Genomic DNA, 72,089 nt, shown 5'->3' on the forward strand with positions numbered 1-72,089 from the left:
CTTTGACCTGAGGGAATCTAGTAGTGTGTGAGGGTCTTTCACAGGTTTTCTTTTTCCCTTCGAAGGCTAATTACCTCATCTCGAACTCTGTCATCAAGCAGGGTCTCTTCAAGATCCTTCTGCTGTTCTACCAGGTTTTGGCTTAAGACTGCCTGCATTTCTTCAGGTTGTTGAGTCCTTACACGCTCCTTTCCCAAAACAGGAATGCTTCCAGCTTCCTTTTGGAATCTCAGTGGCCAATCAAGGTTGATTTCCCATTTCCCTTAGCCAATTTTGTCCTAGAAGATTTGGTCCTCTGCCTCTCAATACCAACATTGGTAGCTTTACCGATTGGCTTCTATAATGGTAGTTACTCTGCTTATGCCTCTGACTTGAATGTCTTCACCCGTGTATGTTATTAATTGGGCAATTGTTACTTCTAAATTTAATTTATGTTGGCTATTATTCAGATATTTGAAGACATGTTCCCCAGTTACTGTAGTGGAAGCTCTCGTGTCCACTTCCATTCTAACAGGTCTGCCATTTACTTTCACTGTTACAAATATTGGTTCTGTCTTTCCAACCTTCAGATTAAATAACAAGTAAATATCTGAATTTGTTGTTTCAGGCTCTTCTACATTGTAGATCTCATTGGGTTTTTCCTTTTGTTTAAACCCTGCTTGAATCTTTCCTTGCATTGTCTCATTATATGTCCATTTCTGTGACAATAATAACATTCAATTTTTTTAAACTGCCAATCATTATAAGACTGTTTGTTTCCACCTCTATTAAAATTATTTCTTATTTTTGCTACTAAGTCATTTTTTCTCATTTTACAGCTAGTGGGGTCTGTTTCCTGCTTTGAAGCAGAGACTTGCATTTTCATGTCCTTTTTGGCTGGGGTTTTCCACCTGATGTGGGGGACGGTGCCATTTTGTGCCCCTTGTATGGCTTATGAATCTTTTGCGGACCTCTCCATGGCCAGTGCTACCTCTAGTGCCTTCTTGAAATCCAAATTCACTCCAGACAACAATCTCTTCTGAATTGTGTCCTCATTCACACAGCATACTAAATGATCTCTGAGCATGTCATTCAGAGATGTACCAAATTCACAATGTTCCATTAACTGCTTCAAGCTTGCCACATAGCATACAACTGTCTCCCCCAGGGCTCTATTTATCATGTTAAACTTGAACTTTTGCATCACTACTGAGGGCTTTGGTTGATAATGATCCTTCGCGAGGTCCACCAATTCATGAAATATTTTTGAACCTGGGATACTGGGTGCCGTCAAACTTAGAATCAAGCCATAGGCTTTATTCCCACATGTACATAAGTGGATTGCTCACCTCTTCTCTTCCCCCATAATCTCGCTCGCTTGGAAAAAGAACACGAGACGTTCAATGTAATGAGACCAATTGGCTGGATCGAAAGGATCAATTCTTCCAAATTGTGGCATTCTGACAGGGAATTACTTCTTCAATTCGAACAGAACTTCTATTTACAATTACTCAGCGCAGTATGGTGCCAATTTCTTTCCACTTGATTTCTGCTGTTGAACTTGTTTTATCCTCATCGCCAGTTTGTTGTGAGTGGTGGCCTAATTGGTGTTATTGACAGAGTTGATCAGCAGATCTTTCTTAGGTGGGAACTTTAAGTTTAGTTACAAAGGTACTCAGCAGCAACTACATGTGTGCTTTCACTTCACACTCTACCTCCACATGACTAACTACTAACTACAGAGGTAGCCCATGATACTCTCCTATTAGGTACTAAAGATCATGTGATCTTCATTAACAAGCATTATTCTTAAAGGTATATTACACACTAAATAAATCCATAATTACCACAGTGACTTGGTTTAAAATCCCATCTGAGAGACACAGAAGCATTCCCTCAGTACTGCACTGGAGTGTCAGCCTTGATTTTTGTGCCCAACGCTTGGAGTGGGGTTAGAACCCAGAACCATCTGACTCAGATGTGAGAGGGCTGCCCACTGAGCCACAGCAATGCTGCAAGGTTTAATTTAAAGGTGAATAGCTGTATTTTCCATAGGACTTTTCCCCAATTGCCCACAGAATTGTGAGCAAGAGACTGGCACAAACCATGGAGAAATGGCCATTTATATCAATCGTGCGGGCTCCTCTATTGAATTAAGATGGGAGATTCAGTGAAAATCCCATGGATATTCTACCCCAAAATTACTAAATCATCCAAATGAAAAGCAAATGAACAGAAGCAACCAGCAATAACTTTACAATAGATTATGCTGACAATTTGACAGAATTGTTTGAGGAAATGAAAGATATGGTGGACAAGGAAGTGCAGCAGATGTGGTGCACAGGGACTTCAGAAACCCTTTGACTTGGTTACACATTATTTTGCACTCGACTCTATTGGAGAAGGGTGAGGAGTATCAAGTAGGATTTAAAAATAATTTAAGAGAAGTAACAGTGAGCAAGAGTTAAGGAGAGCTTCTCACAGTAGATGGTGGTGGGTAGCAGTGCCCACAGGGTTCTTTTCTCCCACTGTTTTTATTCACATGCATTAATCATTCAGAACTAGATCAAGGGGGACCAGCCTCCAAACTTACAAATGATTCTAAAATAGGAGGCTCGCTAAATAATCCTGAGGCTCGGAAAAAGCAGCAAGAAAATATGAATAAGATGGTGGAATTAGCAAACTAGTGGCAGATGGAATTCAATGTCAGTAAATGTGGGATGGTAGATTCTGATTAAAAAAATGTAATAATTATACTTTGAGTGCGTGAAAAGAAGTAGGGTTGCCAACCCTCCATGTAAACCAGGGGAAAAGTTATAAGCGTATATTCCCTTTGTATATTTTTTAATAGACGTAAATATCAGACATGCTGGAAAAAAGACTGTTTGAGTAACTGTGAAGAATCATCCACTCAGGCATTAAAAGCCCAATTGCTTTCCAATTGCCATGGCAACACCAGATGCCAGGACTATGGAGGGTGGGTGCTGGGGGTGGCTGGAGATCATGTGATGACAACTCCAGGAATGTAACCAAGCAGAGTTATGTGGAAGGGTAGAAGGGTTTGGAGATCAGGTTCACAAGGTATTAAAAGTTAAGGGGAGATGGTGGTGTCGTGGTCATCCAGAGGCCCAGGCTAATGCTCTGGGGACCGCGGTTCAAATCCCACCATGGCAGCTGGTGCAATTTAAATTCAATTAATAAATCTGGAATTAAAAGTTAGTCTCAGTGATGGTGACTGTGAAACTATCACTGATTGCCCTTTAAAACAAATCACTAATGTCACACTAAAGCCCCTTAGGAAAGGGAATCTGCTGTCCTTACCTAGTCTGGCAGGTAATTGCAGATTCACAGCAATGTGGTTAACTACTGCCCTCTGAAATGGCCCAACAAAACACTCAGTTCAAGGGTAATTAGGGATGGGCAACAAATGCTGGCCTTGCCTGCGATATCCACGTCCCATGAAAGGGTAATTTTTTTTTTAAAAAGGCACCTTGAGTGGATAAACAATAAAAAAAATGGAAATCTGGCACTAATGGAAAGAGCTATTGGTGAATCTAAGGAAAACCTCAGCAAGTGGGAGAACTGAATGCAGGTTTGGGCTCCAAGGGGATTGAGGATACAACACAAATTCACTGGGATGCTACCTTGGGGTGAGGAAATACAAATACATAGAAAGAGTTGGAAAACTGGGGTTGTAAGAGATTAAAATGATTTGACTGAGATGTTTAAAATGAGAAGGGATGAAACAGATAGCTGGAAACAGGCTGTTTCCAGTGACTGAGGTGTCCAAGGGGATATAGGTATAATATTTGAGACCAAGAGCAGGAAAAAGTCTATAATACAGAGGACTCTGAGACTGTGAACTGCACCACCAAAGTTAATGATTTAAGCAGGAAACATGTCAACAGTTACAAATAGGACTGATAGGTGATTGAAAAAATGGAAGAATCGGGGAAAATGTAAATCGCACAACGTCACAGGAATTGAATACATCTTCTGTAGGGGATAAAACTCATTCCAGACTGGTTGAGCCTAGTAGCCCATTTGCATGTTGTAATTTCTTGCCAATTGCAATATAAGTTGGAAAAGTCACCAGCAAGGACCAGTAGATCCATCAGAGTGAGAGGTTGGGAATAATAGTGGGATATAACGGAAAACACATTATGACTCAGCATTTAGGATTGAGGCAGGATTTATCAGTGTATTAGTTACAATTTCTAGTGCTAACCACATGAAGAGCAAATTCAGATGAATTAAAGATCTTTTGCCCATTGCCTCTGATGTGTGGTTGAGCAGGATTTTCTTGAGCTTGCAATTGTTTAATGTTTTCTGCGGATGATATATTTGATAAAGCTGAGCTAGTGACATTTCTGTCACAATATTTGAATCAATTTCCTGTTCAGTTGATGATGTTGAAATTACTCTGCCTTACTATTCTAATTTGAGCTTTTTAAATCTCTCTGCAGCCAATGGACTAAAACGATGCAATTAGCTCCCATGTTAAGGAGGTTACTGGCTCCCATCTATTGGAAACCGTGAGACTTTGATATAAACAGCTGCCCCATGAGGAATCCAGACATGTCCCACTCACTGCAGCTCACTCTCCTTCACCTCCTGCTTCAGATGATCCTCTCAATCTCCAGCAACTTGCCCAGTGGGAAGAAGGAGATTGCAATAGAGGGGGATCTGGTGATCGGGGGTTTGTTCCCAGTCCATGAGAAAGGCAACGGTTTGGAAGATTGTGGAAGGATCAACGAACAACGTGGCATTCAACGGCTGGAGGCTATGCTGTTTGCATTGGATGCGATAAACAAGGACCCCAGCATTTTGCCTGGAATTAAGCTTGGGGCCCATATCCTGGACACCTGCTCCAAGGACACTTATGCTCTGGAGCAGTCACTGGAGTTTGTGAGGTCCTCACTAACGAAAGTAGACGAGACAGAATACATCTGCCCAGATGGGTCTTATGCCATCCACGATGACACGGCCTTTGCCATAGCTGGGGTGATCGGTGGCTCCTACAGTGATGTGTCTATCCAGGTGAGAAACAGATAGAACTTACACGGTGGGGCAAGCAAGGAAACATGTGGAATTGTGTCAGCAAAGGAGACCAATATTCAGTATTTTCATTGAGTCAATTGTTTGAACTTAAGAGTGTGTTTTGGTAAACAAGCTGTTTGTACACTTACACCTTGAGCTATCAGGTGGGAAGGGCACATTTTTGTAATTTTGATACCAGTTGTGTGGTTGTCAGTTTGAATCACACTCCAGAGACATGAGCATATCATCTAGGCTGACACTCACACTGATAGAGATGCTGCCTTTCGGATACAACATTAAACCAAAGCCCCATCTCCTCTCAAAGGTGGACATAGAAAGATCCCATGGCATTAGGTAAAGAAGGACAGGTGAATTTTCCTGATGTCCTGCTCAATATTTATCACTCAACCAACATTACTAAAATAGACTATCTGGTCATTTACCATAGTGGTGTTTTTAGGATCTTGCTTTGTGCAAATTGGCTGCCACAACCCCCCACATTAAAACAGAGACTACACTTTAAGGCTATATCATTGGCTGCAAAGCACTTTGGACAAGTCTGAGGTTCTGAAAGATGCTAAACAAATGCAATTATTTTCTTGCCTCCTTCATTGTCAGCATCACAGGTCAAGTTTAGCAGGGGCCAAAGGTTTGTTCGCATTTTCTCTTGAGCCATTTTGCAAGGTCATTTCATGCGTTACGCAGCCTGACCTGATTGGACAGATGAGGGGCCAGAGTGGAGCTCTTGTCTGTCGCAGGGGTTGACTTAATTGCCAACCAGTTACAAGTGTTCTCTTGGGAGTGGCACATGTTGACTATGGAAAGTTGTCTCTTTCCCTATGGGGCAATTCCTGTCCTTTACCACCATCCCAAACTGGCTGGCCTGCACCCTCTCTCTCAAGGGCATGGAGACCTGCTGATAGCTGGGCAGAAATCCTAACGTGTGTGCACTTGACACTTTAGGATGGATGGGTGTATCAACAAACAACCTACTCATAACTGCACCCTGACCCTTACGTTCTGACCCGGACAGATTTCTCCTCCTACATTTGTTTCACAAAAAAAGAGTGGTCAGATCAGGAATTTTCTCCCCAAGAGGTTTGGATTGCTGGAGGCCAATTCAAGCTTTCAAGACCGATGAGCAGCATTTTATTCAGTAAGCATTTCAAAGGATATGGAGTAAATGTGGGTAAATGGGGTAGATGTGCAGGTCAGCCATGATCTAATTAAATGATAGCGCAGACTCGAGGGACTGAATGGCCTACACCTGTTCCTACATTGTTTATATGTTTCAGATCTTAGCATTGGTGGTGGCCACATTTATTTTAAGCTGCCAATTACTGTCAAACGTGTGAAATTTGTTAAGCAATAGGTCAGCAGGTATGAACAGTGGGAGGCTGATATAATACCTTATGGTTAAACCAGTGGCTGCTAATTAGTGCCCTCACTGAAGGGTTAATTAAGGGGAAGGCCATGATGAGAATAAGATGGTGCCTGACGTTTACTGTATTTCTAAGGAGGGAAGTCTCCATGCAGCCCTGTCAGGCTGCATAATATTGTGCATGAGCCCGCATACTGAAACCCTTTCATGCTCTGGTGAGATAATGAGAAACAAAGAGCTGGCTTGAAATGTTCCTAAAATAACTTTGTCAGCACAGTAGGACACAGCTCAGTGATACTGCGCCACTGTGAGCAAAGTCATTCTTCTTGTTGCTGAGAAACCCATTTAAGGGTCAAGATTCTAGGTGAAAGGCCAAAACCGACAGTACAAGGCCTTCGGTCAAAGGCCAAAGCTCAAAGCACAGGATTGTAGGTTAAGGGTCAAGGCCAACAGTCCATTACCTCTGTAAGGTCAAGGCCTGTAATGAAGGACTCCAAGTAAGAGCCAAGACCCACGGTGCAGGATCTTGAATAAAGGAACATAAAACCCAGAGTAGGTCATTCAGAGCCTTCAGCTTGTTCCACCAGTCAGTTAAATCATAGCTGATCTGGTTCCTAGCTCCATCTACTCATCTTAGATCCATAACCCTTAATGCCCTTGCCTAACAAAAATCTATCTTCAGTTTTGAACTTTTCAATTTATCCCCAAGCTCAACAGCTTTTTTGGACAAGAGAGCTCCAGAATTCTACTTCCTGTTGTGTGAAAATTGCTTTCTAACATCACCCCTTAACAGCCTATCTCTAGTCTTAAAGCTATTTCCTCTTGATCCAGACTCTTGAGAGGAAATAGTTTCTCTCTCTCTATCCTATCAATTCCATGCACTCTCATTTTTGTTGATGGGCTCTTATGTGGAATTTTATTGAGTGCCTTCTGGAAATCCATGTAAACAACATCCATAGGCATTCCCTTATCTACACATTAATTGTCTCTTCAAAAATTTCAACTAGGTTTGATAGGCATGACTTACCCTTTACAAATCTGTGCTGACTCTCTGATCAGTTCATAGTTGTCCAAATGTCTGGTCATTCTCCAAGTGGGCCAAAGAATCCCAATTAAGAGAATTGGTTGGCCATTGACATCTATGACGACGGTGATCCCAGAAGGAGAGCAAGTGGGATCATCCACTTGCTATTTTTGGATGCATGTACTTCCTACCACTGTGACCTTGTCTCTTGCAGTCAGATGTTGCTAGAGTTGAGGATGGGATATTCATAAAGCCTTATCATCCCATTCGTTGCCTGATTATCCACCCTTATTCTCACTATTTATAGCGGAAATGCAAAACTTTTCTCTGGTGCATTGATTGTGGAACTACTTAGCTCTGTTGATTTTGGTGTTTAGCATGCATGTAATGCTGAATTTTAATTGAACTAGATTGCTACATTATTCTAAAGCTTACCGAGGGACGTTCCCCACTGAACCAGTGTTTGTCCCCCAGTTTGATTTTGACTAAAATCTAAGGGATGTTCTGGGCCACGAGGTGATATGTTGTGGTATCCAGTTCTGTTGTTGATGACACACAACAACTCAAGGATGCCCAATTTCAGACTGTTATGTTTCTCCTTAGCCCATCCCAGTTGGCATGGTGGTAGTGCCACACCACAAGATACAGCTTGTCCTCACTTTAAAGATGAGACTCCAACATTCGCAAGGACCATGTGGTGGCTATTCCTACTAATGTTATTTCAGACGGACTTGTCTGTGCTAGAGCGATTAGTGAGATCAAAACTCAATTTGTTGCTTCCTCACGTTGATTGCCTCACTAATGCAGACTCAGTCTGGTATTTCTGTCCTTCAGGACCCTACCAGCTCAGTCAGTGGGGCCTGCAGTGTCATTTGGTAGCATGTTCACCACAGAATCATGAGGTTCTGGGTTCAAATTACCACTCTAGGACTTGAGTACAAAAACTGAAGTCTGACACTCCAGTGTAGTAGTGGGGAGTGCTGCACTGTTGTAGGTGCTATCTTTTAGTTGAGATGTTAACCCCAAGGCCCGATCGGCTTGCTTGGGTGGATGTAAAGATCCCAAGGTATTATGTCAAAAAAGAGCGGGGGAGTTCTCCCTGGGGTCCTAGCCACTATTTTTCTCTCATTCAACATCCCAAAAACAAATTATTTGGTCATTATCACATTGCTGTTTGTAGAAAATGGGCCCCTGTGTATGAATGGGTGTCACTTCTAGCAAGCATAAAGGAGCCATGTTATGGGATTGACTAAATACCTTAAGTTGGTTCTTAGTGTTGTTATTAGCGCACTCAGGATTGCTCAACAAGTGCTGCCCAATTGCAGAATCACAACTAACGGTGGACATTTTGTTTTAGGTTTTGCAAGTGCTGGCTGGTTGAGTATAGTGTGTACTGTGCCTCTTATAAACAACTGAAGGAATATGCTGTTTGATTTGATCTGTCAGTCGCTGGGATATACCTGGCATCACACTAACACAGAAATTCATACACAACGTTGCTTAATTGTGTGGTTGAGAGAACATCTTTTTGGACTGACGCAGGATCCTGTTAGTGGAAAATACCACTCGCGTAGCCACTGCAGAGAAGCAGTGTGTCACAGAGATGGGAATCAAACAGCACCTTTCCTCAGTATTCTTGTGTTTGCCATGATGAATGCAAGCTGAAAAGCTTTGGTAACATGTCTCTCTTTTCAGTGGGATTCACGTTCAGTAACTCCCAAACGACTGTTTTTCTCTTGTTCTCCTGCTGAGCCACTCTCGGTGGTGGATATTGAATTTCCCTACCCAGAGTACGTTTTGTGCCTTGGTTTCCCTCAGCTATTCCTCCAAGGGATACCCAACATGGGGGATTCTGTCATGATTCTTAACCATTTTTGCTTTTCTTGTGAATCAGGAGGGTTAAAAGGAATAACTTTAGACTGTATTAATAATGGATGTAGCATGCATGGCTTGGCAGATGCTGCCCCCTTCTGGCAGCTCATGTAAAACCTCTATACAACTGCACATAAGTTGCAGACCACAATTTGTGTACAAAAAAATAAAAAATACCTGGAAAAACTCAGCAGGTCTGGCAGCATCGGCGGAGAAAAGTACAGTTGACGGTTAGAGTCCTCATTACCCTTCAACAGAACTAAGTAAAGATAGGAAAGGAGTGAAATATAACCTGGTTTAAGGGGGGTGGTTGTTGGGACAAGCAAACTGTGATAGAAGGAGATAACCAAAAGATGTCACAGACAAAAGAACAACGAGGTGTTGAAGGTGGTGATATTATCTAAAAGAATGTGCTAATTAAGAATGGATAGCAGGACAAGCAAGGTAGCTCTAGCTGGGGTATGGTGAAATAAGACTAAAAGGGCATAAAAGGTATAGATAAATGATCAGTGGAGTACATTAAAAATAATGGAAATAGGTGGGAAAAGAAAAATCTATATAAACTATTGGAAAAAACAAGGAGGAGAAGGAAGAAACAGAAAAGGGGATGGGGATGGAGGAGGGAGTTTAAGATCTAAAATTGTTGAACTCAATATTCAGTCCGGAAGGCTGTAAAGTGCCTAGTCGGAAGATAAGGTGTTGTTCCTCCAGTTTGCGTTGAGCTTCACTGGAACAATGCAGCAAGCCAAGGACAGACATGTGGGCAAGAGAGCAGGGTGGAGGGTTGAAATGGCAAGTGACAGGGAGGTCTGGGTGATGCTTGCAGACAGACCGAAGGCGTTCTGCAAAGCGGTCACCCAGTCTGCATTTGGTTTCTCCAATGTAAAGGAAACCACATTAGGAGCAACGAATGCAGTAGACTAAGTTGGGGGAAATGCAAGTGAAATGCTGCTTCACTTGAAAGGAGTGTTTGGGCCCTTGGACGGTGAGGAGAGAGGAAGTGAAAGGGCAGGTGTTGCATATCTTGCGTTCGCATTGGGAGGTGCCGTAGGAGGAGGTTGAGGAGTAGGGGGTGATGGAGGAGTGGACCAAGGCGTCACGGAGGGAACGATCTCTACGGAATGCCGCCGGGGGGGTGAAGGGAAGATGTGTTTGGTGGTGGCATCATGCTGGAGTTGGCGGAAATGGCAGACGATGCTCCTTTGAATGCGGAGGCTGGTGGGGTGATAAGTGAGGACAAGGGGGACCCTATCATGTTTCTGGGAGGGAGGAGAAGGCATGAGGGCGGATGCGCGGGAGATGGGCTGGACATGGTTGAGGGACCTGTCAAGGACCGTGGGTGGAAAACCTCTGTTAAGGAAGAAGGAGGACATGTCAGAGGAACTGTTTTTGAAGGTAGCATCATCAGAACAGATGCGACGGAGGCGAAGGAACTGAGAGAAGGGGATGGAGTCCTTACAGGAAGCGGGGTGTGAGGAGCTGTAGTCGAGGTAGCTGTGGGAGTTGATAGGCTTGTAATGGATATTGGTGGACAGTCTATCACCAGAAATTGAGACAGAGAGGTCAAGAAAGGGAAGGGAAGTGTCAGAGATGGACCACATGAAAATGATGGGGGGTGGAGATTGGAAGCAAAATTAATAACTTTTTCCAGATCCTGACGAGAGCATGAAGCAGCACCAAAGTAATCATCGATGTACTGGAGAAAGAGTTGTGGGATGGGGCTGGAGTAGGACGGGAACAAGGAATGTTCCACATACCCCATAAAGAGACAGGCATAGCTGGGGCCCGTGTGGGTACCCATAGCCACACCCTTTATTTGGAGGAAGTGAGAGGAGTTAAAGGAGAAATTGTTCAGTGTGAGAACAAGTTCAGCCAGACGGAGGAGAGTAGTGGTGGATGGGGATTGTTCGGGCCTCTGTTCGAGGAAGAAGCTAAGGTCCCTCAGACCATCCTGGTGGGGGATGGAGGTGTAGAGGGATTGGACGTCCATGGTGAAGAGGAAGCGGTTGGGACCAGGGAACTGGAAATTGTTGATGTGACGTAAGATGTCAGAGGAATCACGGATGTAGGTGGGATGGGTTTGGACAAGGGGAGAGAGAAGGGAGTCAAGATAGCAGGAAATGAGTGCCGTGGGGCAGGAACAGGCTAACACGATCAGTCTGCTGGGACAAAGTTTCTTGTTGAGGCGTCCGATGAGACGAAGAACAAAACAAACTGGGGGCACGCACAGCTTAGAAATAGGGTACGGCGGTGCTGCTGGAGTGAGAAGTCAAATGTGTTCATATGGCGGCGCATGGCACTGAGTGTGGATCTCAGAATGCGATGGGAACAGCAATCCGAGGAATGTTGTATGACCCGGAGATACCTGTATTCCTGGGTGGGTTCGAAACATGAAGGATGGAATTTCAGTTGAAATCTACGTGGGGTAAGTCGGAGACGGAGACAGTCACTGAGGAAGGAAATATGGCTGTGAAAGCGGGTTTTAGTAAACACCTTGTCAAACACCAGGAGAGAAATGGAAAGCAATGAAGGTGAACAAGGCAGAAGAGAAATACGAAAATCCTGACAGAGAGTGGAACAAAACTTCTTCAAGGAAGGCATTTCTTGAAGAGAAGTGGCAGTCAATTAAACACAGAGATAAAAACAAAAAAACTGCGGATGCTGGAAATCCAAAACAAAAAATAAAAAATACCTGGAAAAACTCAGCAGGTCTGGCAGCATCAGCGGAGAAGAGCATACTTGATGTTTCAAGTCCTCATGACCCTTCAACAGAACTAAGTAAAAATAAGAGAGGGGTGAAATATAAGCTGGTTTAAGAGGGATGGGGGGGTGGTTGTTGGGACAAGCAAGCAGTGATAGAAGGAGATAACCAAAAGATGTTACAGACAAAAGAACAAAGAGGTGTTGAAGGTGGTGATATTATCTAAAAGAACGTGCTAATTAAGAATGGACAGCATTAATTATTATTTATTAATTAATTATTAATTAATTGATTATTAATTATTATTAATTGTGAATATTACAGGTATCTCCGGGACATACATCGTTCCTCAGATTGCTGTTCCCATCGCATTCTGAGATCCACACTCAGTGTCATGCGCCGCCATATGAACACATTTGACCTCTCCCTTTTCCAAAGCTGCGCGTGCCCCCAGTTTCATTTTATTCTTCGTCTCATCCGATGCCTCAACAAGAAACTTTTTCTCTTTCTCTCGAGTGCTAAAGAACGCAAGCTCTAACAACTCATCGACACCAACACCCATCCAGGACCCTCCAACCCTGCCTGTCCCTCTGTCCCCACCCAATCTTCCAATCCCAGCCCCGGCCGGGTATTCACTATAACCCCTGACCTTCCACTCTCCGACGCTGAATGTTCAGTGCTCAGCAAAGGACTTAGTTTCATACCCTTACGTCCTCATCTCAATGAATTTTGGGCTCGGCACGATGCTGAACTCTTCTAATGCCGCCTTCCTCTCTGTGCTCACTTCTTTGGGCAGGAGTCCTCTCCCCGTTCAACGGATCCTTTTATCCACCACCAATATTCTCCCTCCACCTGGACCCCTCCCTCTGGATTCTTACCTTCTCTTGATCTTTTCATTGAGAACTGTAGGCGTGACATTAGTCCTCTCAATTTCTCTGCTCCGCTCACCCATTCTAATCTGTCTCTTTCTGAACTTACTGTACTCCGTTCTCTCAGGTCCAACCCTAATATTGTCATCAAACCCACTGACAAGGGTGGTGCTGTTGTTGTCTGGCGCACTGACCTCTACCTCGCGGAGGCTGAGCGTCAACTCACAGACACTTCCCCCTACCTCTCCCTGGACCATGACCCCACCACTGAACATCAAGCCATTGTTTCCAGGACTGTCACTGACCTCATCTCCTCTGGAGATCTTCCTTCCACAGCATCCAACCTGATAATTGCCCAACCTTGGACGGCCCGCTTCTACCTCCTACCCAAAATCCACAAACAGGACTGTCCTGGCAGACCGATCGTGTCAGCCTGTTCCTGCCCCACGGCACTCATTTCTCGCTATTTTGACTCCCTTCTCTCTCCACTTGTCCAATCCCTTCCCACCTACATCCATGATTCCTCTGACACCTTACGTCACATCAACAATTTCCAGTTCCCTGGCCCCAACCGCCTCCTCTTCACCATGGACGTCCAATCCCTCTACACCTCCATCCCCCACGAGGATGGTCTGAGGGCTCTCAGCTTCTTCCTCGAACAGAGGCCCGAACAATCCCCATCCACCACTACTCTCCTCCGTCTGGCTGAACTTGTTCTCACACTGAACAATTTCTCCTTTAACTCCTCTCACTTCCTCCAAATAAAAGGTGTGGCTATGGGTACACACACGGGCCCCAGCTATGCCTGTCTCTTTATGGGGTATGTGGAACATTCCTTGTTCCAGTCCTACTCCGGCCCCCTTCCACAACTCTTTCTCCGGTACATCGATGATTACTTCGGTGCTGCTTCATGCTCTCGTCAAGACCTGGAAAAATTTATTAATTTTGCTTCCAATCTCCACCCCCCCATTATTTTCACGTGGTCCATCTCTGACACTTCCCTTCCCTTCCTTGACCTCTCTGTCTCAATTTCTGGTGATAGACTGTCCACCAATATCCATTACAAGCCTATCAACTCCCACAGCTACCTCGACTACAGCTCCTCACACCCCGCTTCCTTTAAGGACTCCATCCCATTCTCTCAGTTCCTTCGCCTCCGTCGCATCTGTTCTGATGATGTTACCTTCAAAAACAGTTCCTCTGACATGTTGTCCTTCTTCCTTAACCGAGGTTTTCCACCCACGGTAGTTGACAGGTCCCTCAACCATGTCCAGCCCATCTCCCGCGCATCCGCCCTCATGCCTTCTCCTCCCTCCCAGAAACATGATAGGGTCCCCCTTGTCCTCACTTATCACCCCACCAGCCTCCGCATTCAAAGGTGCATCCTCTGTCATTTCCGCCAACTCCAGCATGATGCCACCACCAAACACATCTTCCCTTCACCCCTCATGGCGGCATTCCATAGGGATCATTCCCTCCGTGACACCCTGGACCACTCCTCCATCACCCCTACTCCTCAAACCCCTCCTACGGCACCTCCCCATGCGAACGCAAGATATGCAACACCTGCCCTTTCACTTCCTCTCTCCTCACTGTCCAAGGGCCCAAACACTCCTTTCAAGTGAAGCAGCATTTCACTTGCATTTTCCCCAACTTATTCTACTGCATTCGTTGCTCCCAGTGTGGTTTCCTCTACATTGTAGAGACCAAACGCAGACTGGATGACTACTTTGCAGAACACCTGCGGTCTGTCTGCAAGAAAGACCCAAAGCTCCCTGTCGCTTGCCATTTCAACACTCCACCCTGCTCTCTTGCCCACATGTCTGTCCTTGGCCTGCTGCATTGTTCCAGTGAAGCTCAACGCAAACTGGAGGAACAGCACCTTATCTTCCAACTAGACAATTTACAGCCTTCCGGACTGAATATTGAGTTCAACAATTTTAGATCTTAAACTCCCTCCTCCATCCCCACCCCCTTTCTGTTTCTTCCCTCTCCTCCTTGTTTTTTCCAATAATTTATATAGATTTTTCTTTTCCCACCTATTTCCATTATTTTTAATGTACTCCACTGATCATTTATCTATACCTTTTATGCCCTTTTAGTCTTATTTCACCCTACCCCCGCTAGAGCTACCTTGCTTGTCCTGCTATCCATTCTTAATTAGCACATTCTTTTAGATAATATCACCACCTTCAACACCTCTTTGTTCTTTTGTCTGTGACATCTTTTGGTTATCTCCTTCTATCACTGCTTGCTTGTCCCAACAACCAACACCAGCCCCCCCAACCTTAAACCCGCTTATATTTCACCCCTCTCCTATCTTTACTTAGTTCTGTTGAAGGGTCATGAGGACTCGAAACGTCCACTGTACTCTTCTCCACCAATGCTGCCAGACCTGCTGAGTTTTTCCAGGTATTTTTTATTTTTTGTTTTGGATTTCCAGCATCCGCAGTTTTTTTTGTTTTTAACAATTTGTGTACGCTTTGCACTGTGACATCTGGTCATTGCTGTTTGTGGGAGCTTGCTGTGTACAAATAGCTGTTGTGTTTGCACCATTTAAACAATGCCTACACTTCAGAAGACGTTCATTGACTGTAAAGCCTTCTGGAATATTCTCAGGTTGTGAAAGGTGCTATAAAAATGCATGTTGGATCAAATTGGTCTATGCAAGCAGTTCACAACAGACTGCATCACCTGTTATCCTGTATCAGCTTTTATTTTCTATTGATTTGGAAAATATTGGCAAGATTTTGAATTTCAAACCAAGCAATAGAGAGTCCAGGAAACAAACTTACAAGAAGAGTTTGAATGTTTGTCGTGTGAACTTGAGTAGAAAGAAGTTGAGGTATGCTGAAAAATCAAGCGCTGACTCGCCATGAACCCTATTCGAACTGCAGGTAGAGACCGATCTCACCCCCGCACCCCACCACCCACCACCACATCGATATGTCTCCCTCTCTCTTAAATGTTGAAAAGTCTGCCTTTTAACCTGTGCTGCACTCCCACACCAGGCCACCTCGCACACTGCACTCAGATAAGGGCAGGGGTAGCAAACCACAGGACACAGTGCTGGATTGGGGTGGGGGGGAGAACGGGGTTTACTGTGCAGCTGGGTGCTTCCAGGGAAAGACCTCAGGAAATCTCCATGGACAAGTGCACCCCAGCTGTGGACTGCTGGTTTTGAAGCTGAACCAACAGGACGAGATGGATAAAAGTAAAAAACTGCGGATGCTGGAAATCCAAAACAAAAATAAAATTCCTTGAAAAACTCAGCAGGTCTGACAGCATCTGCGGAGAGGAGCACAGTTAACATTTCAAGTCCATATAACTCTTCAACAGAACTAAGTAAAAATAGAAAAGAGGTGAAATATAAGCTGGTTTAAGGGGAGGTGGGCCAGGTAGAGCTGGATAGAGGGCCAGTGATAGATGGAGATAGCCAAAAGATGTCATAGACAAAAGGACAAAGAGGTGTTGAAAGTGGTGATATTATCTAAGGAATGTGATAATTTAGGGTAGAAAGCAGGACAAACAAGGTACAGATAGCACTAGTGGGGGTGGGGTGGGGTGAAGGAATCGAAAAAGGCTAAAAGGTAGAGATAAAACAATGGATGGAAATACATTTAAAAATAATGGAAATAGGTGGGAAAAGAAAAATATATATAAATTATTGGAAAAAAAGGGGGATCGGAAAACGGGTGGGGATAGAGGACAGAGTTCATGATTAAAATTGTTGAACTCAATATTCAGTCCGGAAGGCTGTAAAGTGCCTAGTCGGAAGATGAGATGCTGTTCCTCCAGTTTGCGTTGAGCTTCACTGGAACAATGCAGCAGGCCAAGGACGGACATGTGGGCATGAGAGCAGGGTGGAGTGTTAAAATGGCAAGCAACAGGGGGGTCTGGGTAATGCTTGCGGACAGACTGAAGGTGTTCTGCAAAGCAGTCATCCAGTCTGCGTTTGGTCTGGGAATTTTCCCTCTGAAATGTTCTGTCACTGACATCATGGTATAAACATTGTGTAGTGTATTGACATGATGTGTCCTGCCCTTCCAATAAAGCTATGGAAGCGGGATGTGGGAGCAGCTCCAAGGAAATTCATGGCCAATAATTTTGGAGGAATTTACTGAACCAAAATTTGGAACATGGTGATCTTGGGATCTTACCTTTCTTATATGCAGGGGTATGGCCAGGCACAAACTGCTCATGCTTAATTTATGTTTTAATGATAGCCAAGTTATAAATATTGATGAAAAACTCAACCTCTATTACCTGTCATGGATTTGTTCATCATGACACCAGACATCCTACTGCCCATAGGGATCCCCATCCCACGGTCTGTGTTCCGATAGGGATCTCCATCCTACTGTCTGTGTTTCGATAGGGATTCCCACCCCACTGTCTGTGTTCTGATAGGGATCCCCATCCCATTGTCCGTGTTCTGATAGGGATTCTCATCCCACTGTCCGAGTATTGATAGGGAGCCTCAGATACAGATATAGAAAGAAGTTTTCATTGTTAGCCTACTCACCGTCAAATCACACTATCACTAACTAGATATTGGGCAGTAAAGGCAGTAAGCTCCTTATCATAAGGGATACAGGGTTGATTTATGGGATAAAATGGTGATGTTTAACCCAATAGAATATCTAGTGAAGATCTGAAATGTGTAACACACGCATTTAGGCCAAGGTATAGTGTAAATATGTCACTATATAACCCAGTGTCATCTCATGAACTGTGGGGTGCATGCTGATATTGGAACATCACTGTAGCTTCTCAAGACCTTGTAATCCTTTCATATTTCATTTTGTTTTGTAGAGGACGTCAGCCATAGTAAAAGAGGAAGAACAAGTATAGAGGGAAAGCAAGCAGGTGCAGCAAGCAGTTAAGATGCAAATGGTATTTTGGCCTTCATTGCAAGAGGACTTGAGTACAGGAGCAAGGATCACTTACAGGGCCTTGGTGAGACCACATCTGGAGTAGTATGTGCAGCTTTGGTCTCCTTACCCAAGAAAGGGTATACTTGCCATAGAGGGAGTGCAGCAAAGGTTCACCTTTGATTCTTGGGATGGCAGGATTGTCTTATGAGGAGAGATTGGGCCGACTAGGCCTGTATTCACTGGAGTTTAGAAAAATGAGAGGGGATCACACTGAAACGCATAAAATTCTGACAGGGCTGGGCAGACTGGATGCGGCGATGATGTATCCTCTGGCTGGGGCGTCTAGAACAAGGAGTCACAGTCTCAGGATAAGGGGCAGGCCATTTAGAACTGAGATGAGGAGAAACTTCTTCACTCAGAGGGTGGTGAACCTTTGAAATTCTCTATCACAGTGGGTTGTGGAGGCCAAGTCACTGAATATATTTAAGAAGTAAATAGATAAATTTCTAGACACTAAAGGCATCAAGGGGTATGGGGAGAGAGCGGGAGTACCGTGTTGAGATAGAGGATCAGCCATGATCATATTCAATGGCAGAGCAGGCTCGAAGGGCCGAATGACTTACTACTGCTTTTATTTTCTATTTGTCTATGTTTCTATGGAACCCCTTTACATTCATTAGCCTCATAGGAAGAGGAAGTACTGGAAATCTTAGGGTTAAAAGGTCATTGAGAGAGGTTGGAGATGGGGAATTTTAAATACTTCCTTCCGATATTTCTCCTCCTAGTGTTCTCTTACTTGTATGGAATGAGCATGCGACACCTCATATTGGGAGCTGTATGTAGAGGTTTCTGATTAGAGCCCCATTATAGTGTCATTTAAAATCCTCTTTCTCTGAGCATGCTGGAGGATGTCAGCCTGAGCCTGGTGTCACACTACAATAGCTCAGACACATCCACCTGGGGCATTTAAATAGGGATATAGTGACCAGGACCACCCTCGGGCATTGGACAATTACTTAGACTTGCTTGATAGTATTCCTATGGGTAAATATCTTCTGCACATTCATTGAATGGAGGCCCTTTCAGTTTATTTAGTCAATGGGGTTGATGTGAGAGTCTTAAACTGTACGTAGGTGCTCTTCACCATGCCATAAAACACTTGCTATCCCATTCACTGATGAGAATTTTGTGTTCGGTGCCTGCTTTTCATAGGAAAAGTAATGGATGTGTTGTCCATAAAATATAGCAGCTGTGATCTGCATGATGCATCTATGGGTTGCATTGGCAGATATTCCCCAAGGAATTCTTGGCAGAATTGGGTAGTGTAAAATCTTCATACAGTGGTAATGTTCATAAGGATGAGAAGAGCTGCTCTTGCTATGGAAATCTCCTGCAGGTCAATCTATAACAGACAGTATAGGTCTTCTGTGAATCAGAGGGAGCAAAGACAGCTCTTCTCTATCGGGTTGCCAACTCTGATTAAATGTATTCCTGGAAATTTCATCACTTGCCCCCCTGCTTCAGCCATTAGTCAGCCAACACATCTGTCCTTGTGAAACACTGCCTTCCTACACCAATTGGAAAGCAAAAAGACTCATGACCCACTTGAATGATGCTTGACTGTCAGCCAAACAGCCTTTTGTCCCATTCTCAATATTTTTATATCTGGTAAAGATAAATGTTGAAAGAAAATGACAAAAAAAAAAAAATTGCACTCCTCTCACATACCTCGGTAACAGTGTTGGGTACTGTCAGAGTACTGGAGCTTGTAGGGATTTAGGGGCTTAGAGCCATAGTGTCATAAGGGCCCAAAAGGAGGCCATTCTTACACATCTCAAGTTTCCTAGATGCCTCAACCAACATTTCTACAAACCTCCAAATTCCTACCCTCACCCCAATCCCTGTAGACCCAAACATTCCAATATTCCCTTACAAATCAAAATTCCTACCAATATTTCTGCAGACGTCAACATTCCCATACACACCAAACTTCCTACATACCCAAACACACCTGCAGACCCCATCATACACAAACCAACATTCCTACAAAACTCAACATCCTTACAAAATCCATTATTCCTAAACAAGCCATAATTTCTATGGATCCTGACATTCTCACACTCTGGGCATTTCAACACACTGTAGCCTTGCTACATTCCTACACATCGCAACATTCCAACAAACCTCAACAATCCTATACACCCCCACATTTTTAAACATCCAACCACCCCCACAGATGTCAAAATTCCTACACAGCCAACATTCCAATAAACAGCAGTGTCGTGTGAATGGGCTAATGGAATGGTAATGAGTGCTGTAGGCCATGAGGTAACAGTGACATCAGCAGTCATGTGCTACAGGCTCTGTGTAACAAGTGAAGTTCCTATTCAGAGGAAGGTGTTCTAACAGAATCTGACTCAGCAACTTTAAAACGGTCTAACCTTAATCCTAATATTCTCCAGAGTTTTGTTGAATTGTAAAATGACTACAAACGTGCCTTCAACAGCAGTTTTAAGTGTTGAAATAAGTCAAATGATTGTAAAAATTGCAATTTATAATAAAGATTGCTCTTATAATAAAAAAGACAGAGCAGACAGCACCCAGGGGAGATGTGCCGACTCAGTAACCCACTTTGTTTATGGTGTACAGAGTGTAAATAAACCAGTTTGAAATAACTACCTGAGTCAGGCTACCGTCTCTCCAGATAAAATATACCACACCGCTTGTACACGAAACAACCAACATTCCTACACACCGCAAGCTTCCTATACACCCCAACAATCCTACAGATTCAAACTTCCTACAGACCCCAAACTGCTTACAATTCCCATCGGCGCTACAGATCTCAACATTCCTACAAAATCCCACATTCCTACCTCCCCAACAATGTACAAACCATAATAATCCTCCAGAACTCACCGTTGCCACAGAGCCCGCTTTCCTACTGACCAAAGTATTCTGACACACCCCACAATTCCCACAACCCTTTACTACATACCTCAACATATTACTGCAGACGCTAACATTCCTATACAACCAACATTCCCACACAATTTTACATTCCTACACACTCTAGCATTCCTTAAAAAGTCAAATTTCCTAAGGACTCCAATGTTCCTGCAATCCACTACATTCCTATGGATCCCAACATTCCTATAAATTCAAACAATACTGTCTGAACAATCCTTCATTTCTTCAGATCCCAACATTCCTATGGGTCCCAACATTCTCACAAACCCTAACATTCCCAAAACCTTAACATCCCTATAATTCATCAAATTCTTATGGATCTGGACATTCATGTAAATTCAAACATTTCTACGGTCCCAATAATCCCACAAACACCAACATTCCTATAGATCCCAACATTCATACCCACCCAATATCGCTGCAGGATCAAATGTTCCTACAGTCCACAGCATTCCTACAAACTCAATATTTTTCCAAACCTCAACATTCCTACAAACCCCAGCATTCCAACAGAGACAATAATTCCAGACCCTAGCACCCCTAGAAAACCCAAGATCCTGCCCGATGGACCACAACATTTAAGGACCTGCCTTTCCTCTACCAACCCTAGCATTCCTATGGAGCCAGACATTTCTACCGACACCAATATAGCTACAAAATCTAACATTCCTAGAAACCAACATTCCTACAAACTCCAACATTCTTACAGATCCCAATATTCTCACACTCTCCAACATTGCACAAAATTCCAACAATCCCAACATTCCCAGAGACACGTAGATTCTATCAGACCTCAATATTCCTACAAATCCCAACATTCTTACACACCCCAACTCTCTTACAATATTCCTATAAACCCTAATGTCCCTACATAGGAATGTTAGGGGAGTGATCATGACCTGGAACCCACTTCTCCCGAGGATGGTGGAAGTGGGGACAGTTGATGATTTCAGAAGAAAATTGGGTGGGGCATTTGAGCAAAATAAACTTGCAGGGATACAGGGATGGAGGGAATGGGACAGAGTGGATTGCTCCACAGAGAGATGTCATGGACACATGACATGGTTTGAGGGCTAATGCTGGGGTATGTTGTAATGTTGGAGTATTTGGAAAAGTTGGAATAAATTGGATTTTTGAGGTGTAGGAAAGTTGGGCTCTACATCAATGTTGGGGTGTGTGTGAATATTGTCTCCTATTGAAATGTCAGGATGAGTGGGAATGTTGGTGTCCATTAGAATGTTAGGTGGGTAGAAATTGTTGCATCTGCAGGAATGATGTGATACGTGAGAACTTTGATGTCTGTAGGAATTCTGTGGTCTCTAGGAATGCTGTGTGCATATAATTGTTGCGACTGTAGGAATGTTTGAATTTGTAGGAATATTAGCATCAACAGGAATGCTGAGAATTGTAGGAACTTTGAGATCTGAAGAAAATTTAGGATGTAAGAATTTTGGTGTCTTTAGGAATTTTGGCTTGTGTTGAAATGTTAGATGCTCTTAGAAATGTCGGAGGTTGTATGTTTGTTATGGTACCTGGATTGTTGCGGTATGTGGGACTGATAGGATGTCTAGTGAGGTCAGGATCATTAGGATGTTGGTTTCTTTAGGAAGGTTGTGGTTAGTGGGAGCACTGCTGTGTGTAGGAATGTTGGGATGTGTAGGGGTGGTGGGGTATATGGGAATTTTTGGATTATGTAGGAATGCTGGGCATATAGGAATGTCGATGCTTGTTGAAATGGTGAGGTTATAATGGGGTGTGTGAGAATGTTGCATTGTGTAGGAATGCTGCAGTTGGTAGCAATGTCAGGTGCAGGAATGTTGATGTATGAAGATTGTGATGTGTTGGAATGGATTGGTATGTGTAGAAAATTAGTGACTGAAGGATTATTGGAGTCTGTAAGGAATTCTGGCATCTGTAGGATTGTTGGGATTTGTAGAATTTAGGGAATGTTGGACCTTGTAGAATTGTTGGGGTATTTAGTGCTTCTAAGAATTGTTGGTTTTTGCAGAATTGTTGGTCTGTAGGAATGTTTGGGATTGTAGGAATGTTGGGTTTTAGAAGGTGCTCTCAAAGGAGCCTTGGCAAATTGCTGTAATGCATCTTTTAGATAGTACACACTGCTGAAACTGTGCATTGGTGATGGAGGGAATGAATGTTTAAGATGCTAGATGGGGTGTCAATCAAGCAAGCTGCTTTGTCCTGGATGGTGTTGAGCTTCTTGAGTACACTCAACCCGGCAAGTGGGGAGTATTCCAACATACTCCTGACTTATGCCTTGTAGATGGTGGACAGGCTTTGGGGAGTCAGGAGGTGAGTTATTTGTTGCAGAATTCCCAGCCTCTGACCTGCTCTTATAGCCGCAGTATTTATATGACTAGTCCAGTTCAGTTTCTGGTCAATGGTAACCCCAAGGATGTTGATAGTGGAGGATTCAGCAATGGTAATGCCATTGAATGTCAAGGGTTGATGGTTAAATTCTCTCTTGTTGGAGATGGTCATTGCCAGGCACTTGTGTGGTGCAAATGTTGCTTACCACTTGTCAGCCCAAGCCTGGATGTTGTCCAGGTCCTGCTGCATTTGGACATGGACTGCTTCAGTATCTGAGGAGTCATGAATGGTGCTGAACATTGTGCTATCATCAGTGAACATCCCCACTTCTGACCATATGATAGAAGGAAAATCATTGATGAAGCAGTTGAAGATAGTTGGGTGTCGGACATTACCCAGAGGAACTCCTGCAGTGATGTTCTGGAACTGAGATTATTGACTCCAACAACTACAATCATCTTCCTTTGTGTTAGGTATGACTCCAACCAGTGAAGAGTTTTCCCCCTGGTTCCCATTGACTCCAGTTTTGCTAGGGCTCCTTGACGTCATGCTCAGTCAAATGCTGCCTTGATGTCATGAACAGTCACTCTCACCTCACCTCGGGAGTTCAGCTCTTTTGTCCATGTTTGAACCAAGGCTGCAATATGGTCAGCAGCTGAGTTGTCCAGGCAGAACCCAAACCTTGCATTGATGAGTAGGTTATTGCAGAGTAAGTGCCACTATTTAATGACAGAACATACCTGGGCAATGTTCCACATTGTTGGGTAGATGCCAGTGTTGTAAATGTACTGGAACAGATTGAACAGCAGTTATTTGGGCATAACAAAAACAGAATTACCTGGAAAAACTCAGCAGGTCTGGCAGCATCGGCAGAGAAGAAAAGAGTTGATGTTTCGAGTCCTCATGACCCTTTGACAGAGGACTCGAAACATCAACTCTTTTCTTCTCTGCCGATGCTGCCAGACCTGCTGAGTTTTTCCAGGTAATTCTGTTTTTGTTTTGGATTTCCAGCATCCGCAGTTTTTTGTTTTTATCTCAGTTATTTGGGCATGTTCGGGTGAGTAGGAATGTTGGGGTAGGTAGGAAGGTTGGGGGTCTGTAACAATTTTGGGGTGTGTGAGGGGACTAAGACCTCACCATGTATATTTTTATAATATAAATATAGATATTCTCATGGCTATTTCTAAAATTTTAAAAACTGGACAAAGACCTTTTTAAAATAGCTGAAGTTATGTCTGTCTGTGACCCTCAAAAAAAAGGAACTTTCTGACAGTATCAGGGAAACTTATACCTTGTTATCTCTGAAGAGACACTAACGACATTCCTGTGTGCTGCACAGGCCAAATTCAAAAAGAACTATACAAAGGCCATCTGCATTTCCTAACCCAGGTTGGCCAGCAGGAGTATATTTGTCCTTAGGACAAAGGACCCACAACCCTCCTTTCAATTCTTAATATTTGGAAGATTTAACCATCGCGGGAATCCATACAAGGGATACAGATCCCTTGTCAAAAACAATGTGGGGAGATGAGAATCATGTGATGTGAACATCTAGCTGGTGGAACCAGCTGTATTGCTTTGCTGTACTGCAAAATTCAGTCTGCCATCTTGCCATCCAATTAGCATCCTCACAGAAAAGGGGCTCTGCCCAGATTGAATACCTGGCCCCATCTATACGCTGGAGCTTCTATACCATCTCCTACAGGAATGATTCATCTCCACACGCCTATCTCATTGTGTGAAGTCAACTCCACTGGAAAAGTGGATTATACAGCATCAGTTTTCAACCCACCACCCTCCAGGAAGGAATACCTCATTGTACTTTGATCCTGGACTCTGGATTCACATGAAACAATTCTTTCTCTGTGGTTTTTGCCCTGTAAATCTTCCTCTATCCCTCTTTTACTGTATGAGTGCACTGGGGGCTATGTTGTGACCCCCCTCTCTCTTTTTGAGTGTGTGCAAATAAACTAACCATAAACTTTGAGTTCATCCCATCTTGAGTTTGCTATAGAAAATTAGACTGCACCGAAACACACCTCTGCTCATAAATGGGGAAGCAAATCAAACACACCTTTCTGTTTATGGACAGGTGGTGAGAGGAGAAATCAGGGCTGGTTGAATTAACCCTCCTCTTGTCTGTAACAGGTGGATGGGAATGTTGGGGTGTGTGGGATTTTGAGGTCTGTAGGAATGTAGGTTTGTGTAGAAAAGTGGTGTGGGACTGTTGGGGTCTGTATGAATGTTGAGATCTGTAGGAATGCTGGGGGCTGTAGGAATAATTAGATCTGAATGAATGTTTGGCTGTGCAGGAAGGTACAGGTCAGTAGGAATTTTGGGATTTGTAGAAGTTTAGGTTCTGTAGGAATGGCGTAATCTGTGGTAATGTTCAGGTGTGTGGGAATGTTGGTGTATGGGGAACATTGGAATGTTAGGGTTTATAGGAATATTGGGTTTGTGGGAAATTTGAAATTTGTAGGAAGTTTGAAATATGGAAGTAGGAATGCCATTCTCTGTGGAATTTTTAGGGTGTGTAGGAATGTTGTGGAATGGATAAAGTTGAAGGATGTGAGAAAGTTAGGTTTGATAGGTGTGAGTGGCAGTTTGGGGTTGTGTGGGAATGTTAGCGTGAGTAGAAATTTTGGGCTATGTGAGAACATTGGCATGTGTAGGACTGTCTGTGTGTGTATGAATATTGAGGTGTAAAGCAGTGTTGGAATGAGGAAGTGTCTGAGTATTTTAGGATCTGTAAGAATTTTGAGGTGTGTGGGAATATTGGTCATGTGGGGAAATGTTGAGTTCTATAGGAATGTTAGGATATAAAGCAATGCGGTAATGTAGGGTTGTTTTAGAATGATGGGACTGCAGGAATATTGGGTTGATTAGGAATGTTAGACTATGTAGGAATGTTGATGACTCTAGGAGTATTGTTGCTTATGGGAATGTAGTTTTGTGTGGGAATGCTGGAATGTCTGGGAGAGTTGGGGTCTTTAGGAATGTTGGGTTATGTGGGAATATTGTGGCGAGTAAGGATATTGAGTCTGTAGGAATTTGGGATTTTGTGGGAACTTTGGGATTTGTGGGAATTTTGGGACACGTAGGAATATTGTCCTCTGTGGAGATGTTAGGGTGTGTAGGAATTTTGGGCAGTGTAGGAACGTTGTGAAGTTGAGACATGTGGAAGAGTTGGATTCAACAATTGTCAATGGTACTAGCATTCAATAAACACGGTAAATTGTAGCATACGTAGGAAGAAAGTAATTAAAGTAAATGAACCAAATAACATAAGTTAGAATGGCGGGACAGGAGTTATGTTGCAGCTGTGAGATGTGGGAGCTTTTGGACGCCAAGGTGATCCATGACAAACACATGTGCAGTAAGTGTAAGCAGCTTGAGGAATTAATCTGGAAGCCGAAATGCAGACACTATGCAACATAAGGGAGGGGGATAAATTCCCTGGATACTTTGTTCCAGAAGACAGTCACACCTCTTAGAAGAGGGACATCTGTTTTGGTCAGCAGTGAGGGGCAGGAGGATGTGACTGTCTGTCTGTCAGGCAGGTAAAGGGACCGAGCAGACAGTAGGGGAAGGGCCTCAGGCTTTGCAATAGCCATTTAGTTTTGAGGTGCTCACAGCCTGTGTGGATGAAAGTGAAGCCTGCAAGATGGATGAGCTGGCTGGCCATGGCACTGTGGTACAGGAAGCCGTTCAAGTGGGGGAGCAAAAAGGAATGTAATGGTAGCAGCGGGTAGTATAGTGAGGGGGATTGACACTGTTCTCTGCAGAAAGGAGTGAGAGTCTAGGCAGCTATGTTGCCTGCCTCGTGCCAGGATTCGGGATATCTACTGAGGGCTGGAGAGGAACTTGCAGTGGGAGGGGGAGAATCCAGTTGTCATGGTCCATGTAGGTACCAATGACATAGGAAGAACTAGGAAAGAGGTTCTGCAAAGCCAGTATGAGAAGCTAGGTACCAAATTAAGAAGCAGAACCTCCAAAGGTAATAATATCTGGATTATTACCAGACCCACATGCAAATTGGCTTAGGACAAATAAGATTAGAGAGATGAATGCATGGCACAAAGACTGGTGTGGGGGTTCTGGTATGTGGGGCACTGGCATCTGGGGAAAGTGGGGGCTGTACCGTTGGGACGGTTTACACCTGAGCCATGCTGGGATCAATATCCTCACAAATCACATAACTAGGGAAATAGAGAGGGCTTTAAACTAAACAAGAGGGGTGGGAGAGCAAGCTTGGGTAGAGGTAGCAATTCAAGGTGCAGAGTCAAGACAGGAGAGCAAAATTGTAATATGAGAAATGGGGGTCAAAGAATGGCAGGAAGGGACAGAGAGAAAAAAACCGAAGAATACATCAACGGTCAAGACTAGATGTTACAAAAGTAACCAAAAGACAAAGCTGAAGGCTTTCTGTCTGAATGCATGTAGGATTCATGACAAAGTAAATGAATTGATTTCCCACATTGAAGTAAATAAATATTATCTGATAGCAATTACAGAGTCATAGCTGCAGGACAACAAAGACCAGGTCCTTAATATTGAGGGATACCTGACATTCAAGAAGCATAGGAAGCTAGATAAAGGTGGAGGGGTAGCACTGTTAATAAAAGAGGGCATAGGTGCAATAGATAGAGATGACTTTGGTTCAGGGGATCAGGATGTAGAATCAGTTTGGGTGGAGATGAGGAATAGTAGTGGGAAAAAGTCATTAGTGAGAGTGGTCTACAGACCCCTAATAGTAGCCACAGTGTAGGACAAAGTATTCAAGAGAAAATATTGCATGCTAGTGATAAAGGGATGGCAATAATCATGAGTGATTTTAATCTACACATAAACTGAAAAAATCCGATTAGCAGTAGCAGCCTGGACGAGGAGTTCACAGATTGCTTTCGAGAAAGTTTCTTAGAGCAACATGCGCTGGAACCAACCAGAGAGCAGGTTATATTAGACCTGGTATAATGTAACATGACAGGATTAATTAATGACCTCAGAGTAAAGACGCCCATAGTTAGCAGCGACCACAATATGATTGAATTTTATATCCAGTTTGAAGGGGAGAAAGAAGAGTGGGTCTAAGATTAGTATCGTAAACTTAAATAAGGGCAACTATGTGGGGTTGAAAGTTGAGCTAGCTGAAGTGAACTGGGAAACTAGGCTTAAGGATAGGTCAATAGAGAAATAGTGGCAGACATTTAAGGGGATATTTCAGAGTATTCAGAATAAGTACATTCCTACTATAAAGAAGAATTCTAAGGGGAGGACCCAACATCTGTGGTTAACTAAAGAAGTTAAGGAAAGCATCAAACTTAAGGAAAAACATACAACACAAAGATGAATGGCAGGACAGATGATTGGACAGAATATAAAGAACATCAGAGAATGGCTAAAAGGCTAATCAGGAGAAAGAAATTAGACTATGAGAGGAAGCTAGCTAGAAAAGCGAAAGCGGATAGCAAGAGTTTCTACGGGCACTTAAAAAGGAAAAGAGTTGGTAAAGTGAGTGTTGGTCCTCTAGAGAGTGACAGTGGGAGGTTAATCATAGATAATAAGGAAATAGCAGAAGAAATTAACAACATTTTGCTTCTGTATTCACTATAGAGGATACAAAAAACATTCCAGTAATAGCTGCAAATCAGGAGGTGAAAGGGAGAGAGGAACTTGGTGAAATTAAAATCACTAGGGAAATGGTACTGAGCAAATTGATGAGCTGCAAGCTGGCAAGTCTCCGGGTCCCGATGGATTACATCCCAGGATCTTAAAAGAGGTGGCTAATGAGGTAGTCGATGCGCTGGTGTTAATTTTCCAAAATTCGCTAGATTCTGGAAAGGTTCCATCAGATTGGAAAATAGCAAATATAACCCCTATATTCAAGAAGGGAGGGAGGCAGAAAACAGGAAACTATAGGCCAATTAGCTTGACGTCTGTCATGGGGAAGTTATTAGAATCGATCATTAAGGAGGTTATAGCTGGGCACTTAGAAGAGCTCAAGGCAATCGGAAAGAATCAGCGTAGTTTTGTGAAAGTCATGTTTAACCAATTTATTGGAGTTTTTTGAAAGAGAAATATGCACAGTGGATAAAGGGGAGCCTGTAGATGTACTGTACTTGGATTTCCAGAAGGCATTTGATAAGGTGCCACATCAAAGGTTATTATGGAAAATAAAAGTTCATGGTGTAGGGAGTAACACACTAGCATGGATAGAAGATTGGCTGGCTGGCAGAAAGCAGAGAGTATGCATAAATGGGTCTTTTTCTGATTGGCAGGATGTGACAAGTAGAATCCCATAGGGGTCTGTACTGGGGCCTCAACATTTTACGATTTACATCAATGACTTAGATGAGGAGAGTGAAGACATGGTAGCTAAATTTGCAGATGTCACAAAGATAGCTAAGAAAGTATGTCGTGAAGAGGACATGAGGAGGCTACCAATGGACATAGGTTGAGTGAGTGGGCAAAGATCTGGCAAATGGAGTTTAATGTGAGAAAATGTAAAGTTGTTCACTTTAGCAGGAAGAACAAAAAAGCAGAGTATTACTTAAATGAACAATGGCTGCATAATTCTGAGGTGCAGAGGTATCTGGGTGTTCTAGTACATTAGTCACAAAAAGTTATTATGTAGGTACAGCAAATAATTAAGGCTAATGGAATGCTACCCTTTATTACGCGAGGGATTGAACATAAAAGTAAGGATTTATGTTTCAGTTATACAGGGCATTGGTGAGACTGCATCTCGAATACTGTGAGCAGCTTTAGTCTCCTTATTTAAGGAAGGATGTAAATGCATTGTAGGCGGTTCAAAGAAGGTTTACTAGGTTGATACCTGGAATGTATGGGCTGTCTTATGAGGAAAGGTTGGACAGACTGGGCTTGTTTCCATTGGAGTTTAGAAAAGTTCAGGGGGGTGGGGGGTTGATTGAAGTATACAAGATCCTGAATGGCCTTGACAAGGTGGATATCGACAGGATGTTTCCTCTTATGGGTGAGTCTAGAACTAGGGGGCACTGTTTTAAAATTAGGGGTTACCCTTTTAGGACAGAGATGAGGAGAATTTTTTTCTCTCAGAGGGTTGTGCGATTTTGGAATTCTCTGCCTCAGAAGGTAGTGGAGGTGGGATCACTGAATATTTTTAAGGCAGAGATAGATTCTTGTTAGGCAAGAGAATCAAAGGTTATCGGGGGTAGATGGGAATGTGGAAATCGAAACACAAGAAGATCAGCCCTGATCTTATCGAATGGTGGAGCAGGCTCGCGGCCGAATGGTGCACTCCTGCTCTTATAAATGTCGGCGTGCGTAGCAATTTTGGATGTGTGGGAATGTTGGGCTGTGTGGTAATGTTGATGCCTGTAGGAATCCAGGCTAAAGTACAGGGGACTCAGAGGACGCCCGGCCCCCGGATATGCGGCATGCATGTCCCCCAACATGTGGTTGTGCCCTGGCGCCCCCAAATCACAGCCCCAGCTATGGGTAAATAGCCCAACTGCCTTGAGTGTCTCAGGAAATAAAAAGGCTAAGGGAGTAAAGTCTGACAGAAAATCCAGACTGAAGTCTCGTAACCAGTAATCTGTCATCTATCAGGCAGCTTTCCAGCACCTTCTACAGCAGAGATGATGTCAAGCAATACTGGCTTCATCCTTTCCTGAGGCCTGGGCAACTCAGAGACTCCAGACTATTTGCCCAGGCTTGCACAAAAGAGCAGTCCAGCTTCATGGTTTACGTCAGTACAACATGGGAAAAAACAGTTACCGGTAATAAGCTCTCGCTGGATTGGCATAGAGCACAAGTGCCAGGCATTCTTTCTGATGGTGGGAGAGATCACACATCTCATCGGATAGCTACTGCCTGCTTCAAACTGGGAAGCCCCTAGTCAGGTGCTCTCCCGCCAGGGCCTGCTTGTTCCAATGGGTGCTTGGAGCTTAGAGAGTTCTCTCTCAGCAGATGGGTTGCTAATCTCTGCCCAGGCAAGACAAACTCAACAAAGAAGACACCAGTCCTTCACATCACAAGATGAAAGGTGAGGATTGTGTGCCCTTACCAACGACCTTCTGCTGGTTGATGATGCACATGAGACAGCTGTGATTGACAAAAACTTCCAAGGCTCAAGGTGGGCATTGCTGCACCCCAAGAAACTAGTCTGGCTCAAAGTGGATTCCTTAAAGAGAAACATTACATGTTCTTCAGGCAGGGGAAACCCAACAGGCAGCATGTGACCATGGAGTGAGTTTCGCAGTAAAAGAAGACTCTACTTACAGTGATGGAAGCACCCACTGAAGGCTCAGAGAGATTTCTAACACTTCACTTGTCAACCTGCACAGGCCCAGTTAACCTCATGTGCATCTATACCCCGACACTCACCTCCGTTAGGATGTCAAGGATCAGTTCTATGTGGCACTTGATGCTGCCATCAGCGGAATTCCCTGCACTAAGGGACTGTACCTTCTAGGAGACTTCAAAACAAGGGTGGGTACTGTCTACACAGCTTGGCCAACGTGCACAGGGCACCAGGCAATCGGCAAGATAAACAAAAATGGACAGAGGTTGTGGAGCTATGCTTCCACCATGGACTCTCTGTGACAAACAGATACTTTCAAACCAAGCTGTGCAATAAGGTGTCCTGGAGATATGTGAGATTAGACCACTGACACCAGCTAGATCTCATCATCACAAGATGTACCACCCTCAACAATGTAACAATGTCCTCATCACTCGTGGCTATCAGAGCACAGATTGTGACACTGATCACTCCCTGGTGTGTAGACAGGTCAGGATTCAGCCAAGGAAACTAGACCACTCCAAGAAGAAAGGTCATTCTCAGATCAACGCTTACTGTATCACTGACCCAGAAAGGAGATTCTCAACATCCTCCATTAAGCTGTTTTGGACAACAACACCCAAGGCCAGAGTGTGTGTCAAAGTGGGATCACTTGCACAACGCCATCTATAACTGCACTCACTGCATGTGGGAAAAGAGATCAAAGGAATGCTGCCTGGTTTGAGGCTTGTTGGGCTGAAATGGAGTCAGTTACAGCAACCAAGAGGAGACCCCTCATGAACTGCAAACAAGTCCCCAGCAAACAAAATCTACATGCTCTCAGGGCTGCCAGAACCAAGTCACAGCAGCCTGCGCACATTGCTCCAGTTAATACTAGTTGAAACTTTGCAACAGCATACAATCTGCGACTGAATCTGAGATGCTGGAGGGACATCTGAAGAAATCCAGAAAGCATCAGGTCCAGCAGCAGACAATTCAGCCCCCTTAAAGACAAACCGAAGGATAGTCCCAGAATTGCTTTAAGTGTGATAGCGGGCATGTAAAACAATGTTTACACACCAGCCGGAATGGTGGGTTTTTGCGCCACACCGTCCCTTTCCCACCTCATTATTTATTCAGTCATGGGAAACATGCCGTTTCGCTGGTGGGCTCCCTCCAATTTGCCCGCCGTGCTATCACCTCGTTGTTTCCTCACACCGGGCACCATATTTGAACTAAAGCCACATGCACAACTCTCAATGCTCACAGCCCAGGACTGCGGTACAGAAGACAAGGCCTCAAAAGGTAAAAAGACTGCAGCCCACTACTTTTCTTACACATCTCTGGAACACCTTTTGGATGCCGTGGAGGCTGCCGCGATGTCCTCTACCTCCGCTCTGGCTGCAGGAGGCCCATCAGTGTCACCACTCTGGCTTGGGAGGCAGTGGCAGTGGTGATCAGTGTCAGCACTGCACCGTAGAGGTTGGCCATCCAGTGCAGAAAGAGGGTGAATGATCTCATCTGTGCAGCCAGGGTATGGCAACTATCTCATCACTCTAAACTCACCCACTCAAGCCCATCACACATTCACCGGCATCTCACTCACTGCCAGCTCAAGGAACATCACCACTCACTCTCTCACACACACCCTCACATCTCCATCTGGCCTCATCTCTGCTGGAGACTGACTCGTCAGCTCTTGCCCTCTTGAGGCCACTTGCACAGATCAACATGTGCCCCCACACACACCCTGGGATACCCTCCTTCCCCAGTACAGCCCTCATTCTGTAGCATCTTCCCTTGCCTGAGGCCACTTCTCCCCCTCTCTCAAGCAACCCATAGCCCTGCAGCCGTTGAAAAGCCTTACAGCAGGTTGGGTAGGTAGATACCTGCCCGTGTGCCCCCCTAAATGTTATGTGGTGCTGTCTGCGAAGCCTGGCGCTGATGACTGTGAGTGCTGCCCAAAGCAAGATAGGCAAACTCGATGTCCCAAGTGAAGTGCAGCTCACCAGGTGCATGTCGCTTATGTTCAGTTGTGAAACACGTCGGCGTGATTGCTCAGATGATCCAGCGTGGGGGGTTGATTCCGGTGGGCAGGCAAGATGATGAAATGCAAATACATTTAAATTAGGTTCCCGACATTGGAAGGTGGGAAACGCAGCCTGCCATTGACGGGCTGAGCAGACAATCGCAAACTGGTTTCACAATGGTGTAAAACCGATTTTTGGCCTTCTCACCATACTCTGCGCTCATGCCCACCATGATGCCCAATGTCAACGGGGGCGGAAAATTCCAGCCAAAGGCAGGGGTGATCATCACTGAATCAGCAAGCAGTTGGAAAGTTGGGTGAAGCACTATCTCGAGCTCTGTGCAACAGAGAACTGCCTCTGAGGAAGCTCTCGGTGCCATTCCACACTTTCCTGTCATGGAGGAGCTGGACAGCGAGCCCACCATATTGGAGCTCAACAAAGTCCCAGGAAATGGTGGCTTCCACCTGAAATCATCAAAAGTGGAAAACCGGCACTGCTCCATGAACTTTTGTGCCTGTGCTGGAAGGAAAGGTTTGTGCCTCCGGGCATGTGTGATGCAAAAATAGTCACCGGTACAAAAACAAAGGGGATCGCAGTGACCGCTACAATTCCCAAGGCATCTCCTTGTTCAGTATTGTTGGAATGTTTTTGCTTGCATTGACCTGACCAGATCATGGACCCTGACATCTACCCTGAGCCTCAGTGCAGCCTCTGAGCTGGCACACAGACAGCTGACAGAATTTTCTCAGTTCGGCAATTACAGGAGAGGTGCCACAAGCAGCGCAGACCACTCTACATTGTATTCCACTGATTTCCAGCAGAGACGGACTCTTTAAACAACTGTGGACAATAGACTGCCAGCCTGGACTCCTGCCCATCATTTCTTCCTTTCATGAGAAAAAGCATGGTTTTGTCAGTGACAATGGAGCTTCATTGGAGGCTTTCAAGATCAGCAGCGGGTAAAGCAGGACTGTATCCTGGTGCCAACTCTCTTTGGTATATTTTTCTCTATGCTCTTATTGTACGCTTTTGGTGACTGAAGTAAGTGAGAGTGTCTACCTGCATGCCAGAGCTGAAAACAAGTCATTCTTGACAAGACTGCATGCCAAGACCAAAGTGTGTAATGTCCTAGTCCGCAAGTTGCTGTTTGCCGATGATGCTGGGCTGACAATGCTCAAAGATGGCTGGGATTATACATCATTCTTTATTCTTTCACAGGATGTGGGTGTCACCGACCAGGGGAGATAGTGGTGAGCTGCCTTCTTGAACCGCTGCAGTCCATCTGGTGTAGGTACACCCACAGTGCTGTTAGGAAGGGAGTTCCAGGATTTTGACCAGCGACACTGAAGGAACAGTGAACAGCATTTCTAAGTCAGGATGGTGAGTGACTTGGAGGGGAACTTCCAAGTAGTGGTGTTCCCATTTATCAGCTGCCCTTGTCCTTTTGGATGGTAAAGGTTGCGGGTTTGGAAGGTGCTGTCCAAGGAGTCTTGGCGATTATCTGCAGTGCATCTTGTAGATGGTACACACACTCCCATCAATGGCATAGTATGTTTAATGTGGCGAATGGGATGGCAATCAAGTGGGCTGCTTTGTCCTGGATGTTGAATCTTGTTGAGGCTGCACCCCTCTAGGCAAGTGGAGAGTATTCCATCACATTCTTGACTTATGCCTTGTGATGAACAGGCATTGGGGAATCAGGAGGTAAGTTACTCACTGCAGAATTCCCAGCCTCTGTCCTATTGTTGTGGCTACAGTATTTATATGTTCTGTTTGTGGTCCATGGTGACCCCCAGAGTGTTAATTGTGGAGGATTTGGCAATTTTACTGTCACTGAATGTCAAGGGGAGATGATTAGACTGAGGTGCATTCCAATCCTAGTTCCATTTTTGAGGCTTTTTGGGATCAGGCATAGCTCCCAATTAACTCTCCTCAAATTCAGCCAAAGGGAATTAGACTCAAGCACATATAACTGTTTCCACTGAGCCTAACTAAACTCCAGCCAAAGGAATCAGTGGAATTACTACCTTCTTTTGATCGTCTTATTCTCAATTGGTTTTTAGCTAAATTGTAATTTTTCTGGATATTATAAGGGTCCAGGTGAAACTCCTCAGTGAATATTACCCCAGCAAAAGGGAACAGGAGTTGGGTTCCTTGGGTTAGAAGACTAAATGAGACAATTTAAATTTTAAAACACACAAGTCTATAAGCAAGCATGAAATTCAATGGTTATATGAAAAATGAAAATATAAATTGCGAATCTAGATAAATCCTGTAAAAGAAAAGATTGCTAGTTCTTATTTTGAACAGATAATTCAAACTTTACATTTTACTTGTTTCGGATATGATATTTTTAAAAGAAGAAAAGGATATCCATCAAATATTAAAGTAAGGTTATCTTAATCCCCGAGTGTGCGTGAGACTTGTTAGGTTCAAAACGAATCTGAAACGAATCTAATCTTATTCGAATTATGTGGATTCCTAATAGACCACCCCCTATTGATTTGGGGAAAGAACCACCCATTATAGTGAAGGTGTCTGTTCAGTTTCCACAAAATGTTGTTTTGAATTATTCTTGGAAAGCTGCACCTTAGGTAACAACTATTGTGGTCAATTTTGCCTGGCCAAAGTAAAGCACCCAACAGGATAATCAGACTTGGGGCCTAATATTTTTCTGTCTGTTTGTGGTTTTAATTATTGGAGCTCGCATTCTATGTTTGCATGCTAGTGTGAAAGAGAGGACCATAGAATGTCATTTTTTAGCTGTGTGTAATTTCTTACCAGTGAATTCTCATTTTTGTGAAGGTAGTTAATCATATTGGCTTGAATTTTACACTTGGGGTGCGCCTGAAGTCAGTGCGGCCAGAAGCGGATGTAAAGCCTGCTCTTGGCTGAGATTGCCCTGTTAATGTGATATCACACAGGGTGGCCAATTAAGGCCCGCCCAGCATGGAATGCGACTGCCAGATGTGTGCTCTGTGAGCGGGGATGGGAACATGTCAAGCACCGGGTCCAATGGGGATGGTGGGGTTCAAAAAAGCAGAAGAAGCGGTTCTCTGAAGGCTGCCAGGAGATGTGGGTGAGGCTGAGGGAGCTGTTTGGAAGCAGTCCAACACATATCCTGGTATACAGACATAGCCTCAGCACCAAGTGGTCATGGAAGGCGGGAGGGCAAGTTGAGTGGGCAGTCTGACCTCTCCCCCACCCCATTTCTCAGATGAGTGCCTGGGAGTGCTGGTCAAGGAGGTCAGTGCCAGGCGGCATATCCTAATGCCCAGGGACAGCGAGAGAACGTCGCCCCACCTGACCAAGAAGCCTGGACAGAGGTCACTGCCTGGGTCAGTGTGTAAGACGTGGTGCACTGCACTTGCCTTCAGTGCCGCACAGGGTTCAATGATCTGCTGTGGTCAGCAAGGGTAAGTGCAGAAATGGCCTGGACCTGTAGGGAGAATGTGCCTGTTGCTCAGAACGTTCAGGGGTCTAAGAATGCATACGCAACTGGCACTTAACCTGCCCTGTCAAGGCTGAGATATCAGCACAATTGTGACACAGCTCACTTAATGCCCGGGTGGGAGGGTCGGTGGGAACCAGGAATGGACCTACAGGGAGACGGAGCAATAATGAGGCTATTTGTGCCTGTCAGGGGTTATGACTGCCAGCGGAGTGCCGCAAAACAGGTGGAGGAGTGGCAAATCTGTGCATCCTCACGCAGCACAAAAGCGATGCACTGGAGCTGGAATGCCACTGGCCAGCTCGCTCCTCTGGTCGCAGTGAGGAGGGGGTCTCAGATGTAGGTAAGAGTGCAGGTGACAGATTCGTGTGTGGTGGGTACTGGAAACATAACAACCAGCTCCTCTCATCAGAAATTAAACTGTTGTAGCCAGAGAGCTCGTTGAAGCTCCAATGTAGATTGCACCATGCAGCAGGTCTCCACTGTCTCCACAGACCACCAAGCATGCATAGTGACTTTGATGATTGAATGTACTGATCTTTTTCCTTCTTTCTGCAGATGCACCATCCGCAGGAGTCACCAGCGACCCCGAGGAACCCCCCCCCATTGAGCTCTGAGGAAGACATCACACCTGCACCAGCATCGCACTGCCTCTCTGAACCATGCACCGGAGCAGATACTCACACATCATTGGGCATTAGTTATTCGGCTCTGCAGGTAATGCACAGTAGTCAGGGAATATCACACTCGCATAAGGAACTGACAGAGGCAAAGAGGTCCCAGAGAGTCGACAGTGGAAGCACAGCTGGAGACCAGGACCATGCTGCGTCCGAGGCAGATTGCAAGCCTTTGGAGTCATCCTGCACTCGGACCTGCAAGCCCTCAGGAGGTCATTGCCCGCGTGGGAGACGGATGAGGCACCTAGTCTCCATGCTAGGTCACCGTCCAACAATGGTGAGCAGGGAGGTGCAAACACACCTCATGCTGGCAGACGAGCTGCCTGTTGTCTCTATGGGCTTCTCTCAGGGCGCTCTGGACAAGGGCACAAGCTTCTCCACCCCTCTGCCAGGGCTGCTGCATCTGGTGATTCCTCAGTGACTAAGTGGTGCCCAGCTATGGGGCTGGATGCACCCTCCCAGGCAGAGCCTGCTCAGGCTCTGGCGGTAAGAGGACAACTGCCAAGGTCATCAGGGCCAGCAGGCCAGCAGAGACAACAGGCTACCTCCAACGCCACTATCAGTGAGGCAGGGGCACCAAGACGCAGCATGCGCAGACGTAAGTTGAAGGCATCTTGAGCACACCAGGGGCATGTAACGGGTGATATTTTTTGTGTTAATTATTTTGACTCTTATGTTAGGGATGGATACTTTGTTCTTATTTTGTTCAGGTGAAGTAACATAAACATTTATTTGACTTAAATGAGCTGAGTTGGCTAGATGGTTTGAATAGGTGCCAGATGCAGCACAAGCTTGTAAAAGAATGGCATTGTGTGGTGTTGGTGTACTGGGGTGGGTTCTCATTTATTGATTATTAGCAAAGGAGGCAGTGACATTGTCTTGACGAGATATTGATGCCTTGGATGCCGAGCAGAAGGTTCGCTGCATCAAAGCATCCCTGGTGTCGCTGCCTCCATGAGGTCTTCTGTCCTCTGCCTCAAGGTCCTGACCCTGCACCTCCCCAGGCTCTTCCTCTGAGCCATCACTTGAGTCATCCCCTGTGGCCTGTGGAGCTGCCTCACTTTCCTCAGCCTCCAGTGGGTTCCCCCTTCCCAGAGCCAGGTTATGCAGGGTGCATGTGATGACTATGAGGGAGACATGCTCTGGAGGATACTGCAATGCTCCCCTTGACCAGTCCAGGCATTTGAAGGACATCTTCAACAGCCTGATGGTCCTCTCCATCACCACCCTTGTGGAGGAGGCATGACTCCCTCAGCCTCAGTTCTTGAGTGGCAGAGCGGGGTCTTCAGCCACCTCTTCAAGGGATAGCCCTTGTCACCCAGGAATCATTCATCCACTTGTGTAAGAGCCACGTACAGCCTTGGTACCTGTGAGTGCTGCAAGATGTAAGCATCATGTGAGCTCTCAGGGTAATGGGCACAAACTTGGAGCATCTGTGTCTGTGGTCACAGGCGATCTGAACATTCATTGAGTGGAACCCTTTCCTGTTTACTAAAGCTCCAGGCTCACTTGCTGGCGTCTTGATGGCCACGTAAGTGCAATCTATTACACCCTGCACGTGGGGGAACCCAGCCATCGCAGCAAAGCCTTGTGCTCTCTCCGCCTGGCTCGCTTCCACTGTCCGGAAGTAGATGAACATGTGGACATGTCTAAAGGTAGCATCAGTCACAAGTTTGATGCAACTGTGTGCAGCTGATTGAGAAATGCCACAAAGATCCCACACTGAGCCCTGAAAAGAACCGGAGGCACAGACGTTGAAGGCCACTGTGACCTTCAAAGCCACCGGCATGGGGTCTTCACCACGCAGTTGGAAGCGATTTCTGGACCTATCATGTGGCATATTGCTGTCACTGTGTCCTTGGAGAGGTGGAGTCTCCTGTGGCACTGGACTTCGAACATCTGGAGGAGTTGGAGGGCTGCCCGAACACTCTAAGCACTGGGTAGTGGCATCTTCGGCATGCCGTCCTGCTTTGGCCTCCCTGCTGGCCCTGCGCCAACTAAGCCCATGCCTCTCCTCGTAAAGATCTGTCCCTGGGATGCTGCCTGTGCCCACTTTGTCTCCTTTCCCTCCTGCCCCTCTCCTCCTCTTCAAAGGAGGTTCCACCAGCAGAATACACTATCCCCATCTGGTGGGATGCAGAGGACCAGTGCCTTGAAAATGAAGGAGCTCTGGGCTACAATACTTAGGGGAACCTTCCAGGGAAGATGAGGACCTGAAATGCTGAAAGGCAGGATTGACAATCAAACAAGATGCTAAGAAACTCTGGGACAACTATATACTCACACAGCAAAGGACTGGCAATGACAGACAAAGTGCTGCTGACCTTATGATGGAGGACAGAGAAAGAAAGATTTGTATTTATATAGCACTTTTCATGACCACTGTACATCTCAAAGCACTTTACAGGCAAGGAAGTACTTTTGAAGTGTAGTCACTGATCTAATGTAGGAAACACAGCTGCCAATTTGCACACAGAAAACTCCCACAAAAAGCAATGTGATAATGATCAGAAAATCTGCTTTTTGTGATGTAGATTGAGGGATAATAGGCTGGACACAGGGATAATTCCCCTGCTCTTGGAAGGAATGTCACTGATAAAGCAGTTGAGGTTGGCTGGGCTGAGGACACTACCCTGAGGAACTCCTGCAGTAATGTTCTGGAGCTGAGATGCCTGACCTCCAACAACCATCTTCCTTTGTGCTAGATATGACCCCAACCAGTGGAGAGTTTTCCACTTGATTCCCATTGACTCCAGTTCTGCTGGGGTTCCTTGATGCCATATTGGGTCAAATGCTACCTTGCTGTCAAGGGCAGTCATACTCACTCTCATGTCTTGAGTTCAGATCTTTTGTCCATGTTTGGATCAAGGCTGTAACAAGGTCAGGAGCTGAGTAGTCCTGGCAGAACTCAAGCTGAAAATCAATGAGTAGGTTATTGCTGAGTAAGCGCTGCTTGTTAGCACTGTCAACGTTCCCTTCCATCATTTGGCTGATGATCAAAAGTAGACTGAGGGGTGGTAATTAGCTCGGATGAATTTGTCCTGCTTTTTTCATAACCTCTACCATCTATAAGATATGGGCAGCAGATAGATGGGAACACCACCACTTGCAAGTACCTCTCCAAGTCACACACCACCCTGACTTGGAAATATGTCACTGTTCCTTCACTGCCACTGGGTCAAAATCCTGGAACACCCTCCTTAATACCACTCTGGGTGTAACTATACCTCATGGACTTTAGCAGTACAAGAAGGCAGCTCACCACCACCTTCTCAAGGGCAACTAGGGATGCACAATAACTATTGGCCTAGCCAGCGAAGCCCGCATCCTGTGAATGAATTTAAAAAATGAATAAAGGCAGATAGAGTATAAGAGCAAGGAGGTTATATTAAACTTGTGTAAAATAATTATTGTGTCCAGTTCTGGGTGCAGGACTTTAGGCAGAATGTGAAGGCATTGGCGAGAGTGCAGAAAAGCTTCATGAGAATAGATCTAGGGATGAGGAACTCCAGTTACAAAGATAGATTGGAGAAATTAGGACTGTTTTCCTTGGAGAAAAGAAGGTTGGGAGGAGATTTGATAGAGGTATTCAGAATTTTGATGTATTGGGACAGAATAGATAGGGAAAACTGTTCCCACTGGTGGAAAGATCGAGAATAAGAGGGCACAGACTTAAGGTAATTGGCAAAGGAAGCAATGGAGACATGAAGAAAAACTTTTTCACACAGTGTTTAGGATCTGGAATGCACTGCCTGAGAATTTGGTGGAGGCAGATTCAATCGAGGCTTTCAAGATGGAATTGCATTATTACCTGAAAAGGGAGAATGTGCAGGTTTACAGGAAGAAGGTGGGAGAATGGCACTAGGTGCATTGCTCATTTGGAGAGCCAATGCAGGCACAATGGGCTGAATGGCCTCCTTCTGTGCTGTAACAATTCTGTGATTGTGACTGGCCTGTAGTTCCTTGTTTTCTCTCCTCCTTTCTTGAACAGTGGTGTTACATTTGCTAACTTCTAACCTACTAGGACCATTCTAGAATCTGGGAAGTTTTGGAAAATCATAACTAATGCATCCACTACCTCTGCAGCTATCTCTTTTAGAACCCTAGGATGTAGACCATCAGGCCTTTGGGATTTGTTGGATTAGTCCCTTAACTTTCTCCAGTACTTTTTCTCCACTGATATTGCTTACCTTAATTTCCTTACTCTTTTTAGCCCCTAGGTTACCCATTCCTGGTGTGTAACTTGTGTCTTCTACTGTGAAGACAGACACAAAATATTTGTTCAATGTCTCTTCTATTTCCTCATTCTCCATGATAATTTGCCCTGTTTCTGCCTCAAAGGGATCAATGTTTACTTTAGTTACTCTCTTCCTTTTAATATACTTGTAAAAGCTCTTACAATCTGTTTTTATTTCCTGACTAGTTGACTCTCATATTCTATTTTTTTTCCTTTTTCTCAACTGTTTGATTGTTCTTTTCTAGTTTCTATAACACTCCCAATCCTTAAACTTACTACTATTCTTCACACCATTATAATCCTCTTCTTTTAATCTCATACAATCCTTAATTTCCTTATTAAACCACAGATGGGTCTTTCTTGCCAACTTTTTGCTTTTAAGTGGAATACATTTTTGTTGAATGCTTTGAATTGTTTCCTTAAATGTTTCCCACTATTTATTTCTGGTCATACCTTTTAGTCTATTTACTCGACCAACCTTAGTCAATTGTCCCCTCATACCTATGTAATTAGCTTTGCTTAAGTTTAATATTCTTATTTGCAATTGAATTATGTTGCTTTCAAATCTAATATGGAATTCTACTGTATTATGATCACCATTTCCCAACCAAACATTTACTACGAGATTAATAATTAACCCTATCGCATTGCACAATACTAAATCTAGGTTTAGCCCAAGTTGGTTGTATATTATATTGCTCCAGGGAACTGTCGTGAAAGCATTCTACAAACTCACCTTTCAGACCATCTTTACCAATTTAACTTGTCCAGTCAAATGAAGATGAAAGTTCCACACAACTATCACTTTGCTTTTGTTACAAGCTTCAATAATTTATTGTTTAGTGCTCTGTCCAATGTTATAATATTGTTTGGGGTGGGTGTGATTGGTGGGGTAGGAGGGCCTATAAACTACTCCTAATCCCCACCCACACTGATTCTATTTCCTGATCTTCTAAGCCAAGCTCCTTTCTCACTACTGTCTTTGTCTCATCCTTTACTATTAGGACTACCCCTCCTCCTTTACTATTCGGTCCATTTTTTCAAACTGTTGGAATATTTATTTTCCAACCTTGGTCACTTTGTAACCAAGGGCAAAATTTTATGAGTCCCCACTCGTGGATTCACAGATGGGTGGGGTGTTGGCCTGTAAAATTCCCTAGGTGGCCTCTTCACCACCTACCAGCCTGCCCCCGATTGTTTGCAATTTTGGTGATTGGGCACCTGCTGCATGTGTCTGCAATGGCAATTAGATCCACACCCTCTATCTGTATTTGTGCCACTAGTTCATCCGTTTTACTGTGGATGCTTTGTGCATTCAGTTAAAGAGCTATGAACATTTTTTTAACTGCTATTCTTTGCATGGGCTTTCCTCACTGATGCACTATTCCTGTTAAACTCTCTGTCCCTTCCTGTCCCACTCTGCTTACCTTTACCCAAATCGCTACCCTGTCCTATTGTCTCAACTTTGCATTTGGATTTCTAAATCTCCTTTCAGCCAGACCCTCCTCTCCTCCTCCTCACCCCTATAGTTTAAAGCCCATTCTACAGCCCTAGATATAAGATCCACCAGGACATTGGTTCCAATGTGGTTTAAGTGAAACCCATCCTAACACAACAGCTCCCTCTTTCCTGAGTACAGGTGCCAGTGTCTCATTAATTGAAACCTGTTTTTTTCCCATGAGCCTCCCATTTAATTCTCTAATCTGCTTGACCTTATGCCAATTTGCTCATGGCTCAGGTAGAAATCTAGAGATGATTACCTTTGAGGCTGTGCACTTTATTTAAATGTAAAGGAGTTAAAAGTGAATTTAAAACGGGTATGAAGAACGTTGCAACCTTCAGGACTCAATATTAAATTCAACAATTTCAGATAATAACTGCTGCTCATTTTTTGGGGGTGTTGGGAGGGTGGATGGACAATAGGCTAATGATTCTGCTGCTGCTATTTACCCTTCCTCTAGACCCAGCTATTGTTTCTTTACTTGTCCCATTTCTAACTGTTTACCTTGCACCATCATTCCTTTTGTCATTTAATCACTCCTTCCTTCCACCCTATCACAGAGCTTCCACTTTCCCCCTCCCCCTTTCTGTACTTGCTTAGGATCTTTTACATTTCCATTTTTTTCCGTTCTGACAAAGGGTCATTGACTTGAATTGTTAACACTGTTTCTGTCTCCACAGACGTTGCCAGACCTGCTGAGTACTTCCAGCAATTTCTGTTTTTGTATATTTGCAGTATCTGCAGTATTAAAAAGAACTTTGCTGAAAACTGTGCTAAATGTTTATATGAATCAACTAAACAGAGCATGGGAGGCAGAAACATTGGGGACCTTTGAAATACAATAGGTTTTCTGATAGATGACTAAGGTGCTGAAGGGATGAGTTTAAAAGGATGGTACATGTTGGATCTTGTGGATCCTTCTGGCACACTTGTTGCAGGGTGGCCGGTTGGTACTATAGATACAGTTGATCAGCAGACACTTCTTAGGTGGAAAGCGTTACGTTTATCTACAAAGGTACTCAGTAGCAACTCACGTGTGTTTTCACTTTACATCCTATCTCCATACTGCTGACTACCAACGACAGAGGAGCCGTGCGCTACTCTTCTATTGGTTACTCAAGATCATGTATCGTCCTTTGTAACATTCTTCTTAAAGGTATATTACACATATAAAACCATAATTACCACATCCCTCCCCCTTTATGCAGAGCATACATCTTACATTTACAATTACAATTTTCTCAAGATAGCAAAATATTTACACTGGTAAGTAATTTACAAAGTCAATCTTTCTGGGGGTTTCCTTACGCATGTAGAATGCCCCAGCTCTACAACTTCAGATTCTTTGTCAGGAATATCCTTTTCCGGAGTTGTCTGAACATCATTCGGTGGGCACCTGCAATTCTGTATCCTCAACTCCACAGGATCATCAGACATGTCTGTACTAGGTTGAGTTCTCGCAACAAGAAACACAGACCCAGCCGTGAGCACTGGTGGAATCAATTCTTGGTGATTTGTTTCTCTCTTCCTTAGATGATCTACATGTCTCCATGTGACTTGGCCTCCCACCTCTGTGTGGTAAGATAGAGGTCCAGTCACTGCACTGATTTCACCCTGTAACTACTTTGTTCCTTCTCCTCCAAGTATACCATCTCTCCCATGGTAAATTTCCTCTCATGACTATGCCAGTCGTATCTAGTTTTCTGACTTCCCTGACCCCTTTCCATCATCCCCCTCCCCGCTAAATTCGGCATTATTAAGCTCAATCTCATCCTGAGATGGCATTTCAACAATAACTCTACAGGTGTGACACCTGTTGCTGTGTGAGGGGCGGTCCTATAATGGAAAAGAAAGCGTGCTAGCTTAGTTGCTAAGGAATCTCCAGTTAGATTTTTCATGCCAGCCTTGAATGTTTGAACTGCCCTTTCAACCAGTCCATTTGAGGAAGGGTGGTATGGTGAAGTTTTTACGTGAGTGATACCGTTGAAGCTGATAAATTGTTGAAACTCAGCACTTGTAAATGCCGTGCCGTTATCAGAAACAACTATTTCTGGTAGTCTGTTAACAGCTAAACTTTGACGTAGCTTCTCAATCATAGCAGAAGACATTGGTGACTTCACCTCATATGTTCATCCATTTTGAGTGAGCAGCAACATTGATCCCATGAAAGGTCCCACAAAGTCAATGTGTAATCGCACCCATGATCTTCCTGGCCACAGCCAAGAGTGTAACGAAGCAGTTGAAGGTAACATTTGCAGTTGCTGACATTGCACACAGTGCTTTACTAAACTCTCTACTTGGCCATCCATCCCAGGCCACCATAGATAGCTGTGTGCTATGGTCTTCATTTGGGAAATTCCTGGATGTGTGCTAAATAGTTCAATTAAAAGTAGCTCTCTTCCCTTTGTAGGAACTATCACTCGTGCTCCCCACAACAAGATGCCATACTGGCTGGTTATTTCATGTCTTCTGTTGAAGTACGGTTCCATTTCGTCAGATACGGGCTCTTGTGACCAACCTTGAAGCACTTGTTCTCGTACTTGAGATAGAACTGGATCCCGACTTGTCTAGTCTCTGATCTGTCGAGCACATACCAACGAGGAATCTAAGAACTTTAGCAATAAAACAAGTTTCTGTGGAACTGGGACATGCTCATCATTGCCTTGTAAAGGCAAATGACTAAGGGCATCAGCATCTGCAATTTGATTTCCAGGCCTATGCACAAAAGTATATTCGCATGCTTCCAGGATCAAAGCCCATTGTTGTATTCTTGCTGAGGCTAGAGGTGCTGTTGCCTTTTCCCCACTAAACAAATCTAGCAATGGCTTGTGGTCTGAAATGACTGTAAAATGATGGCCATGTACGTACTGATGAAATTTCCTGACACCAAAGATGATGGACAGGTCTTCTTTTTCTATCTGCGAATATCCCTTTTCCACTGTGGTGAGCATTCTTGGAACATAACTTCTTGGCCATTCCAAGCTGTCATCCATCTGATGGGAGAGAACTGTTCTCACTCCATATGGAGATGTGTCATGTGTCAGCACCAATTCTTTCATCTGGTCATAATGCACTAATAGATTGGACAAGTGCAACAGTTGTTTCACCTTGATGAAAGCTCCTTTTGGGGTGTCTCCCAAGACCAATGTTTGTTCTGTTTGAGTAGAGAATGCAGGGGGGCCAGCATTGCAGACAAATTGGGTAAGAACCACCCGTAATAGTTGATAATTCCTAGGAATGATTTGAGCTCTGAGACACTCTTTGGCACAGGTGCCTCTCTTATGCCCCTCACTTTCTCCTCAACCGGGTGGAGGCCCTGTGAATCTACCCGGTGACCCAAATAGATTACCTCCCTCGCTTGGAACATGCACTTTTCATTTTTTAAACGCACTCCAGCTTGGAAGAAACATTTTAAGATTTCTTCTAAGTTGCCAAATTCTCTTTTTCAGTGAATCCTGTCACCTATACATTGTCTAAATAGATTACAACCTGGGGCACTCCCTGCAGTAAGCTTTCCATTGTTCTCTGAAAGTTGACACAAGCTGAGGAGATACCGAAAGGCAAAACAAAAACAGAATTACCTGGAAAAACTCAGCAGGTCTGGCAGCATCGGCGGAGAAGAAAAGAGTTGACGTTTCGAGTCCTCATGACCCTTCGACAGAACTTGAGTTCGAGTCCAGGAAAGAGCTGAAATATAAGCTGGTTTAAGGTGTGTGTGTGGGGGGCGGAGAGATAGAGAGACAGAGAGGTGGAGGGGGTTGGTGTGGTTGTAGGGACAAACAAGCAGTGATAGAAGCAGATCATCAAAAGATGTCAACGACAATAGTACAATAGAACACATAGGTGTTAAAGTTAAAGTTGGTGATATTATCTAAACGAATGTGCTAATTAAGAATGGATGGTAGGGCACTCAAGGTATAGCTCTAGTGGGTTTTTTTTTATATAATGGAAATAGGTGGGAAAAGGAAAATCTTTATAATTTATTGGAAAAAAAAAGAAGGGGGAAACAGAAAGGGGGTGGGGATGGGGGAGGGAGCTCACGACCTAAAGTTGTTGAATTCAATATTCAGTCCGGAAGGCTGTAAAGTCCCTAGTCGGAAGATGAGGTGTTGTTCCTCCAGTTTGCGTTGGGCTTCACTGGAACAATGCAGCAAGCCAAGGACAGACATGTGGGCAAGAGAGCAGGGTGGAGTGTTAAAATGGCAAGCGACAGGGAGCTTTGGGTCATTCTTGCGGACAGACCGCAGGTGTTCTGCAAAGCGGTCGCCCAGTTTACGTTTGGTCTCTCCAATGTAGAGGAGACCACATTGGGAGCAACGAATGCAGTAGACTAAGTTGGGGGAAATGCAAGTGAAATGCTGCTTCACTTGAAAGGAGTGTTTGGGTCCTTGGACGGTGAGGAGAGAGGAAGTGAAGGGGCAGGTGTTGCATCTTTTGCGTGGGCATGGGGTTGTGCCATAGGAGGGGGTTGAGGAGTAGGGGGTGATGGAGGAGTGGACCAGGGTGTCCCGGAGGGAGCGATCCCTACGGAATGCCGATAAGTGGGGTGAAGGGAAGATGTGTTTGGTAGTGGCATCATGCTGGAGTTGGCGGAAATGGCGGAGGATGATCCTTTGAATGCGGAGGCTGGTGGGGTGATAAGTGAGGACAAGGGGGACCCTATCATGTTTCTGGGAGGGAGGAGAAGGAGTGAGGGCGGATGCGCGGGAGATGGGCCGGACACGGTTGAGGGCCCTGTCAACGACCGTGGGTGGAAAACCTCGGTTAAGGAAGAAGGAGGACATGTCAGAGGTTTTCCACCCACGGTCGTTGACAGGGCCCTCAACCGTGTCCGGCCCATCTCCCGCGCATCCGCCCTCACTCCTTCTCCTCCCTCCCAGAAACATGATAGGGTCCCCCTTGTCCTCACTTATCACCCCACCAGCCTCCGCATTCAAAGGATCATCCTCCGCCATTTCCGCCAACTCCAGCATGATGCCACTACCAAACACATCTTCCCTTCACCCCACTTATCGGCATTCCGTAGGGATCGCTCCCTCCGGGACACCCTGGTCCACTCCTCCATCACCCCCTACTCCTCAACCCCCTCCTATGGCACAACCCCATGCATACACAAAACATGCAACACCTGCCCTTCACTTCCTCTCTCCTCACCGTCCAAGGGCCCATATACTCCTTTCAAGTGAAGCAGTGTTTCACTTGCATTTCCCCCAACTTAGTCTACTGCATTCGTTGCTCCCAATGTGGTCTCCTCTACATTGGAGAGACCAACCGTAAACTGGGCGACCGCTTTGCAGAACACCTGCGGTCTGTCCGCAAGAATGACCCAAAGCTCCCTGTCGCTTGCCATTTTAACACTCCACCCTGCTCTCTTGCCCACATGTCTGTCCTTGGCTTGCTGCATTGTTCCAGTGAAGCCCAACGCAAACTGGAGGAACAACACCTCATCTTCCGACTAGGGACTTTACAGCCTTCCGGACTGAATATTGAATTCAACAACTTTAGGTCGTGAGCTCCCTCCCCCATCCCCACCCCGTTTCTGTTTCCCCCTTCTTTTTTTTTTCCAATAAATTATAAAGATTTTCCTTTTCCCACCTATTTCCATTATATAAAAAAAAACCCACTAGAGCTATACCTTGAGTGCCCTACCATCCATTCTTAATTAGCACATTCGTTTAGATAATATCACCAACTTTAACTTTAACACCTATGTGTTCTATTGTACTATTGTCGTTGACATCTTTTGATGATCTGCTTCTATCACTGCTTGTTTGTCCCTACAACCACACCAACCCCCTCCACCTCTCTGTCTCTCTATCTCTCCGCCCCCCACACACACACCTTAAACCAGCTTATATTTCAGCTCTTTCCTGGACTCGAACTCAAGTTCTGTCGAAGGGTCATGAGGACTCGAAACGTCAACTCTTTTCTTCTCCGCCGATGCTGCCAGACCTGCTGAGTTTTTCCAGGTAATTCTGTTTTTGTTTTGGATTTCCAGCATCCGCAGTTTTTTTGTTTTTACCGAAAGGCAATTGTGTATATTGGTACAACCCTTTGTGGGTATTAATTGTGACAAATTCCTGGGAGGCATTATCTAAATATGGTCGCTGAGAAGCATGACTCATATCAAGCTTTGTGTAGGTGGTTCCACCTGCCAGATTGGCATTTGGTCTTTGATTTTTGGTATGGGGTGTCTGTCTAGCTCAGCTACTTTATTAACCATCAATTTATAGTCTCCACAACTTCGGATACTTTGGTTGGGTTTAAGGATGGGGTCTATGAGTGCTGCCCATTCTGAGAACTGCACAGGTTGTATAATGCCCAGTTTCTCTAAGCTGTCCAATTTGGTGTCAACCTTTTCTCGCAATGCATAAGATACTGGTCTTGCCTTCATGAATCAGGGGGTTGTCTCTGGATCCACATGAGTTTTTGCTTGTAGCCTCTGGATCTTCCCAGGTTCATCTTAAAGACTGTGGCATATTTCGTAGTAACTCTGGTAACCCATTTACTCTCAACTGGAAAATTTCGGACCATTCTAACTTAATCTCCTTTAGCCAGTTTCGCCCAGGAGGCTTAGCCCCTTGCCTGCTATCACCAACAAGGGTAGCTTTACCGATTGGCTTCCATAATGGACAGTTACTCTGCTTATGCTTCTCAGCAGAGTCTTGCATTTTTGCACCCTTTTTGGCTGGGTCTACATGTCCGATATGGAGGATGGAGTCATCTTGCACCCCCTGTTTGGCTTTTGAATCCCTTACGGTGCTTTCCATGGCCAGTGCTAACTCTAGCACCTTCTTAAAATCCAAATTTGTTTTGGACAATAATCTCTTCTGAATCGTGTCCTCATCCACACCGCACACTAAATGATCTCTGAGCATGTCATTTAGAGATATACCAATCTCACAATGTCCCATTAACTGCTTCAAGCTTGCCACATAACAAGCATGGGTCTCTATTTGAACCATTGCATCATTACCGAAGCCTTTGGCTGGTAATGACCCTTCACACGGTCAACCAATTCATCAAAATATTTTGAATCTGGGGCACTGGGTGCCGTTAAACTTAGAATCAAGCTATAGGCTTTATTCTCTAAGAGGATTGCTCACCTCTTCACTTCCCCATAATCTCGCTCTCTTGGAAAAAGAACATTAGGCGTTCAATATAATGAGACTAATCGTCCGTGGCTGGATCAAAAGGATCAATTTCCAAATTGCGGCATTCGGGAAGGGAATTACTTCTTTGATTTGAACAGAACTTCTAATTACAATTACTGTGTGAGGTACAGCCCGATTGCACTTCTCTTGATTTCTTCCATTATTTTATTGTCAGCAACAGTTTGTTGTATCCTCACTTCATCATCACTTTATCCTCATCACCAGTTTGTTGGATCTTGTGGATCCTTGTTGCATGCTTGTTGTGGGATGGCCAGGTTGGTACTATAGATAGAGTTGATCAGCAGACACTTCTTAGGTGGAAAACATTCTGTTTATTTACAAAGGTACTCAGCAGCATATGTGCTTTCACTTCAAACCCTATTTCTACACTACTGATGGCTAACCACAGAGGTAGCCCACACTACTCTTCTATTGGTTACTCAAGATCATGTGATCTTCCGTTATAACATTCTTCTTAAAGGTATATTACACATTAGGTAAAGCCATAGTTACCACAGTACATAACAAACCACATTTGATAGTCTTCACTAGCTTAGTAGTTCCAACAGAACAGTAAAGGCTCAATGATAGCTCCAGATTCGTCAACTCCAATTGTACCATCATTAACAGGATGAAGATCCAGTAGTCCTTGTAGGTGCTGGGGAACAACTGGAGATTCCAAGACTGAGACTGATAGATGTTTGTTGGGGAAGGGTATCAGGAATATGGAACAACAGTAGGAAAGTGGAGCTGAGGTCCAGATCAGACATGATCTAATTCAATATTGGAGCAGGACATGGAGCTGAATGGTAAACTCCTGTTCCTAATGTTCCTTGTTTTTGGGTGGGGTGAGGGCCTCTATTATTAATGTAGATCTATAGGCAGTGGTGTGACAGCCCACTCTGTATCTTTGTTAGCAGCTGACACTTGACCCCTCAGTTTTATAACTGGCAGAAACACTCCCTGTTTTGAGACAGGTTCCACTGCCAGAGTGAGGTCTCAAACTGGGGTTGTCAAGTCCAATACAAGGTAAGAGCTGAGGAAGAGCAACAGTCAGGGTTTGGGTTGTGATAGGCAGATTTTACTGGGAATCTTATTGACTTATCCTCCAAATCAGGAGCGATTGGGAGAAGCAGGCTTTTGGAGTGTGGTTTATATTTTAGGAATTCCTGCACAGCACATTGGGCAATCAGGCAGTGAGTAGCTCTAGTCCAAGGCCTTCCCCAACAGGACGGTGTTCTAACACTCTTCTTTGGATTGTTCCCAGGTGGCCAACTTGCTCCGCTTGTTCCAGATCCCACAGATCAGCTATGCCTCAACCAGTGCCAAGCTGAGTGATAAATCACGCTATGATTACTTCGCCCGGACTGTACCTCCAGATTTCTACCAAGCGAAAGCCATGTCTGACATCCTGCGCTTCTTCAACTGGACATATGTCTCCACCGTGGCATCTGAGGGTGACTACGGCGAGACGGGCATCGAGGCCTTTGAGCAGGAAGCTCGTTCCAGGAACATCTGCATCGCCACCTCGGAGAAGGTGGGTCGCTCCATGAACCAGAAGACATACGACGGGGTCATCAAAGCTCTGATGCAGAAGCCCAACGCCAAAGTGGTGGTCCTGTTCACAAAGAGCGAGGATGCTCGGGAGCTGCTAGCCGCTGCCCGTAGGCTCAATGTGTCCTTCATGTGGGTGGCCAGCGATGGCTGGGGTGCACTGGAGAATGTGGTCAAGGGCAACGAGCAGGCAGCCAACGGGGCGATAACTATCGAACTGGCAGCCCATGACATTGAGGAGTTTACAACCTATTTCATCAACCTCAGCGCTTACAATAACACCAGGAATTCCTGGTTTAGGGAGTTCTGGGAACAGAAGTTTCATTGCAGCTTAAGGACACTTGACTGTGGCAGGAACTCCCTCAAAATGAAGTTTGAGCAGGAGACAAAGATCATGTTTGTGCTGAATGCGGTATACGCCATGGCCCATGCCCTCCACAACATGCAACGGGCACTCTGTCCCAACACCACCAAGCTCTGCGACAACATGAGGCCCATGAATGGGAAGAAGTTTTACAAGGATTACATCATAAAAGTTCACTTTGATGGTAAATAAATTCTTCATTGTTGCTTCATTTCAGTAAAGAAAAAGACTTGCATTTCCGTCATGCCTTTCATGATCTCAGGACATCCCCGAAGCATTTTATTCGCAATTAAGGCCAACTGAAGTGTAGTCACTATTATAATGTCGAAATGCAACAGCCAATTTGCACATAGCAAGGTCCCATGAACAGCAAACAGTTAAATGATTCAATATTCTGTGCAGTGGTGTTTGCAGGATAAATATTACATAAGAACATACAAATTAGGAGCAGAAGTAGGCCACTCGGCCCCTCGAGTCTGCTCTACCATTCAATAAGGTTATGGTTGATCTGATTTTGACCTCACCTCTGCATTCCTGCCTACCCCCAATAACCTTTAACTCCCTTGTCAATCAAGAATCTATCTAACTCAGTCTTAAAAATAGTCAGTGACCAGGGCAGAGGGAGAACTCCCTTGCTCTTCTTCAATCTAGTGCCCTGGAACCTTTCATGCCTTAGTTTAACCTCTCTTCCAAAAGATGGTACATCTGACAGTGCAGCTATCCCTCAGTACTGCACTAGAGTGTCCTCAATGTTTCACTGGACATGTTCTGGTCATGCCGATCCTATTGACTCATTTTCTGTACTTTCTTGTTAACATTTGTGGGCCTCAGCACTGAATGTTAACTATGAAGCTGGATTTATTTAGGCAGTGGATTGGGCCTGGTTCACACTGATGCAGAAAGACTGAGCAAGGCCCCTGAATGGGACAGGAAATCAATCAGGAGAGAGCTGGACGTGATAACAGTGACCCCCTGAGCAGTTCACTTGGTAAATTCAGGGTAACCAAACGTCCTGGATTTTCAGGCACTGTCCCGTAATTTACCTTTCCTTCCCACATCCTGAGTCAGGCCACCCCGGGACGCATATTGCCCCAGATTTCATCTGCTGAGGTGGGATATGTGGCTGCACACACATCAGCCGTGGCAGGTTAGTGGCTTGTGTTCCAGTGGGAATCTGGGAAGAGGGCAACAAGCTGGAAGAATCAAAGCCAGCCTAGGTCAAGGGCAGACTGCCCTACCCACTCTGCTCTCAGAGGTTTGGCAGCAGCCCCTCTGCTGTCAAACTCTCACCAGCACCCCTCCCCCTGCAAAGTGTCCCTTAATTCACTCTCCAAGAGTTGGTCACCCTGCTGCTCACTATGGTACTGAGCCATATAGGTCACAAGCAAAGACCCCCGATTTGATCCCAGCTCTGTGTTGAGGAAACTGATATCAGCAGATGGCACTTTGGACATGACAATTTGCCTCAGTGCCCTAGGGTTAGTGAAGAGACAATCAGACAGTGCTTGTCCTCTTGATTGTATAGCCAAATGGTGAAAGATAGAACTGGAATCTCGTTCTTTATTTGCTTTTATTTACAGAGAGACACTGCATACCGATTACCACCAATGGGTGGATGGTGTGCTGAATTTAGACCTTGATAAGGCAAGAATCCCATTAACTACAGTCTGATCCCATGTTTGGGCTAGTCTGACCCTGTTATCTCACTGCATTAATTTACCTGAGACCATGCCAATCCTGTTCTCTTGTCTCCCCAGCTCCTTTTCAACCTCACGATACAAAGAGTGAAATCCGATTTGATACATTTGGAGATGGAATTGGCCGTTATAATATCCTTAATTTCCAGTTGAAAGGTGGGAGATACTCCTATGAGAAGGTTGGCTACTGGGGAGAAGATCTCACATTGAACACCAGCTTGATTCCCTGGGCCAAGTCATCCATCCCCACATCACAATGCAGTGACCCCTGCGCCAAGAATGAAGCCAAGAGTATGCAGCGCGGAGATGTCTGCTGCTGGCTCTGCATTGCCTGTCATCCTTATGAGTTTCTCTATGATGAGTTCACTTGCATGGATTGTGGGCCTGGAAGGTGGCCCACTGAGGATCTCAGCAGCTGCTATGAGCTTCCAGAAGAATATATCAAATGGGAGGATGCTTGGGCCATTGGGCCCATCACCATTTCCTGCCTCGGCTTTATCTCAACCCTCTGCGTGTTTGGAATCTTTGTTAAAAATAATAACACTCCAGTGGTGAAGGCATCAGGACGAGAGCTCTGTTACATCCTTCTCATTGGGGTCCTGATGTGTTATAGCATGACCCTGATCTTCATTGCAAAACCCTCGACCACGGTATGTACCTTACGTCGTTTAGGATTGGGGTCCTCCTTTGCAGTTTGCTACTCGGCCCTCCTCACCAAGACGAACCGCATCGCCAGAATCTTCAACGGCGTAAAAGATGGCACGCAGAGACCACGGTGCATCAGCCCAACTTCCCAGGTGGTGATCTGCTTGGCACTGATCTCTTGCCAATTAATTGTCGTCATCGTGTGGCTTGTGGTGGAAACGCCTGGCACCAGAAAGGAAACCACGCCCGAGAAGCGGGACATTGTCACTCTCAAGTGCAACACCAAGGAATCCAGCATGCTCACCTCGTTGACGTACACTGTGGTTCTCATTGTGCTCTGCACTGTGTACGCCTTTAAAACCAGGAAGTGCCCTGAGAATTTCAATGAGGCCAAGTTCATTGGGTTCACCATGTATACCACATGTATAATCTGGCTGGCCTTCCTGCCAATCTTCTACGTCACCTCCAGCGACTATAGGGTAAGCAACACACCAAAGTCTTTATTCTAACAATGAGGAACTAAACTTAAACTGGCCCTAACCTCTGATTACTGAGCGCTTACTTACCAGTTGCCTCAAACCTTGGAGACATTTCTCATTTTTACCCCATTGTTCCTGAATGCCAATCTCAGCCCACTTGCTTTCTGATTTTCCATGGAATATTTAATCCTTTATAAATCCTGATGATCCCCAAAACACGGCTCACCAGCAATTCCGCCAATCACTTGCCCCTGCCCTGGTGTCTCTTTAGTTTTCTGTATCCTGTACTCTCCTTGGGATTCAACCTGGTCCCATTTGATTTTGCTTTGAATCTGTGTGCCTAGTAGAGATAAGGCTTGTTTGTGTGGGAAAATGGAACAGCTTCGGTTTCCAGGTGCCTAGTGTGAGCATCAAGCACTCATATCACAGTATCAAACAGTGGGTATTCGAGTAAAGCTTCCTCCATTTCACCTTCCAATGCACCTCAGCCCCCACCTCAGAGGAATTACATAATATTTATAGCTTAAAACACAGAAACATGCCACTCAGCCCAGTTTTATACTGGAGTTTCTGCTCACAAACCCCCTTTCACTTTACTTCATGTACCTCCATCAGAATATTCTTTCTCTCCCTCTCCCCATGAACTTACCCAGCTTCCCCTTAACTGCATCTAAGAGCAACCATACTGCACAGTGTGACAATTTTTCCCATTTAACACACCTCCATCCTATAGCTTCTCTGAGCACATTTGCCAAGCAGTGCAAAGATGGTTTTGTGATGTGCTCCATGCCCATCAAGAATTGGTTTGAGACTGTCCAAAATCATCTCCCAAAGGGCCCTTACATCAGCAGGCACAGGAGAATTTCATTCCATCTGTCCGAACCCGAGTCTCATAGCACTGCTACATACAGGGATCCCAGCCACTGGTTTAATTCTGCTAGATCTCACCTACATTTCCTGCTAGTGATTGTAGTGATGCCTTACCCACTCCTGATTCTATTTCCATTGGCTTCTCCTCACTTTGGGAATCTCACAGGTTTGCCCGCTCACTGGGTTAAAATCAGCCTTGATTGCTTCTCTACTCATGCCCACACCCCAGCCCGTCCTCCAATTTTGAAACTTATCACTCACCCCCAGTTATCACTCACTTCGCTCTTATTTACCCTCATCATCAGCTATGGATTGGCTTGAATTTGACCATTCTTCTAGTCATGTATGACCCTGTGACCTCCACTACCCTCTCCCCAAATATGATCCTGTGACCTCTAGCCTCTCCCCATGTATGAATCTACAGGATCACCTGTTCCCTTCCTATCTTCCCCATCAAGAATTGCCCTCTGCCCCTCCCTATGTGTGATCATTTCTGCTCATGTTCACCATATCTCCCACATATCCATGAGATAAATGACATTGGCAAACTTTGAAAAGCTTAAGCATCTTTAAGAAATGTTCCTTTAAAATGGAACCGTAATCTTCTACCGTGTTAATCATCAAACAGCCATCTCCTACATAACAGGTCACAATGAGTCAGGTTGAGCCCTGTAAAAAAACAGTGCTAATTGACATCCTGTTGGATTTGTATAACTATAACTAATTATTTTCTTTTTTTCTTATTCATATATGACTATTTAATAATATATGTTGCTGATGAACTATTCATTTTGGGTGTAATGGTTAGCGAAGGCAGCAGTTGTCTTGGTTTAAGTGTCACTGAGTCATTCATTGGGTCTGTGATTTCACCTTGAAAGGAAAGTCCTGAAAATTATCTATTTCTGCTAATTTATACTTGGGGAGTAAAGCAACGTTAGCAAGGTTGACATTTATTGCCCTTTGCTAGCTGCCCTGAGAAAATGGAATTTATTTTAGGTTTGAGACATCTTAGCAGCTTGAGCCACTGGAGTTTCATACAGTTCACATACAACACCTCTCATATCACCAGGCCATTCCAAAGTCTTCCGCAGCCAATGAATTGCTTTAGAAGTGCAGGCACTATTGTTTTTTAGGTCATACACCAGCCAGTTCAGTGCACAGTAGGATCCCACATACAACAAATGAAATAAATGATCAGTTAAACCAGTCATGCTGGTGTTGCTTGAGATTTAATGTTGAGAGCTCTGCACTTTTCTTTGGGAAAGCGACAAGGCATCGTTTCCATTGCCATGAATAGGAAGACTGGCTCTAGTTGAGTCTTTAACCTGTAATGAGGAGAAACACCTGGGCTTCAGTGAGCAGCAGTGTCTGAAGGAGGTCCTTATTTTAATCTGACAGTTTCTCTCTCTGTCTCTCTCTCTCTCTCTCCTCGCAGGTCCAGACGACCACCATGTGTATCTCCGTTAGTCTGAGTGGCTCTGTTGTGCTGGGCTGTCTGTTCGCCCCCAAAGTCCACATCATCCTCTTCCAGCCTCAGAAAAATGTGGTTACCCATCGGGTGGCGACTAGTCGTTTCAGCGTGACTGGGTCAGGGGCTGTCCACTCGCATGGTGCGTATCTCCCTCCACCCAGGCTGAAATTTGAGGATTTCCCCCTATCACGGGGAGGGTCAACCTGCCCACAACTCCTCTGCTCGTCACTCCCTCTATATTTGCTTAATAAATAATTTACATTTGCACAAATGACCTGAAATGCTTGTATTGGGAGAGTTTTCACCCTGCACCTGTAACTTCTTCCCTTCCTCTCCCCATGATACTAACTTATGTCGGGGAATGGTTCCTTTGGGTGTCAGTCTCAGCCCCCTGAGCCCTGGGGCCTCACACCGCATTGGCTATTCTTACCAAACGGCAAGCTATTTAAACACATGCATTGGGGGCACAGCAAACAAGCCTGAACCCCTCCTTTCATGAGCCTAGCAAGACGACACTGAGGACAAGCATGGGTCCCTTATCACCACACATGTCCAACTTGTGTACAGGTACAGGGCCTGCTGTGAGAGCTTGTGGACCCCAAGTGTTTCCATCTGTCTATCTACAAGAGATGATGGGCACACTGCAAACAATGCATTGTGGATGGGTGCACTTTTGCTGATGGCCAATGCTGAGAAAGAGGTCCTGCCACCAACATGAAGCTGCCAAGTAACTTGGTGGGTTGTTGTTGTTTTTGGCATCATCACCTGTTGCCAAGCTGCTGTAACCATTGGTTGTCATGGTGATGCATACCAGCCCACAGGAGGTGTCACTGAAACAACAGCGCTGAGCTAAACTTGGAATTTCTCTTTGCAGGTTCCGCTGTGCATTACGTGCCAACTGTATGTAATGGACGAGAGATAGTGGACTCCACAACATCGTCACTATGAGGACTGGATGTAGGCCTGCCTTCCTGCCACTAACCTCAACCCCGCTAACCCCCCAACCCCCTCCACCTCGACTCCTTCAGAGAAGTGTATAAAGTAAAAGTCTTCAAGTGACAAAACTGGTTATTATGTTATATGTATAAAAGGTTTTTAATAAGTAGACTTCTTGTGAATTAGTATGTGCTATTGTAATTAATGTAAATAAAGTGATTTTTTTAATGAATATTGTAACCTAGTCACTGTTAACTACTCCTAGATTAGTACCAGGTCAGTGGAGTCATTAGGACAAACTATTATCAAGTAGATCCCTAAAATGTATGAAATTCTGGCAGCTAAGAGGTTCCTAGTGACTCCCTGATGTCAAAGTTTGTTGTCTGTATTTTACTTTTTAAAAAAATTACCTCCCCCCTCCCCCTCCCCTCACCCCGTCCCACTCCTCTGGCTCTGTCTCCTGAGGATGCTGACCATGGTCACTGGTTTATAATGACCAAATTTACCAAATTTTCCCACACTCCTTTCCCACTGGCTTCCCAGTACATAATGGCAGCAGTAGGAAAGAGCTTGGAAAGTCTAACCATGATGAGTCACATTCTCTCTTTATCACATGGGGTTGTAGGATTTTACCTGTTTAAAGTGATGAATGGTTTTGATAGTGTAGCTAGAGAGAAACTGTTTCCATCGGCAGGAGTGTTTGTAATCAAAGGTCAAAGATCTAAGATAATTAGCAAAGGAGCCAATGGGGAGATGAGGAGAAAGTTGCTCTGCTCAAGAATTCACTGTCTGAATGGGTGTCGGGAGAGGATTCAACTAACTTTCAAAAGGGAAATAGGTAGCTACATTGAAAAGGGAAAAGAATTGAAAGTCTATGAGAAAGGAGCAGGGGAATGGGATTAATTGGATAGCAAACACAGACAAATGTGATGGGCTGAATGGTCTCTATGCTGGGTGGTTCTAGAATTTTTATGGGTGATCATTCAGATTCTCTGAAGAATCACCATCCAGAGGCATTGGCAGCTTTTGTTGAGAGTCAACTATGCAGGTACCCATTCCCCTGTTGTTTGGCCAAGGAGTCATTCTTAATGAGTGCACCTAGACAGCGAGTGCTGTTGACGGTAGGCGATCCAGGTGAGCATCACAGTCGAGCTCCATTCTGTCCTCATCTGATGTACATATGTTCACTTTGCAACAGGATTGACTTGAGTGTCATTGGTACCAAATCCTTGGCTGCTATTTCTCTTACCTAGACTAGGCTAGATCTCGTTTCTCTAAATGCCCTTCCTTGCCCGGCTGGTATGGGCTGAATCAATCCAGAATGGGGATCAAATCATGGACTAGAATCATGAAACATACAGCAAAGAAGGAGGCCATTTGGCCCATCATGCCTATGCCAGTCCATTCAAAGAGCTATTCAGTTAATGGCACTCCCATGTTCTCTTTCCAATTCCACACAGGTATTTCCTTTAAAAGTTTTTATCTAATTACCTTTTGGAAGTTACTCTTGAATTTTCTTCCAGCACCCTTTCAAACAGTGCGTTCCAGATCGCCATTACTCACTGCATAAAAACATTTGCATTGTCTCCTTTATCAATTACAAGAACACAAGAATTAGAAGGAATAGGCTACTTTGCTCCTGGAGCCTGCTCTGTCATTCGATAAGATAATGGCTGATCTGACTGTGGCCTCAACTCCACATTTCTGTCTGTATCCGCATAACCCTCAACTCTCTTGTCAATCAAAAAACTATCTAACTCAGCCTTAATTATATTCAGTGACCCAGCCTTCACTATTCTCTCATTCTCTCTGCCTCCTCTGGTTACTGATACCCCTGCCACTGGAAATAGTTTCTCCCTTTCTACTCAGTCAAAATTTCTCAATGCTTAATCCTGTATTAAATCTCCCCTTAATCTGTCTTGCTGCAAGGAGAACAATGTAGGAACTTACCAAATTGCCCAGCTCTGTTCCACACCTGCCAATTAAGGTTACAAGATGTGATATTGGAACCATTTACATTTTAAATGTTGCCACCTCATTTTTTTGGCTCCTCGTCCTTAAGGTTGTAGGGGTTAATCATGGAGCAATATTAACCCAGTTTCCAGTGGGCGTAGCTCCTCAACATGAAACTGCTCATAAACTTTCACATAAGCTCACAAGCTCAATCTAGAGAGACCACAAGAATGACCTGAAAGGGTGGTGGAAGCAGAGCAATAGAGGCTTTCAAAAGGGAATTCAATATATACTTGAGAAAGAAGAATTTGGAGGGCTTTTGGGACAGAACAGGGGGAGTGGGACTAATTGGATATATCTTTGAAACAGTTAGCACAGACATGAGGGGCTGAATGGCCTCTTTCTATGCTGTGTGATTCTATAATGTTACACATTGAGCAGCTACAAAATGCAAAGAAAATATTCAATCCATGGTATGATCAGAGTGTATTAAAGACAGCAAAACAGTTTTGATAATAAGATTGAGGTAGAGGTGCTGATGAAATATCTTTTTAGTTCCTTCTATTCAAGGTAGTTGGCGCAGAATGTGTGATGAATTTGTTTATTATTTTATACCTTTGGTCTTATTAGAAGAACATAGCTCCAGAGAGATCTGAGCAGGACTGGGATTGTGCTGACTGTTCAATCGCTTGAATTTTGTTCCTATTAACACAAAAGGATAGCCAGTTATTTAAAAACTAATAGTATGATGTCAGAATTATATGTATATGTTATCACATTGTTTGTTTGCATTAAACTGGTGTTCTAGATGGCCCATTTGACACAGACAGCATAAAAATCAGTGAATCCAAAACTGGGAGAAATTCCAACTGCTGTAGGGTGGGAAACGACAAGCAATGACTGCAGGTTTGACAATGAATCACATTGGCTGTGGAGACCAGCAAGATTAGGAATATTAGAGTGCTTGCAAACTTTTATTCAATATACAACATGCCAAACAGATTTTTAGCAAACACAATTTGCTCATCCAGTGAGTATATAAGCCCTCCTTTACCTAAGTGGTCAGTAAAATGCAATGTCAATGACCCTGTCTTCTTGCTCTGAGAATGAAGGAAAACATTCAGGAACCTTTAGTTTCAAAGAAATCATGAAAATCCATTTTCCCCCTAATTGATACATCAACAGCAGGTAGGCCCAAGACACTAAAACATTCCAAGACATCAGGGAGATAGAGGGCATCAGGGAGATAGAGGACATCCGGGAGATAGAGGACATCAGGGAGGCCAGGGAGAACAAGGAGTTCAGAAGCCAGGACATTGCGATCAGGAACAACAGAGTGACCAGGGAGATTTCTCATCTACATGCTGCCTCTCAGCGATATCATCCACATATAAGCAGATGACGCCCAGATCTAGCTTACCCCATCTCTTTCCAACCCTCCGCTGTCTCTAAATTATCAGACTGTCAGTACCAGATGATCAGAAATTTCCTTCAACTAAATATTGGGAAGATTGAATCCACTGTCTTCAGCCCCCATCACAGACTCCTTTCACTAGCAACTGACTCTCTCCCCTCTCCCTGGCAACTGTCAATGGTTGAACCAAACTGTCTGTAACTTTGGTACCATATTTGACCCAAACTGAGCTTCCAGCCACATAACTATCCCATCACTAAGCCCGCCCATTTCCACCTTCATGACACTATTCAACTCCACTCTTGCCTCAGCTCATCGTCTGCTGAAACCCTCATGATGTTTTTGCTACTTCTAGTCTTGACTATTCCAATGTGCTCCAGACTGACCTCAGATCTTCCACCCAAAATAAAATTAAGTATATCCAAAATTCTGCTGCCATATCCTAACTTGCAGTAAGTCCCATTCTCCTAGCATCCCTGTGCCTGCTAACCTATTTGGATCCCGGTTAAACAACACCTTGTTTTCCAAATCCCACATTGGCCTCACCCCTCCTTATCCCTGTAATCTCCTCCAGCCCCAAAACACTCAAAGATGTTTTCCAATCCTGGCCTCTTAAGCATTTCCAATTTTAATTGCTCTACTATTTGTAGTTGTACCTTCAGCTGCTGAGGCAATAAGCTCTGAAATTCCCTCCCTACAACCCTCCGCCTCTCTTTTCTCCTTTAAGGCACTCCTTAAAACTTACATCTCTGACCAAACTTTTGGTCGTTATCCCTAATAAATCTTTCTGAAGCTTAGTGTCCAATTTGCTTTGATAATGCTCCTGCAAAATGCTTTAGGGTATTTCATTGTGTTAAAGGTGCTATATAAATGCAAGTTGTTGTTGCAGTTGTTGGGATCAAAGAAACCAGGAGCATTAGTGTCACCAAGGAGATCGAACAATCTCAGTGTTGGAAGGACAGCCAAAGACATTTTGGGGGCATCTTAGCTGCCAGTCAGACCATGGAAATCAGAGGCATCAAAGTGGCCAGTTACACCTCTTCTAAACATCTCAAAGTGCTTCACGTGCTTTTTTTTGGAATGAAGTAACTGTTGTTTACAATTATAGCAGCTATTTTGCACAAAGCAAAGCTTGAACAAATCACAAGGAGATGAATCAGTTAATCTGTGACTAGAATGAGGAGAAATTTCTTCACAGAAAGGGTTATGAATCTTTGAAATTTCGTACCCCAGAGGACCATGAATATCCAGTCAATGAAAGTATTCAAGACTGGACTATATAGATTTTTGAGGACTGAGAAAATCAAGGGATATGAAGTCAGACTGGGAAGGGGAACTTGAGGTAAATTCAGCTCTCAAAGGGCCGAATAGCCTAGCTCTGCTCCTATTTTTTATGTTCCTTTGTTCTTAGAGACATTTCTGCTTTTTAAATGGCGCTATGGGATCTTAAACATACATCTAAAGCACCGGAACAGCTAAATGGACCTCAATTTAACATCTTATCTGCAGAATGGCTTATGTGCAGGATCACTTGCAATACAACTCTCGGCCATGGCTCAGTGGGGAGCATTCTTCCTTCTGAATCTGAAGGTTGTGTGTTTAACCCCCACCCCAGGAGTTGAGCACGTAATTTAGGCTGATACTATAGTGCAGTACAGTGGAGGTGCTGCACTGTTGAAGGTGCTGTTCATTGGTTGCTTCATTAAACCAAAGCCCTTGCACTCCTCCCAGGAGAGATGGCACTACTTGAAGGATAGGGGATATTTCACCTAGTATCCTGCTAAGATTAATCCATCAATTTAAATATGACCGTTTATCTTGTTGCTGTTTCTTGAAGCTGGTTGTACGCAAATTAGTTGCCGTGTTTTTCTACATGGGAACAGTTAGCTACATTTGCATAAGCCTTCACTGGCTGTGAAATGCTTTGGGAGGTCCTGAGGTCATGGAAGGTACTATATAATTGCAGGTTCCTTCTGGCCTTTCCTCAGCACTGCACTGGAGTTTCAACTTGGGATTTTGTACTCTGATTAAGGAATGTGATTGAATTCACAATGTTGTCTCCTAGAAGTGAGAGTGTGACCAAGAAAGCCAAGTGCTTTCTTGGAACAAGTCAGGGATACCAGACTGATTGAGTAGATTAGGGACATCAAAATTGCGAGGGTATTCAAGGACATTAAGGGCACTGAGAGAAAAACCAAAGAGTGTCAAACACACCAAGATGTATAGGCGTACAAAGATCAGGTACATCACTGTGGCCAGGGATAGTAAAGTGACCAAGTATCTTATGGATACCAAGGTAATAAGGCAGATGAAGGCATCAATGTTTGCAGTGTTCCCAAGGAGGTCAGGGTCTCCAGGGCAGCCCATGAGGTTTCTAATGCATCCTGTTGTAGTCTGAATGGAACATTCCCTGTAAAGTTTTCAGAAGGACAAAATATCTCTTCAAAACTGTACTGAATCAGTGCTGAATGTTTTACTGGAGACCTTCAAGGTGATCAGTGTTTTTTTAAAAACTGAATTCATATTTTGTAGGTATTTCAAACCTAAGGTGCTGAATAAAAATCAGACTGAGAAAAACCTCTTGATGACTGATTTATTTTGCTGTCTGCGCACACGGAAACCCTAGGCAATGGCACAGAGGTCAAACTGTATGGCAGCACTTTTGTCATATCAGTGGTTATTAGTCAATGGATTTGTGAAGGGTTGGACATGTCTGACTAACATTTTTTCATGGAAACCACTAACGAGATGATTAAAAGGAGTGGCCATGGTCATTTTCTTCATGGGCTTCCAGAAGGCATTAGATTTTTATTTCAAGACATTATAAACAAAAATGAGAGTACCTGGAAGAAGGAGATAACCTTGGGAAATGTGTTAATAGTTGATTGGGTGGTAGAAGATGGGAAATGGGGATTGTACTCAGATTGACGAAGTGTGACAAGTGGTGATGCCTAGAGACTGTTACTGGGGTCTTGGTATGTCATCATATTTATTAGTGACTTGGGATGAAGGATTAGAGATAAAAACAGAAATTTCTTGTCAAACTCAGCAGTTCTGGCAGCATCTGTGGAGAGAGAAACAGAGTTTAATGGGTTCTGAAGAAGAGTTATATTGGACTCTCAAACATTAACTCTGTTTCTCTCTCCACAGATACTGCCAGGCCTGCATTTCCAACATTTTCTGTTTTTATGTCTGATCTCCAGCCACAGTATTTTGCTGTTATTGAAGGATTAGAGAGTTAGGTGGCACAGTAAATTGTTTCGATGGGAGCAAAATGTTACAAATGGACCTGGGTTTGGGAGTCAGAAAAATGGTGTCAGATGGAGTTCAATTTGGGGAAGTGTGAGGTAATTCACGTTGGTTCTAGGAAAGACAATTAGATTATTGTTTGATGGTGAGAGAGCAGAAGGAGCACAAAAATTTAGGTAAATAAAAGCTATTGCATGGGTAAAACAAAAATCAAAAAGGCTAATGAAATGTTGGAATTTATCTAAAGAGGGCTGGAATACAGAGAGAAAGAAATTAAGTTTCACTTTTACAGAATCTTGTTCAGGCCCTATCTGGAGGGTTGCATTTAGTTCTGCAACACCACACCTCAAGAAGACTATGCTGGACTTGGAGAAGGTAGAGAGAAGATTCAACAGAATGATACCAGGGGCTTAAAAGGTTAAAATATGAGTACAGGTTGTATAAACTTGGGTTATGTTTCTTTGCTTTATACAAGGATCATGAAAAATCTAATTGGGATGTTTAAAATGAGAAAGGGATTTGATAGATAAACAGAAACAATTTCCTCTGGTGGGGAATTAGAACAAGGGGGAAGCAACTTAAAGTTAGAGCTAGACCATTCAGGACTGAAATCAAGAAGCATTTTATCACACAAAGAGTGGCCTGCATATTGCTATATATCTACAGATATTACAGAACACACATTGCCAATGGAGGCATCCTGTACAAACAGTATGAATTGCCAAGTATTATTTTGGTCAAACTGTCACAACACATCAGCTTCAATGTTTGCTACTAAAGGCCAGTGAGTCTCTCAGTGGTAGGGAAACTATTGGAGAAAATTCTGAAGGAGAGAATCTATCTCCACTTGGAGAGGCAAGGTTTGATCAGGGATAGTCAGCATGGTTTTGTCAAAGGGAGGTCATGCCTAACAAATTTGATTGAATTTTTTGAGGAGGTGACCAGGTGTGTAGATGAGGGTAGTGCAGTTGATGTAGTCTATATGGATTTCAGCAAAGCCTTTGACAAGACCCACATCAGAGGCTTATAAAGAAGGCAAATGCACATGGGATACAGGGTAATTTGATAAGGTGGATTCAAAATTGCCTTAGTTGTAGGAGGCAGAGGGTGATAACAGAAGGATGCTTTAGTGACTGGAAGCCAGTGTCCAGTGGCGTACCATTGGGATCTGTACTGGGTCTGCTATTATTTGTCATTTATATAAATGACATGAATGACTATGTGGGGGATACGATTAGTAAGTTTGTGGATGACACAAAGATTGGCTGGGTGGTTAACAGTGAGGTTGAGTGTCTTGGGCTACAGGAAGATATTGACGGGATGGTCAAATGGGCAGATAAGTGGCAGATAGAATTTAACCCTGAAAAGTGTGAGGTGATACACTTTGAAAGGAGTGATTTGACAAGGAAGTATTCAATGAACGACATGACACTAAAAAGTTCTGAGGAACAAAGGGACCTTGGCGTGTGTGTCCATGGATCTCTGAAGGCGGAGGGGCATGTTAATGGGGTGGTGACAAAGGCATATGGGACACTTGCCCTTATCAATTGAGGCAGAGAATACAAAAGGAGTGGGATCATGTTGGAGTTGTATGGAACCTTGGTGAGGCCACAGCTGGATTTCTGTGTGCAATTCTGGTCGCCACATTATAGGAAGGATATGATTGCACTGGAGGGGGTGCAGAGGAGATTCACCAGGATGTTGCCTAGGATGAAATATTTAAGTTATGAAGAAAGGTTGTAAATACTGGGTTGTTTTCGTTGGAGCAGAGAAGACTGAGGGGCGACCTGATCGAGGTGTACAAGATTATGAGGGGCATGGACAGGGTGGATAGGGAGCAGCTGTTCCCCTTAATTGAAGAGTCAGTCACAAGGGGATATAAATTCAAGGTGAGGGGCAGGAGGTTTAGGGGGGATGTGAGGAAAAACTTTTTAACCCAGAGGGTGGTGATGATCTGGAATGTACTGCCGGGGAGGGTGGTGAAGGTGGGTTGCCTCACATCCTTTAAAAAGTACCTGGATGAGCACTTGGCATGTCATTACATTCAAGGCTATGGGCCAAGTGCTGGTAAATGGAATTAAGTAGGTAGGTCAGGTGTTTCTCAAGTGTCGGTGCAGACTCGATGGGTCAAAGGGCCTCTTCTGCACTATGTGATTCTGTGATTCATGCAAATATACATGTCTAACCACTACACACACACACACACACACACGCACACACACAAACACACAACCATCTATGAAAGCAAAGCAATCAAAGCTTTTTGTAAAGATTCCCCAACAACCCAGGGGCTCCTATCCCACATCTGGCATTATTCGTACCAGTACTTACACCCTGCCTTTATCCCCTTACATATATTTGAATGTAGCTGATTGTATTTAATGGACATGCCTCAAGGCAAATACAAACTCAGTGAAAGCTCCTCATGTTAATGACTCAGGCAGCAGTGAAAGAGAAAACCCAACAAGAAAAAGAAGATGAAAGTGGAGATTGTTTAAGCACAGTGATTGGATTGAAAATGTACATTATATATATATATATATATATATATATGGGGAAATAAGAACTAAATGCAGCTTTTAAAAATTCTTTCACAAGATGTGAGCATTGTTGGCTAGGCCAGCATTTGTTGCCCATCCCCATTTGTCACAGGAACATAAGTTTTAGAAGCAGGAATAGGCCATTCAGCCCCTCAGGCCAGTTCCACCATTCAATAAAATCTTGGCTGATCTGATCGTGGCCTCAACTCCACTTTCTTGTCTGTCCCCCATAATATTTTGGCTCCTTTGTTGATCAAAAATCTATCTGAATCAGCCTTGAATATATCCAATGGCTCAACCTCCACTACTTCCTGGGGAAGAGTATTCCACAGGCTAATGATCCTCAAAGAAAAAAATTTTCCTTATCTCAGTCTTAAAATGGATGCTCCCTAATTTTTAAACTGTCTCTCTTTGTTCTAGCCTTTCCCACAAGGGGAAACATCCTCTCAGCATCCACCCTGTCAAGTCCCCTCAGGAACTTAAATGTTTCAATGTCCCTGAGAAGGTGGTGGTGAGCTGTCTTCTTGAACTGCTGCAGTCCATGTGGTGTAGGTACACCCACTGACAGATAAAAGATAAGTGTTTGTTCTGTTTGCCCCTTGCGTTGTTCCGTTGCTGGTGAAGTTAAATTCTGAGAGGGTGTTCAGATTTTTAAAACAAAAGAAAAAGCCAACAGCAATAAAACGATAAAACTCTTGATCAACGATCACTGAAAACAAACATTACAAGTGGAAACACAGTTGACAGTGAACTGAATGAAGGAGGGGAAAGTACATGATTCCCTCTGTAAAAAAAAATTGTCAAAAACAGGCATGTTAAAAGCAAGTCTTAAAGGAAATAGAATTAAACCAAGACTTGTCAGTTTTAAAAATCAGTTGGACAGGTTTTGATAAGCTTACAGGAAACATTAAATGCAGCTTGGGTGGTGTGCTTGAACATTGAAAACAATCTAAACATCTTTACTGGAGATATTTCCAGTAATTGAACAAAGAACACCGAGATTAGTATAGAGCTTTGATGAGGTTTTTAAAAAAGACACTTCCTCTAGCTGGGGAGAGAAGTCACGGTGTAACTAATCTGAAATTCATAGATAGGACTTTCCATTTACTAATGACGATCTACATTATAATTATATTTGTTGGATCCCTTCAAATCTTCCCACAGACCCCAGTTGAAAACTCCTGATGTACAGCAAAACTCAAATGGATATGATGACACATGCACGCAACATAGAGCAACATTAGAGGGGAGGATTTGTGAGTTGAATGCATACAAGGATGTAAAGTAACAATTCTAGGTGAAAGCTGTGGGTGCAAGGAGTGCCCTTCAGGCCTTTAAGACAGCGTGAAGAAGGTAACTGTAAAAAACATTCATTTTTACTACAAAATATAACTCATAGTTGGTTCTTTCATTGTAGCTGACTAGCCAACGTCATTAAACATTTCCCTGGATTGCTGCTAGCTTCAATAGGGATGGCATTCATGCCTTTCTTCAACATATTCAAGATAGCCACTGTCTCTCAATCCCCCATGGCTGATCTTATTGGAGACCTGTGATGTGCAACACAGAGGAGGATCCCTTTCCTTTGCCTGGCTTCCTACGGGAGATTTTCTGCTGCCCCATCGGAGAAAGGGGATGTTTGCCAGTTGCCTGGACTCTTTTATCACAATTCATATTTGCACAGAAGCTGACTTACTCCCAGTTTCTGAAAGCCCATCCCTTTAAGATGCTGCAAGACTTTAAGTGGTGATTCCCATTTGATGCTCCTGGTATGTGCTGGGAGCATAGATTCAGAAATGGTGCATCCTTAGCCCATGATTTATAACTGCTAAAATTATGGGATGTAATATTATGTCCTGGAGGTGTTGTTCTCCAGAAAGCCAGGTAGGTAAGGATATTTAAACACTTTTATAAATATTTATTCACAGACATACACATTACAAGCATGCATCCCCTAAACTCAAACCTCACTTCCAGTCTGTTCCTATTTATAGAAGTTAAAGTGAATACTAATTAATATTTGCCACTTGTATCCAATTAAACACAATTAATATACAACTGACAGATTGCCTTCTTGATCTTTAGGTGTCAACTGTGGCTCAATTGGCAGTACACTTGCCTCTGAGCCAAAAGGATTGAGCACAGAGATCAAGGCTGACACTTCAGTGTAGTATGAAGAGAGAGCTCTGCTTAAGAGGTGCTGTCTTTCGGGCAAGACTTTAAACTGAGGGCCCATTTTCCCTCTCAGGCTTTTGAAAAAGGTTCCATGGAACTATTTTGAAGATGGGCAGATAAGTTATCCCTAGTATCCTGCCCAATACTCATACTTCAAACAGCATCACAAAAAAAATCAGATTGCCTGGTCATTGTCACATTGCTATCTCTTTGGGCAGTTACAGAAACACTTCTCCCCGAAAAGGATCATCCCAGCAGAAATGAGGCTTTTATGTCAATTGATCTACACTCCCATGAAAATGTGGCCAAAAGATTGAAAAAAACAAACTTAAATTACTTTTTTAGCTGAGGGAGAGTCCACAGTAACATATGTATCTTTTTTTTGCAAAAATATACTTTATTCATAAAATATCTTCAACAACATTCCAAACCATTTCAAAATCACCATCACAACAATACAATCAGGTTCAACTTTTACAACATGTATCACAAAATGCATCAATACAATAAATGAATATTACAATCATTCGCAGACATTCATTTTGAGTTTTGCAGCACCAGGGGCTCTCAACAGTTCCCAGCCCCTCGGTGCTCTGAGGCAGAAAGGTCTTAGACAGCAGCCTTTCCCCATTGCACCTTTGCGGCGGCTGCCCCAAGCTTTAGTGCATCCCTCAGCACGTAGTCCTGGACCTTGGAATGTGCCAGTCTGCAACACTCGGTCGGGGACAACTCTTTACACTGGAAGACCAACAAGTTTTGGGCAAACCAAAGAGCATCTTTCACCGAGTTGATGATCCTCCAGCTGCAGTTGATGTTTGTCTCGGTGTGTATCCCTGGAAACAGTCCGTAGAGCACAGTGTCCTGTGTCACAGAGCTGCTCGGGATGAACCTCGACAGAAACCACTGCATCTCTCTCCAGACCTTCTTTGCAAAGGCACAATCTACAAGTGCCCTCGAGGTGGCTGTGGTGGGGAAGAGACCGTTGTTCACAGTAACACATGTATCGCCCAGTCACTCTTCAAAACACTTCATAAGTAGCCTCACTTTAGCCTTGTAAGTCCCACCTTATATGTGACAAAGCTGGTTAACCCTTATCTGGTACCTCCAAACTCTCTCCAGTTATCTAATTCCATTTGTTTTGCTTCTCTGATTTGTTTACCCTCAGGTTTATTGGCCATTAAAGCTTCACAATCATGAGTACTTCTGTCTCTAGGTCTGTTCTGAGACTGTTTTGTGGCCTTTATTCCGTTGTCTAATTTTTTCAATCTATGGCCTCTACTTCCGCTTTTAGGTCTGTTGGAAATGTGACTGTGAAGTCTCCCTCTTGCACTATGGGAGGTACAGAGTCATTTTCTAACACCAGAGTCACTCCCAGACCCACAATCAATACTTGTACTGAGGTTTCTTACTCTCTATTTTTTTTACCCCAGTCTGCCAGTCCACAGACATCACTTCTTGGCCACTACCCCGAACATTCAACCAATAGTTAAAACTACCAGGAGCTTTTCCTGCAGGTATCAGAATTGTTGCATTTCTCCATTCACTAAATCCCCCTGGAATATATGTTCACCAAGTACCCACTCTGGGCAATTGGCCTGTGGATGTAATGGATCTCTGTCAGCAGGTGATCAAATTCCCAGAAATGAGTTCCAAACATGAAGCTGGAGACAATGGAATAGAAAAATTCTATGCGCTACATGCCTTATTCTGCTCTCTAATGAGTCTTAATAATAGGTATTGTCAATCACTCGAGTTTTTGCCCAATTATTAAATTGAGATTGATTCTGGGTGACCTCCTTATGGGTCAGGTGGGTACAAATTGGGCATCTGCCACTTCTTAGCAGTCTTAACTTCTGGATGTAATATCTCAAGCAGTGGAAACATGTTCTACAGTTAACAGCTTCTTAAACACATAGCACCAAACAATTTTGCTATCCTAAAGGTTATCACGCAAGGTTTTGGCAATAATTTAGCCCCTCACTGGTTGCCACCACTCGAGAAACCTGGAGTAATTGTAGGAACACTGCAAGGTGTAATCTTTATCTCATTTCTTTCTTTATAATCAGCCAAATTGAACCACTGTGTAGTAACTAAGAATGAGAGCAGCAAAATAACTTCCTCACTCCAGACTATGGGCTGCAAGTTCTGGTGAAGTGGTAATTGAGTCAGATTGTCACTCTGCTTGAAAGTGCTTACCTGGAAATCCAAGAGATCCTACCTAGACGAGTGGGGGGGTGGGGGGATGGTGGAGGAAAGTCATGTGGGGCGGGGGTAGTCGGAAAGGAGCTGGTGAGGAATCCCATGGGGGTTAGTTTAGGTGGTGGGGGGCAGGGATGAAGTCCCGTGGGGGGGATAGTCAGAGTAGGGGGTAGTCAGGGAGATGACTCC

The 72,089-nt window shown here is 44.2% G+C and overlaps 1 protein-coding gene across 1 annotated transcript; it reads left to right on the forward strand.

The window, feature by feature from the left end:
• Positions 1-4,557: 4,557 nt before the first annotated feature.
• grm2a (glutamate receptor, metabotropic 2a) lies at positions 4,558-58,382 on the forward strand. Its single transcript, XM_041191876.1, has 5 exons — positions 4,558-5,019; positions 51,622-52,456; positions 54,030-55,093; positions 57,399-57,573; positions 58,309-58,382. Exons 1-5 carry the CDS (start codon positions 4,558-4,560, stop codon positions 58,380-58,382), a joined length of 2,610 nt encoding a protein of 869 aa, XP_041047810.1.
• The last annotated feature ends 13,707 nt before the right edge of the window (positions 58,383-72,089 follow it).

The sequence above is a fragment of the Carcharodon carcharias genome, chromosome 7 (assembly GCF_017639515.1).
Source record: "Carcharodon carcharias isolate sCarCar2 chromosome 7, sCarCar2.pri, whole genome shotgun sequence".
Classification (NCBI taxonomy): Eukaryota; Metazoa; Chordata; class Chondrichthyes; order Lamniformes; family Lamnidae; genus Carcharodon; species Carcharodon carcharias.

What these genes read in the sequence shown, in the direction of transcription:
- grm2a (XM_041191876.1), top strand. Translation starts at nt 4,558, where the DNA reads ATGTCCCACTCACTGCAGCTCACTCTCCTTCACCTCCTGCTTCAGATG. An exon ending in CATAAAAGTTCACTTTGATG is followed by an intron (nt 52,457 to 54,029) that starts GTAAATAAATTC and finishes TTGTCTCCCCAG; the next exon opens with CTCCTTTTCAACCTCACGAT. An exon ending in TCACCTCCAGCGACTATAGG is followed by an intron (nt 55,094 to 57,398) that starts GTAAGCAACACA and finishes CTCTCCTCGCAG; the next exon opens with GTCCAGACGACCACCATGTG.